General features: G+C 42.3%; 1 protein-coding gene across 4 annotated transcripts; it reads right to left on the bottom strand.

Annotated features, from left to right (window-relative positions):
• Positions 1-4,503: 4,503 nt before the first annotated feature.
• CLUL1 (clusterin like 1) lies at positions 4,504-61,731 on the bottom strand. Of its 4 annotated transcripts, XM_010354898.2 has the most exons (11): positions 61,599-61,731; positions 49,499-49,620; positions 42,697-42,819; positions 37,739-37,857; positions 36,493-36,641; positions 30,187-30,354; positions 27,411-27,843; positions 21,599-21,736; positions 13,508-13,722; positions 9,640-9,827; positions 4,504-4,902 (listed from the first exon to the last, which is right to left on the bottom strand). In XM_010354898.2, exons 2-11 carry the CDS (start codon positions 49,516-49,518, stop codon positions 4,899-4,901), a joined length of 1,557 nt encoding a protein of 518 aa, XP_010353200.2. In that variant the 5' UTR covers positions 49,519-49,620; positions 61,599-61,731; the 3' UTR covers positions 4,504-4,898. The 4 variants fall into 4 exon arrangements, with proteins under 4 accessions (XP_010353200.2, XP_010353202.2, XP_010353203.2 ...); XM_010354900.2 differs by lacking the exons at positions 42,697-42,819; positions 49,499-49,620 and having other exon boundaries at positions 61,599-61,725; XM_010354901.2 differs by lacking the exons at positions 42,697-42,819; positions 49,499-49,620; positions 61,599-61,731 and adding an exon at positions 39,080-39,172.
• Between the last annotated feature and the right edge of the window lie 1,770 nt (positions 61,732-63,501).

Here is a 63,501-nt window from a genome sequence, read left to right as displayed (position 1 = left end):
CCGGTGATAGAGCCCTCAGGAGATCCTGAGAACATGTCCCCAAGGTGGTTGGGCTACAACTTGATTTTTTATACATTTGGTTGAAAGAATTGTCATCTAAAGATTTGGAATCAATAGGGGGCTGGGCGTGATGGCTCACGCCTGTAATCCCAGCACTTGGGAGGTCAAGGCGGGCAGATCACGAGGTCAGGAGATCCAGACCATCCTGGCCAACATGGTGAAACCCGTCTCTACTGAAAATACAAAAATTAGCTGGGCGAGGTGGCATGCACCTGTAACCCCAGCTACTCAGGAGGCTGAGGCAGGAGAATCGCTTGAACCCAGGAGGCGGAGCTTGCAGTAGCTGAGAAAGTGCCACTGCACTCCAGTCTGGGCGACAGAGCCGTCTGGGGAAAAAATATATATATATATATTTGAATCAATAGAAAGGAATATCTGGGTTAAGATAAGGGGTTGTGGAGACCAAGGATTCATCATGCAGATTAAGCCTGCAGGTAGCAGGCTTTAGACAGATAGATTGTAGATTGTAAATGTTTCTTGTCAGACTTAAAGAGTGTGTTCTACCTGTCTTAAGGCCAGTGTTGATGTCAATGCTGGTCAGCTGTGCCTAAATTCCAAACGGAGGCGGGAATAATGAGGCATGTCTGGCTCCCATTCCCATCCCGGCCTGAACTAGTATTTCACGTTAAATTTGGAATGCCTTTGGTCCAGAGGAGGGGTCTTTTCAGATGGTTCTGGGGCTTAGAATTTTATTTTTGGTTTACAGAACGATTTTATAATGAGTTTAAAATGCACTGATACATGTGTTGTGCTTGCAAAGCATCCTTTTGCCTCAACTGTTGATTGAGCACAGAGGTGCTCTCAGCATTTTGGGTGGGACTTTTCTTAGCTGGACTGGTTTGTTCTGCACATTGCAGGGCTTTTTAGCAGGACTGTGGAAAGCCAACCATATGTTGGCATTCCCCCACCCCACACCGGCTGAAAACTGTCCCTACACATTTCCTTACACGTTTCGGAGCACCAGCAAGATCCCAGGCTGAAAATATTCCAAATTCTCCAGATGCACATTATCTGTGTTTCATTTCCTTGTGTTACTCTGTTACTCTTTCTTTTTTTTTTTTTTTTTTTTTTTTTTTTGAGGTGGAATCGTGCTCAGCATCCCAGGCTGTCGTGCAGTGGCACTCAGCTCACTGCAAACTCTGCTGCCTGGGTTCAAGCAGTTCTGCCTCAGCCTCCCAAGTAGCTAGAACTACAGGTGCCTGCCACCATGCCCAGATAATTTTTTTTTTTTTTTTGCATTTTTAGGAGAGACAGGGTTTCACCATGTTGGTCAGACTTGTCTCAAACTCCTGACCTGAAGTGATCTGCCCACCTCAGCCTCCCAAAGTGCTGGGATTACAGGCGTGAGCCACCATGCCCAGCCTTCCTTGTGTTACTTTTTTAAAACCTGATACATAATAATTGTGAGGTAGGTGGGACTTGACTCTGGAGGCAGGGCTCTGACTTGGGACCAAATTGAGGAGTAGTCAAAACAAGGATGGGGCAATAGTTTTCCATAAGACACGCCCACCAGTGTGGCATGTCAGTTTACCATTGTCATGGCAACACCCAGAGCTTACTGCCCCTTTCCATGGCAATGAGCCAACAACCCAGAAGTTACCACCCTTTTTCTAGACATTTCTGCATAATCTGCCCCTTAATTTGCATGTAATTGAAAGTAGATTATAAATATGACTGCAGACCTGCCTTTGAGCCATTGCTGTCAGCCACTGCCTATAGGGTGGCTCTGCTCTGCAGGAGCACCCAGGGAGTTGTAGCTGCCACCTCAATAGAGCTTTTCGTCTACCAGGTAGCTCTTAAATTCTTTCCTGAGCATTGGCCGGGCGCGGTGGCTCAAGCCTGTAATCCCAGCACTTTGGGAGGCCGAGACGGGCGGATCACGAGGTCAGGAGATCAAGACCATCCTGGCTAACACTGTGAAACCCCGTCTCTACTAAAAAATACAAAAAACTAGCCGGGCGAGGTGGCGGGCGCCTGTAGTCCCAGCTACTCGGGAGGCTGAGGCAGGAGAATGGCGTAAACCCGGGAGGCGGAGCTTGCAGTGAGCTGAGATCCGGCCACTGCACTCCAGCCCGGGCGACAGAGCGAGACTCCGTCTCAAAAAAAAAAAAAAAAAATTCTTTCCTGAGCAAAACCAGGAACCCTCCTGGGCTAAGCCCAATTCCAGGCTCACCTGGCCTGCATCAATTGCACATCTTTGTGTGGTTTTTTTTCTTTCTTTTTTCTTTTTTTCTTTTCAATGGAGTCTTTATCACCCAGGCTGGAATGCAGTGGCACAATCTCAGCTCACTGCAACCTCTGCCTCCCAGGCTCAAGCAATTCTCCTGCCTCAGTCTCCCAAATAACTGGTATTACAGGCACCCGTCACCATGCCCGGCTCGTTTTTGTATTTTTAGTAGAGATGGAGTTTCACCATGTTGCCCAGGCTGGTCTCGAACTCCTGACCTGAAGTAATCCGACTGCCTCAAGCCTCCCAAAGTGCTGGGATTACAGGCGTGAGCCACTGCACCCGGCCCCTTGTGTTATTTTTGAGGCTGGTTTATTGGTTCCACCCAAATACCAGCTAAATCACATCTCAAGACTAGGCTCCTCTGCCCACATGGACCTTCCTCTTCCGCTGCCTTCCTTGAGTATCTTGACTTGACAGTAAAGAGAGAATGGTTCTTTTCAAAGTGGTTACTCCATAAATGTCGGTTAGAATGAATGGTTCTCTCAGACAAATATCATTAATTGATTCATTAACACACATTTATATCATGGTACCTTCCTCTTGTCTGCAAATAGCAAGACAGACAAGGTCCTTTTCTTCATAGAACTGACATTCTGGCAGTGACAAACACTACAAAAGTAACCAAACAAGATCTGCATGGTAGTGACAAGTGTGATGATAGTACATTAATGGGTATAGCACTAAAGAGTGATTGTGTAGAGGGTGCTTTAGATCTGATCACCAGGAGGCCTCATTGAGGAAGTCACATTTGAGCTGAGACCTGAATACTGGGAAGAAACCAGCAGGGAAGATCTGGGGAAAGAACATTCCAATCAGCAGGTGCATTTATGCCAGTAGGTGCCACAGTGATTGCATCTATAAAAACATCCCCCAATAGGGATGGTCATAATGCTTAATCCTGTCTTGTTCTAGGAAGAAATAATAATTATTAGTGGATACATTAACTTATTGGAGTATAAAAAGCTCTTCCTTCTCATTAAGAGATATATTTGTTTAAAATTTTACTTTTTTATATTTAATAGTCATAGAAATTTGTAGTATATTTATGTTATTTTGATCAATTATGTACAAATAATAATTACAATGGTCACCCAATCTGGAATAAATATTTCATACCTAGAATTTGATGCACAGGATATTCTTAATTTTTAAAATTTAAAAATCAGTATTTTATTGATCAACAAAAGATACTTAAGCATAAAAGTGTACTACATTAGGATAAAATTCTCTGAGGAATGTAGATTGAAATAAGAGTTTGAGGAGAAAATGGAATGAGATACAATTTCTCACTGTTAAAGAAAAACTTGTATATTTGTTTAAATGGATGATGCGGGGTCAAATTGCAATGATATTTAGATTCCATTTGGTACATTTTAAAGAGGGATGACCTGCTAATATTTACATCGCATGGGAAAATAACAATTTGCTATTCTTTCAACTTATATAGAAAAGTCACATGCAAGTATGTTTCAACTTTTTTAGTTACCTTTGAAGGACGTATGAGAGAGCAAAAACATTTGAAAATTATTGGTCTAGAAAAACCTCCCCTTTACAAACTCAAACATGTAGGTAAACTTAGGTAAAAGAAAGCAGGAAATTAATGTTCAAAACACCCATGTTCAAAACAGCATTATTCACAATAGCCAGAAGATGGAAGCAGCCCGAGCGTCCATCAGTGGCTGAATGGATAAAAGCAACACCAGGTAAATCTCTGCAAGAATATTAGCCGAAGAAAGGAAGGAGTCCTGACACATGCAGCAACATGGATGAACCTTGAAAACATAGCGCTAAGTGAAACAAACCAGTCACGTGATTGCACCACTGCACTCCAGCCTGGGCGACAGAGTAAGACCCTGTCTTAGAAACAAAAAACGAAACAGAACAAAAGACAAATACTGAATGATTCCACCTACATGCAGTAGCTAGAGTAGTCAAATTCATAGAAAGTACAGTCGTTGCTGGGGGCTGGGGGACGGGGAAATGGGAAGTGAGTGCTTAACGAGTACAGAGTTTCAGTTTGGGAAGATAAAAAGGTTCTGAAGATGGACAGTGGTGATGGTTGCACAACAATGTGAGTGTACTTAATGCCACCAATTGTGCACTTTAAAATGGTTAAAATGGTAAATTAATGCCATGTGTATTTTACCACAATTTAAAAAAAGACTACACAGAAGCTATTGGTTTTTACGAAACAAAGCAATGAATCTCAGATATTTTTCCCAAAAAGTCGATTATATATATTTTAAGTGTAAAAGCAAACTAATGGAAGAACATTTTATTAATTAGAAAGTGACATGTTTGTAGATGTGATAGAACGTAGACACCTAGGTGATTTAGTATTTATTCAATATACAAAGAACTACTAATGTACCGTAAAATGTAATACATATTACATTCGATTTTTTAAGAAGGAATTTTCATTTTAACTCAATTTGAGTATTAATAGCTAAGCCGTTCAACATAAGTAAACTAAGAGTACTTCATAGTATATAGCTAATATACTTTCCTGCAACTACGTTTATTGCATTATCCTTTTTTATTTCAGGATTTCCAGGTCCCAGATGAAGAGATAATTTTACTTACTGGATATAGGATGCATTAGATCTTCTTACCTTTAAAAAAAAAAAAAAAAAAGGCAGCAACGATCAAAATACTAATCAATTACTTATAGACTCAGTGTATTTTTTTCTTGGAGTAAATGTCCAGGATGGGTGATAGAATAAAATGCTCTTGGCTTTTGGAAAAATTGATACTGTATATAGCAAAATAATGTGAAACCTGTATGCATGGATATTCTTAACAATTTGAAGAAATCTTCACAGTTTTCCTGGGTTGTTGAGCCTCTAAAATGGTCTTTTCCTCGGATGTGATAATAAAGTGTTTATTCCGTACTCTACATGTACGTAGTGTTTGGTCAGTAAACTTCGGTTACTCATGACTCATTACATTAGTCAACAAATTTTGTATGTTTGCCTTGCATGATGATGTTGATGGTAAGAATCCATCTACAAAAGCTTATTCAATACTCAGGATGTGCAAGACATTGTGTTACAGCCTGTGACTGTTAATCCCAGGGCTAGCAGTCCTGGATTGCTTCACAAGTCCTGTGAAACTTGGGGATGGGAAATAAAACACATTGCAAACCAATCAGGAATGTCCAGGCACTTAGGATGCTAGATAACTAGATGAAAGTTCCAAAAGAGGGTTCTAAATATATATTTCACCCTATAATTGGAATTCATGTTTCAGTGAGCCATATACCTGCAGCTAGGGCACCTGACGAATGTTTACATGATTGACAATGCCAGGGTGATTCTTTTCTACCATCTTTTCCTGGTTTTTCCCTTAGTATCTTTGTCTTTAAACTTTGGCAGGTTTGGGACCCTGAATGCATTGATATAATCAGAAAATTGACAAAATTGTATCCATGATACTGAATAAGATGCAGAAAAAAGAAATTCAGTGAGTAAACAAACTTGGAAAATGTTTATTCTCATGAACAATAAAAAACCATAAAATTATAACAATAAGATAAAAATTTTCATTTATTACTGAAGATTTTAAAAATTGAAATGCCAGGCCGGGCACAGTGGCTCATGCCTGTAATCCCAGCCCTTGGGGAGGCTGAGGCGGAAGGATGACTTGAGGCCAGGAGTTTGAGACCAGCCCGGCCAACATGGTGAAAACGCATCTCTACTAAAATACAAAAATTAGCCAACTGTGGTAGTGCACACCTGTAATCCCAGCTACTTGGGAGGTTGAGGCATGAGAATCGCTTGAACCTGTGAGGTGGAGGTTGCAGTGAGCTGAGATCACGCCACTGCATTCCAGCCTGGGCAACAGAGAGAGCCTCTGTCTCAAAAAAAAAAATTGAAATGCAAATTAGTATTTGAGAAATTGGTACTGCAGACATTGCTGTTATTACATTTAGCAATATATATATCCAGAACAATAAGATGTTAATAACCTTTAAACAAGTAATTCTATTTCTTGGAATCTAAGAAAATAAGTAGAAAATGTGAATAAGGAAAACAGTAAAATGATAATAGTGGTTGTGTAACGATGGTGGGATTATGGATAACTTTTGTCGTCTAAATGTTTGGTAGTTGTGATTTTGTTACTTTTAGAATTTTAAAACTATACATAAAAAAGAAAAACATTAACATTGCCCGTGAAAAATCACTTCGTGTGCCTTGTTAGTAAAATATTTTGAGAGATCAAAATACTTAATCTCTCAGTTACTCAGTATCTCACTTCCCATTGCCATTGCAAGTCCCAACATCTGGGAAGAGATAGATGACTTTATGGGAAAAACTTTGATTTGGCTACAAATGGGAAGTCAGTACCCACTGGGGCACCAGCATGAGGCTTCCTTTCTCTAAAACCTATTGTGTCTCACCAGCGCTGCAGAGTGAAGCTCAGACTCCACAGCCTGGCACTCAGAGCCCTGACCTCTTCCCACCTTTGCTTTCCACCTTCACCTACTGTTACTCTTGTTGTATTCTACTAATATTCATTTACACGTGTTTATTAATTTATTTGTTCAACAAATATTGAGGGTTTGCCCTGTGCCAGGCACAGTCCTAAGTCCCCACTGACAAAGAGAAGAACAAAAACCCTAGAATGGTGGTAACCTCATGGACTGTAGGTCTCGGGATGGAGATGAACGTTCATAAAGAGCCACGTGGGTAAATGTCAACTTAAAAGAGTTGAGTGCTGCATGGTGTTATGGTCATGTATGAAAGGGGAGGGAGGGCATGTTGCCCCTAGTTTATGCGTAGAAGAGGGTATATTGCCTCTGAAGAAGTGACTATTTGAACTGAGATCTGTTGATGACTCAGTAACCTAGACAAAGAGGTAGACATGGGGACTGTCAACCAAGACTCTCCTCTCTCCTGGTCTAGAGGTGGACACACATGTCCCAGCTGGGCCAGCCAGATTCCTCCTGGCAAGTCACATCTTGCGCAGAGTGATCTGAGGACTAAAAACAATTGCAGCTGCTTCACCATGAGCGCTGGGCTCTGAAGCAACTGTCCATGGGTTTCCTCCTCCCAGACTGGAGACCCGACCCGTTTCTGCCTGGCTCTGGGCATAGTCGTCCAGCTTCCCCTCTGATTCGTGAGTCAGCATCCTTCCATTTCTTTTAGCTGAGCTGGTCTTGGTTGCCTGTAACCAAAGAAAGAACCCAGACTCACAGAGGGGAGGTGCCCTGACACAGGGGAGCTTAAAGGCCCCACAGTGTGAGGGGACCAGTTTAGCAGGACTTCCCAGCGCCCCCAGTACCTAGATGTTCTACTCTTTCTTGCTGTATTTGCCCATGCCATCCCCCTTTTTGGAATAGTCTCCTCTCCAACCTATCCACTTTGATGCTGCCTGTGGGTGTATCTACATTTATGTATTTAATTAATTGATTTATTTTTAAGAAAGGGAGAGGATGGCAGGGTGTGGTGGCTCATGCCTGTAATTCCAGCACTTTGGGAGGCTGAGGCAGGCGGATCACCTAAGGTCAGGAGTTCCAGACCAGTCTGCCCAACATGGCAAAACCCCGTCTCTACAAAAAATACAAAAAATTAGCCATGTGTGGTGGCAGGCACCTGTAATCCCAGCTACTTGGGAGGCTGAGGCAGGAGAATTGCTTGAACCCGGGAGGCAGAGGTGGCAGTGAGCTGAGATCACACCACTGCACTCCAGCCTAGGCAATAAGAGCTAAACTCTGTCTCAAAAAAAAGAAAAGAAAAGAAAAGGGAGAGGAAGCTGGGCATCGTGGCTCATGCCTGTAATCCCAGCACTTTGGGAGGCCAAGGTGGGTGGATTACTCGAGGTCAGGAGTTCGAGACCAGCCTGGCCAACATGGTGAAAGCCTGTTTCTACTAAAAAATACAAAAATTAGCCAGGTGTGATGGTGTGCACCTGTAATCCCAGCTACTCAGGAGGCTGAGGCATGAGAATCATTTGAACCCAGGAGGCCAAGGTTGCAGTGAGCCGAGATCACGCCACCGTACTCCAGTCTGGGCGACAGAACAAGACTCTGTCTCAAAAAAAAGAAAGAAAAGAAAAAGGAAAAAGAAAAGAAAAAAAAAAAGGAAAGAAAGGGAGAGGAGAGAGTGGGAGGAGGAAGAGGAAAGTGGAAAGGAGAAGAAGAGAGGGGCTAGAAGGACGGTGAGAAAGGGAATATATCCGGCTCAGAAGTTTCTTCTTCCAGAACGTGAACGACCCTCCCCCGAGCTCCCAGAGCCTGCTCCTGTGCACTCTCTAAAGCCTGCCCTGCTTTATGGTTGTGTGTCTGTCTGTCTATCTGTCTTGTGCTCCCTGTTGGATAGGAAGCTCCTTGCGGACAGGATCTTGTCAAATGTTTCATTGTCTCTTTCACAGTACCTAGTTCCCGTATCTAAACTTAGTAGATGCTAAAAAGATGTTGGTCGTTTGACTGATATAACTAGAAATAAAAAAGGCCTCCAGAATTCAGAAGTAAAGGGAGAGGCAGCAAATCCTGTCACATCTGGCTTAATTACACATTGATGGTGACCTACTAACAAGGTCCCTTATGAGTAACTTAAAATGTAATTATTCTTTAAGATTGATCGTATTACCCAGATTTTTATATCTTGCATTTTTTGAGCAAATATCTTAACAGGAAGCAGTACAGTGTGATGAAGGAGTCAGAGAGAGACCTGGCTCCACATTCTGCTCTACCACCTCCGACCTGAGTAGTTCATTGGACCTTGGATGTTGAGCCTCAGGATCTTTTTCTGTAAAATGATGATAATAATATTACCTCCAAGACTGGCTTATATTAAAGCTCTTGTTAAAGTAGTTAGCAAGTCATTATTTAAATTTTTTGAATATTTTTAACATTTCATAAAATGTATTGAATGTATTTAGCCATAATCTATTTAACCACTGTCTCATTTTTACACATTAAGATTATGTTTAACATTTTTAATATTTTAAATAATTTTGTAAATGTAGATCTTGGAGGGAGAACTTTTCATCAAATTTAGATTTATTCCTTAGGATTGATTTCAGAAGTGGAATTATTATATCAAGAAGAAATTTTATGGCTCTTCATATGCATAATCAAATAGCTTTCAAAAAGGCAAAACCAATGTATGTTCCCACTAACACATGAGATATGAGAATCCCCATTTCATCACATTCCTATCAGGATTTCCCGGGTTTTTTTTAATTTGCAAATTTGATAGGCAGAAAATGGCATCTTGTTTGCTTTCTTGTCTTTATTAATGAGGTTAAACGTATTTTCCAGGTATTTTGAAACAAGTTTTGTTTTCCCCTTTTGAGAATTAACTATTCCTGTCAACAAGGCATTCCTAACCAGGTATTCTGCTTACCAAGTTTTAAAATGTTCCTTAAAATGCTGTAGAGCTTTTGCTACTACGTAACCAATGAAGTTAGAACTCTCAGCACTTTCTTCAAGAGGGATCTTGAGTGTGAAATTAGAGGAAGGCAGAATGCTTAAGTCTGTCATCACTGTTTCATCTTGTTTGGAAATATTTCCTTCATGAATCCTTGGAACTACCTACAGAATAAGGATTATGCAGTAAAAGATTACTAAATCCCAATACACGTTCAACAGTAATTTAATACCAGCTTAGTCAGGATAGGCTAGGCTGTGCTGAGGTAACAGATTAGTCCCGGCATTCCTAGGGCTTCATGCAACAAAGATTTATTTCTTGCTTGTGTTATGTGTCTGTTACAAGGGCTGCATACCAGAAAACACTGAGGAGCCTGGTAGGCAGAGGCACATTATCTCATAGCTGTAGCAGATGAATTCACGACTTTCTTTGTGCCCTCAGCAGAAAAAGAGAATAGATGAACACACATAGGCTCTTCACTGTCTCAGTCTACAAAGAACTCTTTTCAGTTTTGCTCACGCTTCATTGGCCAGAACTTGCCACATGGCAACGTTTAACCACAAGGGGAGCTGGAAAATAGGAGACAGGAGGTGGGATGTTTGCTGAGTATTACTGTCTGTGCCACAAACTTTATTGCATTGCACCAAGCTTTGTACTGAGTTTTCCTAAAAATTTACAATTTATGGTTGTTTGTGTGATTTTGGCAAGAATCAATGCAAAATTTATGTTACTCTTAATGAATAACATGTATGTTACTCTCTTAATGAATTCTCCAGTGCATAGACTTGGATTTGAATCATTTACATGGAACTGAACTGATAGGCAACTTGATGTAACCTTAAGAGAATGATTTTTAAATTTTCCCTTCTCTTTCTGTGACTATAACATATATAAAAACTGCATAAAGTATTTATGTTTGGTTTAAATAATTGTAAAGTAAACACTAACGTAACTATTATACAACCAGGGGCCATAACCGTTTTCACTTGCTGGAATTTGTATATTTCTTTCCTAAGGCTTCTCTTCAGCACTTGCTATTTTATGGGTTTGTATTTTTCTTTACATGGTGAAATAAGGGCTGTTTTGAGAAAAGTAACTTCACAGGCAGTTTAGCAAAGTGGTTACGTTCACTCGTTCTAGAGAAATACTGCTTGACTTTGAATTCTAGTTCTACCATTTACTAGCTGTGTGAGCTCAGACAAGTTGCTTAACCTCCTTTGTGCCTCATTTGAAAAACTGGGGAAAGAATTCTACTTCCCTTATAGGGTCACTGAAGGTATTAAATGGTCTGATATATGGAAAAAGTTATTAGAACATTGCCTGACACCTAGTAAATGCTCTTTAGTGGTAATAATTGTTATAAAATGTATAATTGAAAACCGTAATTTTATTTTATGTGGAGGTTTTTACATAGAAGTGCCTTTTGTTATCAGCATAAAGAATTTTAGATAAATCTGTTAGTGTTACTCAGAGACACTAGAATGGAAGTAAATTGTAGCACAGAATAGGAAATACTGACAATGGTAAAAACTACTAAATATTAACTGTAGATTTCTAAAGGTTGAAAGCACTGCTAAAGTTTTTCTTCAAGTTTTATTCTTCAAGACAAGACGTTTTCCTCATTAAACTGAAAGTCTGTATATACGAGGATGATCAAATATATTGAATTACTTTACCTTCCTTGAGTATGATCTAATGGAGTTACAGCATCAGAGAGCTGGCAGGGATTGGAACAGTGGCTTTCAAAACTCTTTGACTATGGTCTGTAGTAATGAATACACTTGATAGCATGACTCAAAACACACACGTATGTCAACATATGTGTTTATATATGTTTACACACATATACACATAGAAAATGGAAATGAAATTCCATGATGTGTATATGACTTATGAAATGCAATACATACTAATATTTTCTACTTTGTCCTATTCTATTTTTTGTATGGTTTTTAACCTTGTTTTTAAATGAGCTTGCTGTGACTTTCCATACTTATTTCTCAAATCATGCATGATCCACAACTTTGTAGTCTGAAAGAGGGAAATGCTGGATTACAGAATGCTGTAAGTCAAATTTCCTAGAAGCAGTGCCTGAGATTCTGACAGAAATGGTTTATAAAGGAGTGCTCTCAGGTGCGACTTTTAAGGGGAGAGGAAAGCAAACTAGAGAAGAGAAAGCAGCTAAGCAAGAATATGGCTTCAGATGACCATTAGCCTCAGCCTGATCCTGCAGGAACTCTGGGGCATTAGTGCCCCAAGGGCAATCTTTGGGAGAAAGTTTCAGAGATAAGCAGTTAGCAGCAGCACCAGCACCAGTGGGAGCTGGTAAAAGGGATCCCCAGGGGTCTGGATAGGGCACCAACATAACATACTACACAGAATATTGCATCTTCAATTGCTCTGCCCAGTAATTTTTGTATCCAGGTTTTTTTGGGAACCCCTCGATACCAGCCTCATCAGGAATCACTAGCCTGATGCGTTTGTAGATTAAGGTAATGTGTGTGTGTTGGAGGGGGGATGTCTTAGGAAGAAAAGTCACTTGAGTGTTATGCAAAAAGTTATTGACTGAACCTGGGAGTCATGGTATAGGTGGAATTTAAGATGGCAATATGTTTTTATTTTTGTTTTTGTTTTTGAGACAGACTCTCACTCTGTTGCCCGGGCTGGAGTGCAGTGGTACGATCTCCGCTCTCTGCAACCCCCACCTCCCGGGTTCAAGCGATTCTCCTACCTCAGCCTTCTGAGTAGCTGGGATTACAGGTGTGCACCATCACACTTGGCTAATGTTTTATGTTTTTGGTAGAGATGGGGTTTCACCATGTTAGCCAAGCTGGTCTCGAACTCCTGACCTCAAGTGATGCGCCCACCTCGGCCTCCCAAAGTGCTGGGATTACAGGCACGAGCCACCGTGCCCAGCTGGCAATACATTTTTATGTGAAGAGTAACGTATACATGTTTAATTCTCAAGATAACTCAGTGGCTTTATTGTGTCAGCAACTAATAAGAGCTATAATTTACAGAGCTCTTGTTTTGTATAAGAAATCTATACGAATCACTTTATAGGTGTACATGTTAAGATAGCTGTTGTTGTTCCCATTTTACAGGTGAAAACTGAGGCCTACAATGGTTCAGGTACTGTCCCAAGTTTACTCAGCTGGTAAGGTTCAGAGTCCAATTTTGAACTCAAATTGCTTTATTTGTAAGTCTTCTCTCTTAAAAACTACATTGGCCACATTTCTTCAAGGTTACCTCTATCAGTTATAGCCCTATAACTCTAAGCAGAATTAGCCATTTCTAGATTAGAAAGTATTTTGTGTTTTAAATTGATTTTCTTTTTTTTTTTTTTTTTTTTTTTTTTGAGACGGAGTCTCGCTCTGTTGCCCAGGCTGGAGTGCAGTGGCCGGATCTCAGCTCACTGCAAGCTCCGCCTCCCGGGTTCACGCCATTCTCCTGTCTCAGCCTCCCGAGCAGCTGGGACTACAGGTGCCCGCCACCTCGCCCGGCTAGTTTTTTGTATTTTTAGTAGAGACGGGGTTTCACCGTGTTAGCCAGGATGGTCTCAATCTCCTGACCTTGTGATCCGCCCGCCTCGGCCTCCCAAAGTGCTGGGATTACAGGCTTGAGCCACCGCGCCCAGCCTAAATTGATTTTCTTTATAGAGTTTCTTGTTTTTTAAAGACCATGAACTACATTAAATCAAGTCAGCCTGAAGGCAATCACAATGGAAATATGAATACCCCCTGCAGCTTGTTTTCAAATTCAGATACAATTCATACGTAAATTAACAGTGAAATCAAGGTGTGCACATGTCATCTCCGTATCTGCTCTTGGGTCTCGCCTTTACCTGTATTGAATTAAAGATGATCTCCGTTTCTGGGGTCTGGTTTGCCAGTTCAGACACCCAGCCAAATTGCCCTCTCATCTTCTCCACCAGATAGGCGGTGTCCTCCAAGTGCTTCCGGGTCATCTGGAGAATCTGGCTGTACTGCTGATTAGATACATTGACCAACCCGATGGCCTCATCTAATTCTGTGTGCAGAGCAGGTACGCCAGGACAGTCTAGCAAAGAAGAAAGTAACGTGGAGAAGGAAAAGGTCCATGAAACTTGGAGGTGGGCAACATGGGCTTACATCCCAGCCCTTACACTGTCTATTTTCCCCTTTTGCCTGTGGGAGTTTTTAGTTATGTCTGTTATTCTGGAGTAATTATTAATATCGCCTATATCTGTGTCAAACCAGATCCAGGTTAACTGTTAATTATATGGTTTTATGTAACAGAAACTGGGCTGGAGACAGAACTTTTTGTCATAAATTCCACATGCCTACCACCCATATTAAGAAAAAATTTGCCAAAACAGATGAAGTCCTTACTATGCCCCTTCTACATCACATCCCATTTGTCCCTTAAAAAGGACACTACTATTTGATTTTGGATCTATATGTCCAGTATCAGTAATCAGTGTGGGAAAAGAGGAAAAGAACCACATATAGTGAAGCCACTTAAAATTAAGACCAAAAGTGTATAGTAAATAGTGAAAAAAAAAAGATTGGTGATGTTTTGGAAATTAGTTTATATTTATCAATAATGAAATTATAATTACAGTTGCATGTTTAGTATTAGAACAAAGTGAATCAAAGCTGACTGAAGAGACAAAATTATTATTTGATTAAAGGTATGAGATGTGTTTATAATAGTAAAACCTTGAAAGCAAATGTACTTCAGCTAGGGAAAGAATAAATAAATTGTGATATGCCTACATAGACCAACATACAACAGTGAATTAATGAACTAGAGCAGCACGTATCCACACGGCTAACCCTTGCAAACTACACTGAGTGAAAAGCCATATTGCAAAGGAATACATAAGTAATAATATTTATATTGTTAAGAAAGAAAAATTATCCAGAACTTGGAAATAAGGCAAAAGAATGGCTGCATTTCCTTTCGTTTCTTTTTCTTTTCTTTTCTTTTTTTTTTTTCTTTTTCCAAGACAGGTTCTCGCTCTGTTACCCAGGCCAGAGTGCAGTGGCATGATCATAGCTCACTACAGCCTTGAACTCCTGGGCTCAAGTGCTATTTCCACCTTAGCCTCCTGAGTAGCTGGGACTACAGGCTCACACCACCATGCCCATCTAATTTTTAATTTTTTTGTAGAGGCGGGGTCTCACTTTGCTGCCCAGGCTTGCATGTCCTTTCAATGTCATACTAAATTATTGTCTAAGAGGTTGACCCAAAGATCACTTCAAGGTCTAAGGAAGAGATCCTTTGTTGTCTTTACTATTTACTATTGATTAGCGTCTGACTCCATGAAATTACCTGTAAATTATGGATTGAAAAGTGACAAATGTTTGTCTAGTAGAGATGTAAATTATTTTGGTCTGTTAGAAAAGATAATGGCAAAATTTACAGTTTAGTTGCCTTTTCGAATATTAACTAACTTATATCTAATTCCATAATCTTTCAGCATTCTGTCTCTCCTTGACTGTAAGCACTCCAGTCTCTCTTATACTCCTTTGACCCAGCTCTAGCACCCTGCTGGTTCCTTCATTAATAAGTTAAATAGTCAAATTAACATTTGACATGTGCCCATTTCTTTTTTCTTTTTCTTTCCTTTCTTTTTCTTTTTTATGTTTGAGACAGAATATCACTCTATTGCCCAGGCAGGAGTGCATGGCACAATCTTGGCTCACTGCAACCTCTGCTTCCTGGGATCAAGTGATTCTTGTGCCTCAGTCTCCCGAGTAGCTGGGACTACAAGTGCACGCTACCATGCCTGGCTAATTTTTGTATTTTTAGTAGAGATGGGGTTTCACCATGTTGACCAGGCTGGTCTGAAACTCCTGGCCTTAAGTGATTGCCCACTTTGGCCTCCCAAAGTGCTGCGATTACAGGCATGAACCACCACGCCCGGCCAGACGTGTGCCCATTTCATGTTTATATGATGCATTTTTTTTTTTTTTTTGAAACAGTCTCACTCTGTCGCCCAGGCTGGAGTGCAATGGTGTGATCTTGGCTCACTGCAACCTCTGCCTCCCGAGTTCAAGAGATTCTCCTGCCTCAGCCTCCTGAGTAGCTGGGACTACAGGCACGCACCACCATGCCCAGCTAATTTTTTTTGTATTTTTAGTAGAGACGGGGTTTCACCATGTTGGTCAGGCTGGTCTGGAACTCCTGACCTCGTGATCTGCCCACTTTGGCCTCCCAAAGTGCTGGGATTACAGGCATGAGCCACCACGCCTGGCTGTATGAAGCATATTTTTGAGGTTAAAAGTTCTACATTGACAATGCAAAAATCAAAATGTAAAACATTGCTATGTAGGATATAGGCATGTGTATATATTATATGTATAAGGGACATGATATGAGTAGGAAGAAATGCAAGGAAATAATTAATACCAAATTCAAAATAGCACTTTCCTTTTGAGGAGATAAAGTGAATGTGATATGGAAGGGGACATAGTGGGGCTTTGTCTGTTTTGGTAATGTTCTATTTCTCAATCTAGGTGATTGAGAATTTTTTTTTTTTTTTTTTTTCTGAGACAAAGTCTCGCTTTGTCACCTAGGCTGGATGTAGTTGCTTGATCTCGACTCACTGCAACCTCCGCCTCCTGGTTTCAAGCGATTCTTCTGCCTCAGCCTCCGGAGTAGCTGGGATTACAGGTGTGCACCACCACACCTGGCTAATTTTTATATTTTTAGTAGAGACAGGGTTTCACCATGTTGGCCAGGCTGGTCTCGAACTCCTAACCTCAAGTGATTCTCCTGCCTCAGCCTCCCAAAGACCTGGAATTATAGGCATGAGCCACCATGCCTGGCCTATTACATCATTCTTTATATATTTATAATAAAATGCAATTTATAATAACAGTTTTAAGCAGTATGGGAGCACAATAGGACACTATTTACATTTTACCTTTGCAACACTAAACTTTCATTGAATTTGTACTGTATTACCTGATGTATACTGTATCTACTATCTGGTGCATGTTGATTATCAGGTGCATTTTAATGTATTATCTGATTTATTCTGTATTATCTTGTGACATTCAAGAATTATTAATAAGCTATTTTAGCTGGGTAGAAGGAAATAGATGTTAATGATACATAGAGGGATGCTTGAGCAGACTATTTTTGTAAGAGGTCAGTATATTAAGTGTATATTTTTCTGTTATAAAAACCTCTGCTTCTGTATATAACCTTGCAACTGTGACTTAAAAAACAAATACTTGAATAATGAGAATCACTGATACCTCAGACATTTTATTTAATCTTCAAAAGATGTGTATGAAGCAGATATATTATTCCCACCTTCCAAATGATAAAACAGGCTGAGAGAGTCCTCGAGTCAGCAATTCAGGAGAGAGAGCACTCTTTTTTAATTTTTATTTATCTATTTATTTTTTCTTTTTTCGAGACAGAGTCTCGCTCTGTGGCCCAGGCTGGAGTGCACTGGCTTGATCTCAGCTCACTGCAACCTCTGCCTCCCAGGTTCAAGCAATTCTCTTGCCTCAGCCTCCTGAGTAGCTAAGATTACAGGTTCATGCCACCACACCTGGCTAATTTTTGTATTTTTAGTAGAACGGGGTTTCGCCATGTTGACCAGGCTGGTCTCAAACTCCTGACCACAGGTGATCCGCCCACCTCGGCCTTCCAAAGTGCTGGGATTACAGTGTGAGCCACTGCTCCAGGCCAGGAGGAAGAGCACTCTCAACTGCTCAGGTTACCCAGCGAAAAGGTCCAGTTTATAATCAGAGCTACTTGGAGCAATGCTTTCCAAACCCTTTTCTGCCACAAGACATTCCAGCTGTCAAAATTGTCTAATATACATTCTAAGGTGGGGTAGATGTGCCCATGGCAGAAAATTTGGCCCAAGAGGGATGTGGAGAAGTAGACAAGTCCATTTGTATAATGGACTCTGCTTTCAAAAGAAGGGGGAGAAAAGACCAACTACTGAGGTGGGGAGAGGCTGAGAGAGAATGAAGTGGAAGAGGGAGAGAAAGAACAATCCTTGTTCTTGTTCTGTGGCCCGTGTAACCTGACTCCCTCACTAGCCCAACTAGCCTGAGAATTCAGTGGAAATAAGAACCTAGGCTGGTGATGTTTAAAAAGGAGAAAGGGGCTGGGCGTGGTGGCTCAGGCCTGTAATCCCAGCACTTTGGGAGGTGGAGGCGGGCGGATCACTTGAAGTCAGGAGTTCGCCACTAGCCTAACCAACATGGTGAAACCCCATCTCTACTAAAAATACAACAAAGTAGCTGGGCATGGTGGCAGGTGCCTGTAATCCCAGCTACTCGAGAGGTTGAGGCAGGAGAATCACTTGAACCTGGGAAGCAGAGGTTGCAGTGAGCCGAGATCGTGCCATTGCACTCCAGCCTGGGTGACAGAGCGAGACTCCGGCTCAAAAAGAAAGAGAAAGGGAGTGTTGTCGACTCTAAAAAGATTTAATAACTACTCGAATCTAATTTAATAGACTCCATTAAATTCATGGTTTTTTAATTTAATTGAATAAAAAAATTAGAAAGGGAACTTTATTCCTTTTGAGTTGGAAAGCATATAGATGTTTAGAACCCCTACAATGCGTTAATTTGCACGATGGAAAGACCTATTTCATAATAGAGAATATTAATATGTAATTTACAGGCTCCTTGAGCAAGGTGATGAAATAAAAGTAATATGTTAAAAAGTCAAATAAATTTTAAAGATGTCTAATAATTTTTCATATCATATATGCATACATGTACATATGGTCCCCAACTTACAATGGTTCGACTTACAATTTTTCGAACTTATGACGGGTTAACTGTGACATAACCCTATCCTAAGTCAAGGAATATCTTATGGTTAAAAGTTTGGAAAATACAGAAAGAAGTATTTTTAAAAATCATGTTTAATCTTAAAACCCAAAGGTAACCTTTATTACTATTGTGGTGTATCTAATGATACTTTAAAAGCCAAATATGTTCAGGATATTATGTTGTTTAAGATTGTAACAATTTCTTGGCCAGCCGCTCACACCTGTAATCCCAGCACTTTGGGAGGCCGAGGTGGGAGGATCATGAGGTCAGGAGTTCGAGACCAGCCTGACCAATATGGTGAAACCCTGTCTCTACTAAATATACAAAAATTAACCAGGTGTGGTGGCACATGCCTGTAATCCCAGCTACTCAGGAGGTTGAGGCAGCAGAATTGCTTGAACTCAGGAAGTAGAGGTTGCAGTGAGCGAAGATCACACCACTGCACTCCAGCCTCGGTGACAGAAAAGATTGTAACAATTCCATTCTCCCTTTTCTCTGAACAGCAACATTTGTTGCAAGTTGCTCATGGTTAGATTGAGGAGACAAAGCCAAGGGAGGGACAGGAGTTTCCACTGACTATGCTTTTTGTTCTTTCTGTTGATATAAATTACTCCAGCGGTCTTCACTGTGGGAAGTTAAGGGCACAAGAGCTATTACTTGGTAGTAAACGAATTATAATCTGATTTTTCTGAACATCCTTTACAGCAGGGGTCCCCAACCCCTGGGCCATGGACCCGTAGCAGCCTGTGGCCTCTTAGGAAGGGAGCTGTACAGCAGGAGGTGAGCGGCAGGTGACCAAGCATGACTGCCTGAGCCCCGCCTCCTGTCAGGTCAGCAGAGGCATTCGATTCTCACAGGAGCACGAACCCTATTGTGAACTGTGCATGCAAAGGGTCTAGGTTGAACGCTCCTTAGGAGAATAATGCCTGATTATCATCCCCAAACGTACCCCCTGCCCCACCATCTTTGGAAAAATTGTCTTCCACGAATCTAGTCCCTCGTACCAAAAGGCTGGGGACCACTGTTTTATAGAAGAATTTTGTTAGAACCCAGAGATTATCTTGGGTCCTTTATTTACAAATTACTCAACTGAGGCCTAGACAGCATAAATGACTTGCCCAAAATCTCTAGCTAGTGTTGTAGAATTTACTGACATATTGATTTCTGTCCGTCCTGTATCTTCCAATTTCCAACTCTAAGCCATTAGCCACACTGTTAAAATTTCCTTCCCTTAGGGCTTTAGTGAGATAAAATGCAGAAGCATAGGAATCAAAAGCTCTTGTTTTATAAAAAAAATTTGTAATTTGGCCCTGGTGGGGTAGGAGGAGTGACTTTAGTCCGGAGAAGGAAAAGGGGATGAGGGGAGGGATGGAGGAAAGGGAGAATGATTTCCTAAATGGGGAAGGAACTAGAAAGGCCACTCTGGGAGGGAAGAGGATTCCTGGGGCTTAGAAGGAGAAGCCACTTTCCCAGTTTAAATGCTAATTAGTTAATTAATCCACCAATGGGAAAGAGCCAATGCCACTTTCAAAAACAAGATTTCACTTGTCTAAATACTGATTTACAGAATGAAAAGGTTTCTTTGATGGTCGGAGGCGGGGGTTCTTTTTTTTTTTGCGGTAAGAAGGAAGGATTTGCCCTAATTTGCTCAAGCTTTTTCTTTTGCGCACAGTAGTGTTTAGTCATTAATCATTAAAAAAAAAAAAAAAAAAAAAAAAATCACAAGAACAAAAGTTTGTAAACCGGGCCGGGCGCGGTGGTTCATGCCTGTAATCCTAGCACTTTGGGAGGCCGAGGTGGGCGGATCACAAGGTCAGGAGTTAGAAACCAGCCTGGCCAATATTGTGAAACCCCGTCTCTACTAAAAATACAAAAAAATTAGCCGGGCGTGGTGCCGCACACCTGTAATCCCAGCTACTGGGGAGGCTGAGGAAGGAGAATTGCTTGAACCCGAGAGGTGGAGGTTGCAGTGAGCTGAGATTGCACCACTGCACTCCAGCCTGGGCAATAGAGCAAGACACCATCTCAAAAAAAAAAAAAAAAAAAAAAAAAAACACAGTTTATAAACCTACATTGAACGCCCCCACATGGAAAAGTGCTTGGAGGAGGAAAGCAAATGAATCCACCATGCTTGTGAGAATGAGATTTTTGTCCTCTGTCCAGAATACTAAAGAAACCCTAAAAAATTGTTAGATATGAGTTCTAAATTTCTTTTCAAACAATCAATATGTCAGTATGTTCAATTCTTTGCCTTCTACTTTTAAACTTGATTTCCTCCTAAAGCAACCTTTTTAAATTACCTGCTCTGCCCTGACTCATTCCGATTACCTGCCCCGCCCCGACTCATTCCGATTATCTGCTCCACCCGGACTCATTCCGATTACCTGCTCCACCCGGACTCATTCTGATTACCTGCTCCACCCGGACTCATTCCGTTTACCTGCCCCGCCCCGACTCATTCCGAGTACCTACTCACCCTGACTAATTCCGATTACCTGCTCTGTCGTAACCATTTTTCCTGCCAAACCAGTCACCCCCCGCCCCATCCCTCTCTTTAAATTAGCCAAATGGATTTAGATTAGCCTGTGCGGTCTAACCCTAGCCAATAGGGGAACGACACAGCAGCAGGGGCCGGAACCCCTTTCCCTCCCTTGTCTAAGTGCGCGCTCACCGTTGTTCCATCTGTAAGGGTGCAAACGTCTATAGAAGTAACTTGCCTTGCTGAGAATTAAAAAGAAAATTTTATATTCGAGTGCTATTTCTTTTGTGGCACCGAAACTTTATAACGAAATGTACCCCAGAACTTAACGTATAATTTTTTTTGCGACGGAGTCTCGTTCTGTCGCCCGGGCTGGAGTGCAGTGGCCGGATCTCAGCTCACTGCAAGCTCCGCCTCCCGGGTTCACGCCATTCTCCTGCCTCAGCCTCCCGAGCAGCTGGGACTACAGGCGCCCGCCTCGTCGCCCGGGTAGTTTTTTGTATTTTGTAGTAGAGACGGGGTTTCACCGTGTTAGCCAGGATGGTCTCGATCTCCTGACCTCGTGATCCGCCCGTCTCGGCCTCCCAAAGTGCTGGGATTACAAGCTTGAGCCACCGCGCCCGGCCTTAACGTATAATTTTTAAAAATACCAATTATTTACCTTCAGATAGGTGAGCCTGACATTTTTGGCATTTCTCTTGAAATTGGAAACATCTCGACAAATTCTGCTCAAGTTCCCCACACAGTCCTCTGTCCTGCCCAGGTAACATCTTTGAAATCAGGCCTCCGTGGTCAGGGGCTACAGGGAACATAACATTTACACGTTAGTGTCTAAGAGTTTGCACTGTAAAGAAGTGAAGACAATGCCACTGCTTTTTCTTACCAGAGCTTTCAAAATCTTTTTCATGTATGTATGTATGTATTTAATTTATTTATTTTTGAGACAGAGTTTTGCTCTGTTGCCTAGGCTAAAGTGTTCAGTGGCGGGATCTTGGCTCACTGCAACCTCTGCCTCCCGGATCCAAGTGATTCTCCTGCCTTAGCCTCCCAAGTAGCTAGGATTACAGGCGACAGCCACTACACCCAGCTAATCTTTGTACTTTTAATAGAGATGGGGTTGCACCGTGTTGTCCAGGCCGGTTTCTGGAACTGCTGACCTCAAATGATCCACCCGCCTCGGCCTCCCAAAGTACTGGGATTACAGACATGAGCCACTGCACCGGGCCCTTTTTCCTGTATTTAGACACAGAAATGCATGTTGTTGCAATAATTTCCTAGGACAACTGAACATCTATTAAATTGCACATACTCTTGAATCCAAGAATCTCATTACTAGACATTATTAGTATATACACACATATATTAATGCATGTAATTATATTTTCTAGGAGGAGTCATGAAGAATTATTAATAACTATCTTTTAGAAGAGGGACTTGATAAGGTAGGAGAGGGCAGCTTTCATTAATTTTGTTCTTTTATATATTTGATTACTTTAAAAATCGTATGTCTTATTTATATCGTTAGTATTTCTGATGTCAATAGGATTAAGTAAATAGGTGACTGTGAGCCACTTTTTCTCTTGCATTTTTCAGTATTTTAAAAAACGCTTTAATAATTTTTTAAGCTATAATTGGGAAGAAGTTCCAAAGATATTAGAAACGTCTGTTTCTTAAAGTGGGTGATAGGTGGTTATTTTATTACTATTCTATTTTTGCATTTGTCATATGTGTGTGAGTATGTGTGTGTGAAGATGTATATACTGTTATGGACAGTGGGTCAAAGATTTAGGAAAATACCTAAAGCAGATCATGTTTTGAGAAGTTTTTTCCCCTAGGAGAATTAATCCATATAAAATGCGTAAAAGAGAAATCTATTCAACAGAAAATTGGCAGTTCCCGATAGAGTATTTGACATTAGGAAACATGTATTACTAATTGACAACCTGATGATTTTCTGTTAGATTAAATCCTCAGCATTTAAAAATGAAACATTTTATTTGGACATAAATTGCAATGTCCATAGTTTAAAAACAGCGAAGCGTTGTTTGATAGAACGGCATGTAAGTCACGCATCCCCTTTGGTGACTAGAAAGTCAGTTTCTCCCAGCTGCTTTCCTGGACGCTCTTCTTTGCCCTGCATAGCCCGCTGTGAGAATTTCCACTGTAGAATTAATTCCCGCTTTATGCAGTGTTTGCTTTCTTATCTTTTCCGTTAGACTCTAAGCCTCTTGAGGGAAGGGACTTGTTCTTGCCATTTTAATCTTGTCATTCTTCTGTGCCTTTTTCTGCCATTTTACCCACGATATGGTGATGTAATTGTTCACTAATCTGTTTGCCTTTCTCTGGACTGAGCTCCTGGAAGTCAGAGACTGTGTCGTAATCATCATTTTATCTCTAGCATCTAGATTAATACCTGGTACGTACACCAAGGATGACAAATTCTAGGCCCCGTATGACACTAATTCCCCATCCTGCACCCAGAGCAGGATCTATCACCTCACTTAGTCTAGCCTTGACAGAACCTCAGAACCCTTCCAGGGAGCTACTTCCAGTGCAGTTGCTGAGATAAATCATCTACTCTCCCACCTGCCTGTCTGTTTCTCCCATGTGAAAATTAATGTCAACTAATTCTCTCTTAAGGATTAGAAGCAGGTCTGCTGGCCCCCTGCACTGGTCAAGCTACAGTAGAACATGATCTCATCTGTTCTTTCCAGGGATTCATAAGACAAGTGAAGACAATTCCAAGAGCTACTTTCCTGGACCTATTCACTTTCAACAGATTCAGGAACTGAGGTCCAGAAAGACCAAAGTAGGAAAGAAATACGAGACCGAAATGAGCCTATACTCAAAAAAACAAAAATAACATTAATTATCAAGATATTTCTGATTCTTTTTATTTTCGCTCTCCTTTTCCTGGTGTTCATAATTCAATTTTGGCTGTTTTTCTGACTTTGGCCCTTTAAACAATCATGACCAATAAGGCCCATCCATGAAGGTTGCCACACAGAACTTGCTCAGTAAATGTTGGTCAGTTACTATTATTATTAGCTCTGTTATAGCTACCACAGATTCAGTGGCTTGAAACAGCACAAATTCATTATTGTTTCGTCTTTTAGGTCAGAAGTCTGAAGTGGGTCTCACTGGGCTAAAATCAAGATGTCATCCATTTCAAAAAAAAAAAAGGCAAAAATTAGCTGGGTGTGGTGCCACGCACCTGTAGTCCCAGCTATTCAGGTGACTGAGGCAGGAGAATCGCTTGAACCCAGGAAGCGGAGGTTGCAGTGAGCCAAGATCACGCCACTGCACTCCAGCCTGAAGACAAAGTGAGACTCTGTCTCAAAAAAATAAAAAAAATAAAAAGTAAGATGTCAGTAGGGCTAGTTTTTTGGGAGGCTCTAGAGGAGAATTCATTTCTATACCATTTCCAGTTCCTCAACGCCACCTACATTCCTCAGCTCATGGCCCCTGTCCTCTGTCTTCAAGGCCATCAAAGTAGAGCCAAGTCCTTCTCTTGCGGCCACTGCAATTAATTCTTTTCTGCCTCCTTCTTCCACTTTTAAGGACCCTGTGATTACATTGAATCCATCAGTTGAGGCCGGGTACGATGGCTCATGCCTGTAATCCCAACACTTTGGGAGGCTGAGGTGGGCAGATCATTTGAGGTCAGAAGTTCAAGACCAGCCTGGACAACATGGTGAAACCCTGCCTCTAGTCAAAATACAAAAATTAGTCAGGCATGGTGGTGAGCACCTGTAATCCCAGCTACTCAGGAGGCTGAGTCAGGAGGATGGCGTGAACCTGGGAGGTGGAGCTTGCAGTGAGCCAAGATCACGCCACTGCACTTCAGCCTGGGCAACAGAGCAAGACTCTGTCTCAAAAAATAAATAAATAAAAATAAAGTCAGTTGATTAACAAATTTATGTATTTCCATCTGCAACCTTACTTTGCCTTTGCCACCTAACATAAATTCACAGGTTCTGGGGATTAGGGTGGGGATATTTTGGGCAGTCATTATTTTGCCTACCACAAGGGGCAAAACTCAAAGTGTCAAGTCATTAGGCAGATTTTCTAGGGGCAGTAAGCTTACTCCTCACCGACTACCTGTCCAGAAAAGTGATGGAAACCACATTCAAGTGCCGTAGAGCCCCTGCCTGACTATTCTTGATAAACAGTCCACATTTGCTCATCTGGGAAGACAATGTCTCCTCTGCGGTAAGCTTCTGTGTACTGTCTGGCTAGGGGAGGGATACTGGAGAAAGAAGAGTACGATAGAGTAAATAGACTCTTTTGTTTGCTATTTTGTTTTTGTCTTTAATATTTGCATTCACAGGGGACCTTGGCTTTTCAGGTCCTCACTGAGATGGAAGTGGCACGGAGGGGCTGGGGAGGGTGTGTGTGAGGCAGCTGAGAGTAGGGCTGGCCCCCAGCTATGTGAATGAGAAGGCAATGGTGGCAGACAGTGGAAACCCATGTTCGTAGCTGGTGTATGGAAGAGGGTTACAGTGGTTGGCACATTATCTAGGCTTTGGCATGTCTGAATCACTACTGACAGTCCTGTGCACATGGAAATATAAGCAATGCTTGTGTAAGGCTGCTACACAACATGGAGGGGAGGAACCCTTTTGTTCTAATGAACACATTCTCAATGTTATTCCAAGACAGTTGATACCCATTTAAACAGTCAGGCTAAAATCACTTGATACCACCCAGCCTGGATAGATTTAGTCTACTCTCCTGGTGTTTATCCTGAATATTTGATGAATTTGGAACCTCAGAATGGACTACCAGACGAAATACTTGACTTATAAAAAAAGTCCACTGGACTCTGAAATAGAACCCAACAATTCCAGTAATGATGCCTGTTCTCTGTTCATGGAACGATGGGACCTGAAGGATGTAACGCATTGTTTCCTAGCTTCAGTTTCTGAAAAGTAAACCTCTCCTATGCAGAGGCCAGTTATGTAATGTCATGGCGATTTTGAGAATCTGATTCAGTTGTTGCCAGCTACAGCTAATATAATTGAAAAATAGTCAGATAGGGTCAGGCGTGGTGGCTGGCTGGGTGTGGTAGCTGGCTGGCTGTGGTGGCTCACGCTTGTAATTCCAGCACTTTGGGAGGCCAAGGTGGGCAGATCACCTGAGGTCAGGAGTTCGAGACCAGCCTGGCCAACATGGTGAAACCCTGTCTCTACTAAAAATACAAAAATTAGTCAGGCGTGGTGGCGGGCACCTGTAATCCCAGCTACATGGGAGGCTGAGGCAGGAGAATGGCTTGAACCCAGGAGGCAGAGGTTGCAGTGAGCTGAGATCGCACCAGTACACTCCAGCCTGGACAACAGAGCAGCACTCCATCTCAAAAAAAGAAAAAGAAAGAGAAAAATAGATAGAAAGAGCCCATTTTATTTCTCATCTCAAAGGAGAGCAGCCTTCAACCTGGCTTAGCGGTAACAAAGCAATAACAAAGGAAATGCAGATCCTACACTTGACCCTCGTGGCAACTCTCATTTCTCGAATGCCGTATCTAATTTACTCCATAGAGGCACAGAGAAGATATCTCCTGCCTTGAAACATGAAGCAGCATTGTGTCTCCAGCATGGAGTGCCATGACGCATGATTAGTATTGGTAGAAGGCAATTCTTATCTAGTATTTCTGTAGTTTGGGGTTTGTGAGCATTTTCTGTGGTTTTATGCATACGCTTTATGATTTAAGGAATGATTGCAGTGATTCAGAGGAGGGCACTAAATTGCCCTGGTTATATGTAAGAGTGGGCTTCTTACACTGGGAGTTGAGGATTTCAGATCAATTTTAAAGAAACTCTCTGATGCTTTAGCAGAATAGAGCTGAGCATCTACATGAGCTTTAATAAATGAGGGAAATGGCCAGGCATGGTGGCTCACATCTGCAATCCCAGCACTTTGGGAGGCCAATGTGGGTAGATCACCTGAGGTCAGGAGTTTGAGACCAGCCTGGCCAAGATAGTGAAATCCCTGTCTCTATTAAAAATACAAAAATATTAGCCGGGCGTGGTTGTGCACACCTGCAGCTACTCGGGAGGCTGAGGCAGGAGAATTGCTTGAACCTGGGATCAGAGGTTGCAGTGAGCCAAGATCGCACCACTGTACTCCAGGCTGGGAGGCAGAGCAAGACTCTGTCACAAAATGAAATAAATAAACAAATAATAAATGAGGGAACTGTTTTTTTTTTTTTTTTCAAGTTCTCAACCTATTAGCATTTTTTCTTTCTGCTTTGAAAATTTGCTCTAGAAAGAGTTCAGTTCTCAACAGTGATGGAAGAGGGATGGTGTTTAGCAGACTTCAAAGCTTCTTTTAAGAGGCTCTGAAAACATTTTCCATAAATTGTCTCTTCAAGAAACGCCATACAATGTGACTCAGAAATGTCTACCATTTCTGAAGCTAAACAAAACTTGACTTTAGTATAGACCTCTAAGTAAAAGTTATCTTTTAATACTTGCCTTTGTCTTGTTTTGGTAAATCTTCTATTGCCTTCAGTGTCTTAGTAATTGTTTCACTGACACTTTCATAAATAGAGACACTGAAATTACAAAACAGCTGGAAGAAGTTGGGAATGTCCCAACGTTGCTCAAGATCTGCTTTGGTCATTGGCTCTTTAGAGAAAGCTGGAAAAAAGTAACGCTCGGTTAGGTCTGTATCTGATATGAAATGTGATTGAAAAGTTTGGTCAAATTCTTGCTGCATCTGTCTGAAGACGTTAAAACTCCTATCGAAGAGAGAATTCACATCCATAGTCAACTGGCTGAACACATCTTCCATTTGGGTCAATTGTGCATCTTCCTCAATGAGCTTTTCACTGATGGGGAGATCTTTTTCATTATCTTCGTGGAAAGGAAATAGAAATTGATATATCTTCTGGAAAAACCATTCAATCTGTGGAGTAGAGTAGGGGACAGAAATGGAATAAAAATTACTTTCTTTCTGGACCCTTCCTTCCTTCCTTCCTTCCTTCCTTCCTTCCTTCCTTCCTTCCTTCCTTCCTTCCTTCCTCTCTCTTTCTTTCTCTCTCTCTTTCTCTTTCTTTCTTTCTTCCTTTCTCTCTCTCTTCTTTCTTTTTTATTTGAGATGGAGTCTTGCTCTGTCGTTCAGGCTGGAGTGCAATGGCACCATCCCAGCTCACTGCAACCTCCGCCTCCTTGGTTCAAGTGATTCTTCTGTCTCAGCCTCCCGAGTAGCTAGGATTACAGTCACACGCCGCCATGCCTGGCTAATTTTTTTTTTTTTTTTTTTTTTTTTGTATTTTAGTAGAGGCAGGGTTTTACCACGTTGCCCAGGTTGGTCTCAGACTCCTGAGCTCAGATGATCCACATGCCTCGGCCTCCCAAAGTGCTAGAAGAACAGGGGTGAACCACTGCACCAGGCCCTGGACCATTTCTTATTGCAAATTTTAAAGTCAACTTACAGTAGTCGTTTCAAATCAAGAATAATTCTGGGCAAGCTAGGATGAGGCAATGAACTTTAAGATAATTTCTTAACCCTCTCATACTTGACTTTGCCTTTGCCTATGGAAACAGGATCTGAAATTTCTCCTGGTTTACATTTGCCCACCAATAGCCTAAAAAGGTCAAGTTTTCACTTTGGGAGGCCAAGGTGTATGGATCACCTGAGGTCACCAGCCTGGCCAACATGGTAAAACCCTGTCTCTACTAAAAATACAAAAATTGGCTGGGCATGGTGGCAGGTGCCTGTAATCCCAGTTACTCAGGAGGCTGAGGCAGGAGAATCACTTGAACCCAGGGGTGGAGGCTGCTGTGAGCCAAGATGGCACCACTGCCCTCTAGCCAGGGCAAAAGAGCCACACCCCGTCTCACGAAAAAAATAAAAGAATTTGGGTGGGTTGTCTGCCTCTCCCTCTACCAGCTTCTGTTTACTTGACTCTTCATCCACAAAAACAAACCTTTAAAGCCCCAAGAAATTTTCATAAGATCACACAACTGACCCAGATGGGAATGGTCCCCAAATCTCCTGACTTCCTGCTGCTGCTCATTACGCCATATTCTGGTGTATTAGCAGGTGACAGTGGCTCTAAAAATAGAGCAGATGCAGTTAATAGTGGAGGCAAATTAACTTGGCGCATTCATTATCTTACTAGTTGCTCCCTTTGTAATTGAGTATGGCATTGCCAAGCCAGGAACATATTCTAATTAGTATGTGCTCTAATATGGAGCGTGAAATTCCACTCAATTTTGTATTCAGCTCACTTCTTGAAGCGGGAGGAAAATCTAGCCTAATTGGAGCCGTTAGTGGGGCAGAGCTCATCCTATTCAGGTCACCACCCTCTGTGATCCCTCTGCTCAGAAGATAACCAAAGGGGACAAAAAAGAAAACATGCCAGTCCTACAGGACATACATGGGTTGGGCGAAAGGGGACATGAAAGGGTGTGTGTGTGTGTGTGTGTGTGTGTGTGTGTGTGTGTGTGTGTTATGCATAAGGAGGCAAGCATGTTGAAGGTGAGATTTGGGAGGCAGAGAATATCTTTAAATATTTGGCCTCCAGAAGGAAAAATTAATGTGGATTGAAATCAGAGACTGCAATGCTATGATTCCAAATGCGATTTGGTAAACATTTACTGGATGCCACTAATAAGCAAATGAAGACAAATAAGATATGATCCCTGCCCTCAAAGAGCTTACTATTTAGTGGGAACATGTTCACAAATAACAAATACAAGGCAGAAAGCGAGGATATTTTAAGAGATGCATTCAGTGTCCACTGAATGGATGCTCTACCTTATTTATAAATCACTTATACACAGGTGATGGGACCTAAGCATTAGTATTAGATTCTAGAAAGCAAAAGGCTTCTATCAGATCAGGCATCTCCATTCTAAACATTAACATAAAGTAATAAAGTAAGCTGAAATAGGTGCCTTAAGAACTGTGAAATCAGGCCGGGCGCGGTGGCTCAAGCCTGTAATCCCAGCACTTTGGGAGGCTGAGACGGGCGGATCGCGAGGTCAGGAGATCGAGACCATCTGGCTAACATGGTGAAACCCCGTCTCTACTCAAAAATACAAAAAACTAGCTGGGCGAGGTGGCGGGCACCTGTAGTCCCAGCTACTCGGGAGGCTGAGGCAGGCGAATGGCGTAAACCCGGGAGGCAGACCTTGCAGTGAGCTGAGATCCAGCCACTGCACTCCAGCCTGGGCAACAGAGCGAGACTCCGTCTCAAAAAAAAAAACAACTGTGAAATCTTGAGCTCTCTTTTTCTTTTACCTTATTTTTCACAGAGGACCAACTAGGTTGGCAGGTTGTATAAATTCTCATGCAGTTATTTTCCAGGCAAGACCTGCATTCATCCCAGGAATCTGCCAAAGACACCTGGCATAGCCTTTCTTCTTCCTCCAGATGTTCTTGAACTTCATTCAGAAGTTTCAGGGCCTCCTAATTAAACAAAGTAGAAACAAAAGTCCAGTTTCCATTTCATGATCTATGTGCACCTTAATTGATTTCACCCTTTGAAATGTGCACATTCTAAACTGCTTTTTCATTCTTTCTCCTTCAGGTGCCTCGCAGCTGTCAGATCTCTCCCAAAGCTTTCTGTTTAGTTTAAGAAAAGAGTGCTGATTGATCTCTACTGAAGATTGTAAATCTTATTCATCTGTTCACTCATTTGTTCATTAAGTATTTACTGAGTGTTTGCTATGTGACAAACATTACTCTAGGTGTGGGTGACCTGACAATGAAGATGCCATCCCGATCTGGGAACAACTGTGATTTACCTATTTACTGGGAAGTCTGTCTTCAACTCTCGTCCACTGGGGCATGGGGAAAGTGGGCTTTACACTTTATAAAGCTGGCACACTTGATTTCTTTCATTTATGCTGTCTTTAATTGTATATCCTTAAACATTGCAAGAAAGTGCAATTCTTGTATGTCAAATTAAATGTTCCCGTTGAGTTATATTCTCATTGCAGAGATGCCATCCTGCATCTATGCAATTAGAATGTAATATAATAAATATATTTATATATAATGTAATATTAAATAAATATAAATGGGAATATAAACAAGCCTTTGTTCTTCTTGTTTATATTCCCAGCGCTCCCCCTTGTGGTGCTTGCTGTACTTGGCCAAGTCCTGCTCTGGGTGGTGAGAAGCCCAGCAGCAGTGGCACCTATCCCTGCCAGCCTCAGCCCTGCCCCTGGAGTGCCTCATGGGTCAGCACTATGGTGCAACAGACCTTTCTTCCTGTGCCCCTGCCTAAACCTCTGGCTTCCCTGCAAGTTTGGACTTGTGAACCCCAGCCCCCTACATGCCGAGATATTGTGCAGGGGAATTAAGTGAGCATAGTGGATCTGGCCATAAGAAGACAGCCTCAGAGCTAATGGAAATGACCCTTTCCTGGAGTATTAAGCCCAAAGAATCACCTGGGCACTGACAATCTTCCACATCTTCTCTGCCTGGCTAGGATTTGTCAGTTGCTCTCATTGTAAAGTTCAGCTGCTAAGCCAGGTAGCGTTTGCTATGATCCACATAAGAAAACTACCAGGGCCCCAACTTGCCAAATACACATTTTGACCCAGACAGGAGTGTGTGTGTGTGTCTCCTTGGACTTTGCAGAACAATTTTGGAATATTATATCTTTTTTTTTTTTTTGAGACAGAGTCTGGCTGTGTCACCCAGGCTGGAGTGCAGTGGTGCAATCTCAGCTCACTGCAACCTCCATCTCCCAGATTCAAGTGATTTTCCTGCCTCAGCCTCCTGAGTAGCTGGGACTACAGGTGTGTGCCACCATGCCTGGCTAATTTTGGTATTTTTAGTAGAGATGGGGTTTCACCATGTTGCCCAGGCTGATCTCGAACTCCTGGCCTCAGGTGATCTGCCCACCTTGGCCTTCCAAAGTGCTGGGATTACAGGCATGAGCCACTGCACCCGGCTGAACCTTACATCTTAAAGTGGTTGTTTTTCGGCAGGGTACGGTGGCTCACGCCTGTAATTCCAGCACTTTGGGAGGCCGAGGTGGGTGGATCACCTGATGTCAGGAGTTTGAGACCAGCCTGACCAACATGGTGAAACCCTGTCTCTACTACAAATACAAAGATTAGCTGGTTGTGATGGTGGGTGCCTGTAATCCCAGCTACTTGGGAGGCTGCAACAGGAGAATCGTTTGAACCCAGGAGGCGGAATTTGCAGTGAGCCAAGATCACACCATTGCACTTCAGCCTGGGCAACAAGAGTAAGACTCTGTCTCAAAAAAAAAAAAAAAGGTTGTTTCTCCAAGGCAGGTAACAATACCTCCAGGATTTTCTCAATCAGTCCCAATTTTACATATTCTACTCATTGTCCTCTTAAGCCAAAATCCTAATATTCCCAATTCCAAACTACAGTGACTATGTACCCTTGGGCAAATTACTTAATATGTATAAGCCTTAGTCTCCTCATTTGCAAATAAGAATAATAGTATCTACTTCTCAAGGTCTTTGAATTGAATGAGCTAAACAAGCAAGGCATTTATTATTATAACTAGTATCCATTATCATAGGCAAGGCATCTATTATTATAACTAGTCCAGTGTAGTAACTAGTATCTCTCAGGCTTCCTTCCATTCACTGCTCAGAAGCAGAACAAAAAAACAGTTACCAAATCACAGGTCCCAAGTTTTGGAAGTGAAGTATTGCCATGGAAGAAGTAGACCTCTGTCTGGTAAACATTCCTAAAGGAAATATCCTATCGATGCCCTCCGTTTCCTGCTAGACGTTGTACCAACTGGCAGATTCATGCTTGTAACTCTATTCCTATAGTTGACAGTTTATCAAAAGTACTATATAAACCTGGTGTTGAGCCAGGTGTGGTGGCCTGTGCCTGTGATCCCAGCTACTTGGGAGTGAGGCAGGAGGATCTCTTGACCCCAGGAGTTCAAGACCAGCCTAAGCAACATAGCAAGACCCCATTTCATTAAAAGTAAAAACAAATAAAACCTGGTTTGGGGGTCAAATCACTCTAACATTCTCTAGGGTTTCCTACTTAAGAAGTTACAGATAGTCTCACTAAATATTAATAAGGAGGGGTGGCGGAAGGGGGCAGAGATGATGTGGGTCGCCACTGAACAGTACCCTTGAGAATGGGTGGGGCTCAATACTGAGAGATGAGGGCTGCTAACACCATATTTGCCAATTCATAATTTGTCTAAACTGACCCTTATTCTAGGCTTTAAGTAATTTTAGGGAGGGATATTCAGGGTTAAACAGATTTTTTTTTTCCCAATTAACTTTCTAATTGAGTGCCTCAAACTCAAGAGTATAATTCAATGAATTTTTGTACAATAAGGTTTTTAAGAATAAATAAAAATTCTGCTAGTTGCTTGGATTCTTCAGGGCCAGAAGTGAAATCCACATTTGCTTACTTGACCCACCCAAAGTGGAATATTCTTGTTATAGCTGTATACCCTATCCTCCTTGCCAGAGGGTTCAGGGAAGTGAGAAAAGCAGAAAGTCACTGGGTCCCCCATGCACACATCTGCTGACTTTATCTCAGTTCATTCATTACAGTGTTGGAGTAACATGTTAATTAACAAACATCTCAAACCCCAGTTTTCTTAGCTATAAAATGAAAGTAGTGGTTTACCCAGATGTTTAAAGCATTCCATGTGATAATGTGTTTGGTGAAGAGTGTATTACTGCTATCTAGTGTCTCTATTCCCAGATGGCCAGGCTCACAAGCCCACCAGGGAAGATCCCAGCTGGAGGGGCTTCCACATTTTCCTGATGAGGAGTTATTTTAGATTTCCTCAAAATCTTTTGATTGCTGCCAAAAGGGAGAAGTGTTTGCAGCTGCTGGTCCCGCATTCTCCTTTCCTTGCCAGAACCCTGACTGACTCAGGGCAGTAGGAGGGGCTGCAACATCAACCAGTCCGGTGACAGGCTGACACACCGCTTTGGGGTCAGCCTGTCACACTACCTGGCTCCAGTTGCTTAATGGACTCCCAGAGGCCATGATGCTCAGAAGTAAAAAGATGCAAGCAGCAATCTGAAATTCAGTGGCCCCCAACTTTATAGACAGAGGGATAGTTAGAAAATATTAGAACTTCCACTTATATTTTTAAATTAAAAATCTGACTGGGGTGAGGGGAATGGGGCATTGTTTAATATGTATAGACTTTCAGTTTTTACAAGATGAAAAGATTTCTGGAGATTGGTTGCATGACAGTGTGAATGTATTTAACACTACTGAATGGTACACTTCAAAATGGTGATGATGGTAAATTTTGTTACACGTATTTTACAACTTAACATTTTCAAAAAATAAAAATAAATTTAAAAAGTAATTTACTCTTGGCCGGGAGCAGTGGCTCACGCCTGTAATCCCAGCACTTTGGGAGGCCGAGGCGGGCGGATCACGAGGTCAGGAGATCGAGATCACCCTGGCTAACACGGTGAAACCCTGTCTCTACTAAAAATACAAAAAATTAGCCTGGCGTGGTGGCGGGCGCCTGTAGTCCCAGCTGCTCAGGAGGCTGAGGCAGGAGAATGGTATGAACCCAGGAGGCGGAGCTTGCAGTGAGCCAAGATTGCGCCACTGCACTCCAACCTGGGCAACAGAGGGAGACTCCATCCCTGCCTCCAAAAAAAAAAAAAAAAGTAACTTACTCTCAATATTAAAATTGAAAACATTTTCCAAATTATTTTTGTTAGTTTTAATTTCCTCTTTGATTTAAGGTTAATGTTTGAAGATAACCTTTTTTTTAAAAAATTCATTGTTTTGAGTGTGATGTTAATTATTAATGTCATTAAACTGCAAGCTATTCAATGTTTATAGTTTAGAAATTTACTGAACTTTATACTGTAGCATAGGAACAATTTTTTACATCTTCCAAAGACGTTTGAATATGTGTTCTCCATTGATAAAACATGTAGTTCAAGCTATAGCTATCAAATAAAGCTATTTGAATTTGAAAAAGTGAATTAGGCTGATGCATTATTGGATATACATGGTACTCTCTTGAGATGCATATGTTAGATATCGTATGTGCCCAACTGTATGTGATGACCTTGGGAAAGAGGGGATCCTCTACATTCCAGAAGAATCGACTATAGTTCCCTTGCTCTGTGCACATGCAGCCAATTGTAATGACTTGCCATGTAAGAGAACTCAGGTAGACTGATGGATTTCATTATCTAGTTTTAACTAAACTAACCTTCACTAAATGCACAGGAGGCTTAACAAGATTCTTGGGAAAAAAAAAAAAAAAAAAAAAAAACACTTGGCAGATTTTTAAAAATGAATAATTTAAGCTCAAGTGGACCAAAAGCAAAATAGCAGAGCTGACACTGGATCATTATGAGCTCTTTATTGGCCATGTGACAAAGGAAAACTATGGTGATCTAATCAGATCTGGCAAGTCAACTAAAAGTTTCGAAATATTTAGAAGATTATTTGAAATGTGGACTTAGGCCGGGTGCGGTGGCTCAAGCCTGTAATCCCAGCACTTTGGGAGGCCGAGACGGGTGGATCATGAGGTCAGGAGATCGAGACCATCCTGGTCTACACGGTGAAACCCCATCTCTACTAAAAAAAAATACAAAAAACTAGCTGGGCGAGATGGCGGGCGCCTGTAGTCCCAGCTACTCAGGAGGCTGAGGCAGGAGAATGGCGTAAACCCGGGAGGCGGAGCTTGCAGTGAGCCGAGATCGCGCCACTGCACTCCAGCCTGGGCGACAGAGCTAGACTCTGTCTCAAAAAAAAAAAAAAAATGAAATGTGGACTTAACATCCACACTCGCTAATGGTGAATCTCACCTTAAATACATATTGTGCCTTGAGATATTAATGGTAGCAATTCATATATCTAATTTATAAGTAAGTTAATATGCATATATTTAGGAATGAGTGCTAACACATTTTTTAGTCATAGGAATGAGAGACCAAAAAACTCTGGGCCAGGCATAGTGGCCCATGCCTGTAATTCCAGCACTTTGGGAGGCTGAGGCGGGTGGATCGCTTGAGCCCCGGAGTTCGGAACCAGTCTGGCCAGCATAGTGAAACCCCATCTCTTCTAAAAATACAAAAATTAGCCAGGCGTGGTGGCAGGAGCCTGTAATCCCAGCTATGAGGGAGGCTGAGACAGGAGAATTGCCTGAACCCAGGAGGCCAAGGTTGCAGTAAGCTGGGATCAACTCCAGCCTGGGTGACAGAGCGAGTCTTTGTCTCAAAAACAAAAACAAAACAAAACAAAAAAACAACTCTGGAGACCACTGATCTAGTAAAAAAAAAAACTCTTCAAATACTTTTGACTCAATATCCTAACTCAGAAGAGACCAAGAATAATCTATTTTTGAGAAAGCAGCACTTAAACAGAGATGAATCCCTCAGACTCCGGTTTGGAGTCTTGCAGAAACCTATCCTACATGAAATATGTTCTTCAAGGAAGTCTGAAGCTTCCCTCAAACTTTTCCTCTAATAAAAGCAGCTACCCATAAAATGTATTATTAAGGAAAGCAAGTAATTCATCAAGAGCACTAACAAGTGTAATATTTCCGGTCCAGATCTGTGTAAGAACAGACATTATTTTCAATGACTGTACCTGCTTTTCTTCTCTGCATTTCTTCAGGGTGCTCATTAGATTGGTGTGTTCCTTCTCTTTTCTTTCCATCATGATTTTCATTTGCTTAATACCAATCAAAGCCTTCTTCACCTCTTCATCTGTATCTATCTCCCCCACCTCAGAAAAACCTAAAAGACACGTGGCAATTTCTTCTTTGAGATCTGATCAGATTACAAAACACTGAGTTCACCAGTCTTTCATGTCTCCTAAAGATAGGGTTCACTGTTCTTTTACAGGCTCATATTCTGAAAGCAGATCATAATGAATTAGCTGTCGGCTGCCACATGGACCCAGCTGCCACGTGGACCATACCTTCTGTTCCTCACTTGTAAGCTCCTAAACAAACAGAGTTCACTGAACCTCATTCTTGTCAGTTTGCTCAGGCCCTGTTTTCATTTATCCATTTTTTTCTTTCATTTAAGACTCAAGTGTGTTTATATTAGATAAAATTTTGCATATTCTTCACAATTTATAGTAAGTGCCCAACTGGGACCTCAAACAGAGTCAGCAATTTCTCTTTCTTTCAGCTTCAGTTACCTAGTAAGGAGGCATGAAACCTAGAAAGTATCCCATGTAATACAAGCTTCCTTAATAACCTAATGGATGTGTCTTATACACCTTTAATAAATTTAAAATTCATTGTCATTCCCTGTTCAAAGTAGCTAATGTGGCCTACTAAGGAGTTTATTTTTGACTCTGATTTTAATTACAGACCCTAAATCAGCTACATTTTAGCTAATTTGTTCTTTTAAATATTAACTACCCAAAGCATATATCACCAAGCAAAGGCTGCAAGTTAATAGCCACAGAACAGCCAGATTCAATGTAATTATAACCCGTTCTTTCACTAGTTTAAGAATAATTGCACAGATTACTCTAATGGTTTAAATTTTTCAAATGCTTGAAAAGTATTTCACTGTTCATTAGAGCTGTGCTGAGATGACACCAACCATCTGGATGATACAAAAAAATGCAGTGAAAAAATTGGCAGGTTTTATCTACATGATACAAACATCTGGAAATGTGAATGCCTGCAGAGACATGATTAGAATTTTCTATTTTTATCCAGATGTTTGGCATCATGATGACTTGGTTTAAGTGCCTTGAGAACGTTTCACCGTGAAAACAGCGAATATGGTTATCTCTCAACTGCGACTCACTATAAATGCCAGCAGGACAGCCAGCATGCAAACAGGACACAGCACAGACAAGAAACCGAACGTACTCTTCAGGTTTTCACTGATAGCAGTTTTGTCCTTCCAAGTGGGTGCACAGTGACAATCTTTCAACCATAGCAGATACACAATAAACACCAAGAGTGGTGGCTTCATGTTCCCGCTGTTACTGCAAAGGAAAAATAAACTCGCATCAAATGCCTTCCATTAGGTTAGTTTCTGTTGGCATCAATTGAAAACACCTGGGGCTCCAAAGCATTTTTCTGTCAATTTTTCTTTATGACTTTAGACAACTTATGTTAATGTGCCGGAGACATAAGGAAGCTTGAAATGTAAGTTAAAAAAAACAAACAAATTTGAGTCCCTGTTTGGTTTAAATTCTTCATGACAGTTAAATAAGGCTGCCATGTGAAGTACTTGAAACTCAATGCAATGGAGAGGATAGATCACATCCTCTCAGAGTCCAAGCTTCATTTTATTTTCTTGTCAACAGTAAACATCTGGAAACAGAATTGATTCGAATCTGTTAGATGAGTTTTTTTTTTCCCCTCCAAATTATTATTATTATTTTTGTTGTTGTTGTTGTTTGAGACAGAGTGTTGCTCTTGTTGCCCAGGCTGGAGTGCAATGGCACGATCTCGGCTCACCACAACCTCCACCTCCCAGGTTCAAGCCATCCTCCTGCCTCAGCCTTCCCAAGTAGCTGGGATTATAGGCATGTGCCACCAAGTCCGGCTGATTTTGTATTTTTAGCAGGGATGGAGTTTCTCCGTGTGGGTCAGGCTGGTCTCGAACTCCTGACCTCAGGTGATCTGCCCACCTCGACCTCCCAAATTGCTGGGATTACAGGTGTGTGCCACTGCGCCTGGCATTTCCCTCCAAAATTCTATGTTCTCAAGTGAGTTTTTACCTAGGTGGTTCGCTATGTTTTTTTTAAAAAAAAAAAGCAAAACCAACCGCACACATTTTTCTCATACACCTTATAAAATCCATTATGCGGTGTGAATAGTGCACAGTTAAAATTTTCTCTTCTCAGTTAATGAATTTCCCTTTGAGTTTAATTTGATATACATTAGTTACAAATATTCCAAAGACAGAGGTTAAAACTTTACTAAGAAAAGTTACATAAGTTAGAATAAGCTAGATTATTTTAACTCCCACAAAGGGGATATTTATCTGCTTTACATATATTTACTATTTTAAAAAGAAAACAACCACAGAAACTTCCATTATTTGATCAACATTTGGAATATCTTTTTAATACAATCACAAACTAGCAACTGTACTAGTAATTATATAGTTATCACATTTTACATACATAATTTCAACTAACTCTTCTTCTTATCATTACTCTGTTTACAAAACAAAACTGTTTAATATAGTATATTTACCACTAACTTTGCAATATCTCCCCAGTGAAGTTGCCACCAGCTTCTGGAAGGACCTTTGTTTTTCTCTGCTTTAATTTTCATCTGTGTCAGGGATTTACCTGTGTACTATCAATTTGATGACACAGTGTTTAATCCTATTAACCCAACATTTTGAGATTAAAACTATGATCTACAATTCGATACTGTTTAGAAGAGAACACTAGAGGGCAGGCTGTGTACACAATTGGGAACAGTGACCTTGGGCTACCTTCCTTTATACAAACGTGTTTTGATAGGACTCATTAAAACCTTAAAAATATTTTTTTAATTTTCAATTTAAAATACGTAGTTTCCTATGTAGGCAAAATAAGTCTCTTAGATTGGAAATACCAGAAGCCACAATGTGAAAGTGAGTAAACGCTTAGATAAAACAGTTTGAAAAGTGTACTTACACAGTCATGTGGCATTTTTGTTCTGTTTGTTTGTTCTTTTGGCATTTTTTGACTATTAGTATATGAAGCGATATAACCCACAAAAGTGATAAAGCTTAGCATATACATAATGCAATAGATGAGTATTTTAGGCCCACTGCAATTTGCTACTTGATTAGCTGAACTGAAAATGTAGCCCTTAATGATTCATTTAAAAACAACTTAGACAGCTGTTAGTCACCATAGCCAACTCTGGAATCTACGTGATGGGTCTCTCCGGCAACTGAAATCTCAAGATCACCCTGGGCCCTGTTTGCAAGTTTTGAGAGACTAGCCAATCCTTACTTACTATTTACTCAGTACTTGTCTAAGCAGGTCAGACCTTGACAATTCTGAACTTGGCCACCTGCCTTTTAGGGGCCCTACGAAGTTGGTCCTGGTCTCTGAGCAACATGCAGTCTGGAGTTTATCTTTGCTCTGCTTGGGCACAGAGAGTGACCCACATTCAAGGCCCAGCCACACCCCATGTCAGCTGCCTTGATTACCCATTAATGCCCTCTTTTAGCTGGAAACCTCTTAGCTCTGTTTGGAAAACAGATCAGCTCATAGCAAGACTCGAACTATTATTATTTTTAACAGCCTAACGTCACTTCTGAGCAACTACAATCCACACCTATAAACAGATGTGTCCTATCCTGAAAGATGCATGGTTGGCCAATGGAAGAGGCAGCACTTTGGATATTTTTCTCAGGAGGAGCAGAGCAAAGTCCTGGAAAAGTTGGTCATAGGAAACTGTCCAGCTCTACCCTGACTCTGTGCACCGTTGCTCATTAGTTTACTATTGTCCAAGTTTGGGTCCCTTTGATGTCAAGGCTGGCGTCTATGTGTTCTTTTTCAACAGACCCAAATTTTGTTGAAAACGGAACCAGTTTTTAGGAAGTCTAGTGGCTTCCTTCCTAGTAGCAGGTTTTTTTCTTTAATCCACGTTCCTCCTTTAAGAGCAATTTCTGAGAACAGAGCTTTATTGCTAACTAGTACTAATTACTTTGAAAATATCTCGAAGCTTCCAAAAAGGCTCTTCCTCTAATTACTTCATCTGTTTTCACAGCTGCCATTTTGTTCTTAAGATTAAGCAATACTTCATGTGAATCCGGTCACTTTCATAATTATGACATCATTATGCTCAAGATTTAAGTGGATTACAAAATATTATACATAGCAGTTTGATAATTAAGGAGATTTAGAAGCAAAGTCATCTTAATTAAGAAAGATGGCAACAAGATGCATGTGGTATCAACTGGAAAATAGAGGAATCAGATGGATTTCAAAATGTCAAGTTTATTGTTGCTAAGTTCAGGCTTGGACAGAGCATCTTAGATGCATGACCATAGTGGTCTTGCTAATATCTCACCCTTAAGTTAGACTTGCCCATCCTGCCACTGGCATAGCCAGACAACCTTTGGGCTTCCGACTGGGACATTTGGCCCAGAGCAGACTAGGAAGCCTGTATACTACTCAGGTTGTGTCTTACATAGAACCAGCTCCAGGATACAAGGACAGTGGTCCCTGCAGTTATGTAACCCAGGAGAGCATGTGTCCCGTAGACACTAGCTAGGATTTGCTGTCTTGCACCAGTAAGGTCCAAAAAAGACAGAAAGAGGGCAAATCTCTAACAAGTTCTCCTCAACTGACAACCACAAACTAAGAACATGAACCAAATAACACTCTGCTTTTCAGGGTGAGAACTGGGAGAGTGAGAGGCCAGGCGGGTTAGCCTGATAGAAGTCCTCCCACAGTCTCAAGAGGCAGTCCCTCCTCCTCTGGCCCATTGAAGAAAGGTTGAGGAGAATATGCATAAGAGAAGTAAAATAAAAGATAAAGATCTGAATAAATTATCCACATAGAATATAATAGCAGCTAATGTCATCAGACTTATCCTTCCTTCCCTTCCTCTCTTCTTTTTCCTTCCTTCCTTCCTTCCTTCCTTCCTTCCTTCCTTCCTTCCTTCCCTCCTTCCTTCCCTCCCTCTCCCCTTCTTTCCTTCCTTCCTTCCCTCCCTCCCTCTTTCTTTCCTTCCTTCCTTCCTTCCCTTCCTCCCTCCCTTTTACTTCATTCCTTCCCTCCCTCCCTCCCTCCCTCCCTTCCTTCCTTCCTTCCTTCCTCCCTCCCTTCCTTTCTCCCTTCCTTTTTTCCTTATGTCCATTTATTCAGTCATTCATTTAATAAACTTAAAGAAGATGATTCACAATAATAAGCAAAATTTTAGAAGCGGAGTGTAAATCCTCAATTTATAAAATTTCCCCCTTTGCAGACAAAGGTTGGCTAACTCACTTGCTCAAAAGAAATGATGGACATAAAGATCACTAACTTAAGGGGTCAAGTTTCATTAACCTCCTTGCCACACGGTTGTCTCATGGTCCTATCCACTTGGACCTCATCATCCTCTCATAAAAAATGTGATTATTGAAAGAAATATTTCCAACTGTTACTCCCAGCTCTGAAGTTCTGTAATTATTAGTCACATATTCTCCCCAAGCTTCCACATAGCTGGAATGTACGAAATGATTTGACGTGACCTGTAAAATGAAGAATTACAGCTACTTTATCTCTCTTAGAGATTGCTGAGCAGGTCAAATTAGTTATTATAAATGAAAATGTTTTATTGAGCCACATAGAGTGCAATGTCATTGGAAGGTAGAACAATAACCTTTTTAAAAAATTCAGTCTAGGCCAGGCACAATGGCTCAGGCCTGTAGTCCCAGCATTTTGGGAGGCTGAGGCAGGCAGATCACTTGGGTTAGGAGTTTGAGACCAGCCTGGTCAACACGGTGAAACCCCATCTCTACTAAAAATACAAAAATTAGCTGGGGGTGGTGGCAGGTGCCTGTAATCCTGGCTACTCGGGAGGCTGAGACAGGAGGATTGCTTAAACCCAGGAGGCAGAGGTTTCCGTGAGCTGAGATCGCATCACTGCTCTCCACCCTGGGCAACAGAGTGAGACTCTGTCTCAAAAAAAAAAAAAAATTTTCAGACTAAACTAAAATTATTGCCGGGTGCGGTGGCTCATGCCTGTAATCCCAGCACTTTGGGAGGCTGAGGAGGGCGGATCACTTGGGTCAGGAGTTCGAGACCAGCCTGGCCAACATGGTGAAACCCTGTCTTTACTAAAAACACAAAAATTAGTGGGGTGTGCGTGGTGGCACGTACCTGTAGTCCCAGCTACTCTTTAGGCTGAGGCAGGAGAATCGCTTGAACCTGGGAGGTGGAGGTTGCAATGAGCTGAGATCACAGCAGTGCACTCCAGCCTGGGCAACAAGAGCAAGACTCCATCTCAATAAAATAAAATAAAATAAAATAATTGTTTTAGTTTCATATAACATAAGTAGCAAAAGTAGGCATTGAATCTAGACTTCAGACTCCTTCATGAAAAAGGTCTAGTTTGAATACAAAATGAGAAAATTATATTCCACTTAACCATCATCATGAAGCCAGAATTTATCTGTTTGGACCAGCACTATACAAATTTAATTATTGATTAGGATGTACATTTAAAATCAAGTACATTTAAAATTTCCATTATACCGAGAATAGTGCTTCTCTTGCTTCCAGCACATTCAACCCTTGGAATAGTTTATTCAACAAATGTATCGGGTACTCATTACATTCTGCACCGTGCATACAGCAGTCTCTGTATTATAGGTGCTCACGCTGCGTTCCAAAGGGAGGGAAATGGACAACATGCAAATAAATACAGAAGCCAGAATGTATAAAAGCATGACAACTGTTATAAAGAAAATTAAATGGGAATAATGGGATAGTGAGTAACTTAGAAGGGGAGGGGCTACTTGAGGATAGGTGGCCAAGGAAGGCCTCTTTGAGGAGGAGACTTCTAATACAATCCCTGAAAGTAGAACCAGCTACACAATTTTCAGGGCCCAGTGCAAAATGAAAATATGGACCCCGTGTTCAAAGAGTATTAAGAATTTCAAGATGGCAACAATAGATCCAAACCAAATACAGATCCCTTCTGAGCGAGGGGTGCACATGGCACATGTGTGAAGCCGGCTGGCCTGAAAGACAAGCAGTATGCCTCTTCTGAGATCTGAGAGCAAGTGCAGGAGGAGTGGGAACAAACTTGGCCAAGTGTGGCACAGTGTGGTGACAGAAGAAGTGTGATATTAGCTGGAGATCAGAAATGTGCATATCCTATAAGTAGGGCAGTGTAAGAAGTCAGAAATACATATATTTTTTGAAGAAAGACTGCGTAATTGTAGAGGATTTCCCAAAGGGCAACGATAATGTACTGGTTTTATTTTATTATTATTATTTTTGGTTTTATTTATTTATTTATTTTTTGAGGTGGAGTCTCGCTCTGTCGCCCAGGCTGGAGTGCAGTGGTGCAATCTCGGCTCACTGCAAGCTCCACCTCTCAGGTTCACGCCATTCTCCTGCCTCAGCCTCCCGAGTAGCTGGGACTACAGGAGCCCACCACCTCGCCCAGATAATTTTTTGTATTTTTAGTGAAGATGGGGTTTCACCATGTTAGCCAGGATGGTCTTGATCTCCTGACCTCTTGATCCGCCCGCCTTGGCCTCCCAAAGTGCTGGGATTACAGGTGTGAGCCACCGCGCCCAGCCAATGTACTAGTTTTAAAAGGCCACTGTTGCTGTCCTGAGAAGAATGGAAAGCAAGGTAGAAGGGAAGCCAGTTAGGAAACTGTTTTAATCGCCAGGAAAGAGATAATGGTGGCTTTTTGGAGAGTGAGAAGTGGTGAGATTTGGGACTTATTTTGGAGACGGGACTGGACTGTGAGGTGAGGGGAAGTCAGAATCAAGGGTGGCTGCTGGATTCTTGACTTGAGTTTTGGATGGGGGATGCCATTTTCTGAGATGAGGAAGGCCAGGGCAGAGTGTAGTGGGGGCCATTGGCTGGCACGGGCCTTTCCTCATGCTCCAGGAACCCTCTACCCAGCCCACCAGGGTCTAACTCTCACTACCAACAAGAATTTTTGTAGCTAAAGTCATCAAGAAGCCAATGATGACCAAATCCACTGGTGACTCTCTATCCTCTTTCTTACTTTTCGTCCTTGTGGAATTGGATGAGCAACTGATTTCAAAGCATCTCTTTTTGTGTAAATGATGCCATTAGCTCTTGGTCCTCCTCTTACCTCTCCAACTTCTTTTATTTGTAGCAGGATGTGGTTACCTTTCTCCTAATTTTTAAATTTATTAAAAAAATTTTTTTTCCCTAGAAACAGGTCTTGATATGTTGCCCAGGCTAGAGTGCAGTGGTTATTCACAGGCATAATCATAGCGCTCTATAGTCTCAAACTCCTGGGCTCAAGTGATCCTCCTGCCTCAGCCTCCTGAGTAGCTGAGATGACACGCTGGAGCCACCACGCCTGAGCCCTCCTAATCTTTTTATTTCTACCCCCTTCTCACTGGCAAAACAGGATGGGTTCTTCATCCTCTCAATCTTCTTTATCTTATCCATTCCAATCTGCCACAGAGAGAGGGTCTTTAAGGATAATAGTGAAGCCCAATTGTGCTATGAGAGGCAATCTGTACTGGTAAAAAAAAAAAAAAAAAAAAAAAAAAGGTGGGGGGGAGGGTTATCTTGTAGGTGCTCTACTCTGAAAGATGCGAAGGTGCAGGCAAGCTGTAATAGGTGGCACAGGGCTCTCCCTGTGCTGGGCTGAGCCAGGGCCCCGGGGGGAAGGGGAGTAGGAAAGGAAAGTGTGAGGGAGACCAGGAGGAAGGAAGCAAGGAGCATGGGAAGTGGACTTGGGATCGGCCAGAAGGTGATCTGAGAGGAGCAGCCAAGACGTGGGACAGGAGCCTCAGAATTCCAGGCAAATTATTGATTAACTGCTGGTAAGAGTGGGCTGGGTTTTTATGCCCACCCAACCCACAGTGGGCTCCAGCAGCCAGGTTATGAATTCATCTCTTTTTTTAATGTTTAGTTTTAATTTTTTTAGAGGCAAGGTCTCACCATGTTTTCCAGGCTGGTCTCGAACTCCTGGACTCAAGGGATCCTCCCACCTAGGCCTCTCAAGGTATGGGGATTACAGGCATGAGCCACCTCCCCCAGCCTTGGATTCATCTCTGTTATGGTATTTGCTGAGTGTCTACTACGTACTATGTGTCAGGCTCTGGTGTCAGACACATGACGGCTGCTGAGTCTCATTCCTGACCCTTCTTCCTCTGTCCTCCGTCAGATGTTTTCTCTTCCCTGGGGCTTTGTCCTGGGTACTCTTATTTCTACTGCCTGGAACTCTCTTTCAGTGAACTTACCTAGAACCACAGACAGGTAAAGGCAAACTTCTACCGGCTCTCTCTCTGTCGGCACAGCCCTCAGGGACTTCAGTTTCAACGGTTCCTAACCCAGCTTTTTCCCCTCAAGCTCGCCCTGCCATATCTCGCTGTCACCAGATCCAGACATTTGGGAATCATCCCAGACTTCTCTCTCTCCTTCAATCCAGTGGCCAATCCAATTGACCGCCAGATGTATTGCATCTGGACCCATGCAGTATAAAGGCCTACATGAGTCAATAGCCCTAGAAGTGCTGCACTTTATTTTTGAGTAAGCTAAAGCAAATAGAAATCGGTAGACTAAACAAGCAAAATCATACATAATTAAAAATCAAGTTTTTCTTTAAATTCTGGCCACATTATTATGACCTTTGCAAATGTGTTTTACTTTGGTTCTTGATCTCCATGACAGCAGGATGGGTAAAATACCGTAAGTAGTTGATGATAACATAGAGGAATGAATCATTCTAACCATTGTACAGTAACATTTAAGTCTCATCCTCTAATCCGTAATTGGCTAAGTTGTTCCAAGTCCAAATTAATTAAGGAAATACAAACAGGAGCATATATATAGTATCAGAATATCTCACTTGTTTTGTTAAGTTTGTCCTGAGCAAATCAGATTTTCTTTTCAACTTGAACTGACCTAATGCAAAATCCAAAATCCAAAATGCTCCAAAATCTAACTTTTTTTTTGAGACAGAGTCAAGCTTTGTCACCCAGGCTGGAGTGCAATGGAGTGATCTCTGCTATCACTACAAACTCTGCCTCCCAGGTTCAAGAAATTCTGCCTCAGCCTCCCGAGTAGATGGGATTACAAGCGTGCACCATCACACCAGGCTAATTTTTTTATTTTTAGTAGAGACAGGATTTCACCATGTTGGCCAGGCTGGTTTCGAACTCCTGACCTCAAATGATCCACCTGCCTTGGCCTCCTAAAGTGCTGGGATTGCAGGCATGAGCCACTGTGCCTGGCCAATCTAACTTTTTAAGCACAGAGAGACAAGTAGAAAATTCCACACTTAACCTCATGTGATGGGGTCGCAGTCAGGATACAGGCACATAATACACAATTTATTCAGTGTTCCCCAAGGGAAAAAAGGACCCTCTCAGCTCCCTTCTGCTGCAATATAACTTTTCTGAGCATGCCAGATATATATGTCATTTTTTAACTAAGTGCTTATGTGTGAGTAAGTGTAAGAAAATGATTGCTTATCAGTAGCGTATCAGTTCAGAATGAGGAATGATGGTGACACCAGACAACTACAGACTGTCCTTGTGGATGGCTGAGACAGGGACACCTTGCTTTCTGATGGTTCAATGTATACCAACATTCTTTTATGTGCAAAATTATTTAAAATATTGTGTAAATTTACCTTCAGCCTATGTGTATAAGGTGTATATGAAACATAAATGAATTTTGTGTTTAGACGTAGATTCTATCCCCAAGATATCTCACTGTGTATATGCAAATATTTCAAAATCCCAAAACATCCAGAACCTGAAACACTTTGGCGTCAAGCATATCAGATAAGGAATACTCATTCTATATACGGAAAAAAGAATCCTTGTGTGCTGACTCTGTGGATTATTGGAAGATAAAGACAATAGATTTAGATTATTATAATGGTCAAGTAAATTATATGCATATCTTATAAATAGATCAACAGGCCTTATGAAAACTCTTTGGTTATTGCCAGATTTTTATCTAAAAGGCAGTGAGAGATCCAGGCCATTATCTGCCATGCTTGAAAAAACTTTATTTATTATTTGTTTGTTTGTTTAGAGACAGAGTCTCACTCTGTTGCCCAGGCTGGAGTGTAGTGGTGAGATCATGGTTGACTGCAGCCTCGACCTCCTGGCCTCAAGTGACCCTCCCACCTCAGCCTCCCAAAGCACTTAGACTACAGGCATAAGCCACTGCACCTGGTTGACAAAGCTTTAATATTGAACCACTTGTTAGCCAAAATGTCACAGAAGTTGTGAATTAATATGACTTCTCTTATAGTAGGTGAAAGTGAATAATTTTTAAAATTATGTGTCTGCATTAAAAAACAAAACAAACACCTTCCTGATCACCAAGATCAGATAACACCTAGGGGATTTTTTGGCTTGTCCATTTGTCAGGGTCCTGGAATAAAACAGAATTATTCTCACTTGGGTAAGGGGATGAAACAATGATTCTGGAGCTCAGTGAGAGCTAGAGCTGGGACCGTGGTTGCCTTGTGGGAGCAGTAGCCTTCAAGGGGAACCCAGGAAACCAGCAGACTGAGACCTGGTGATGCCAACTCAGGGTCAACCTCACAAGGGCACAGAGCAAGACAGAGAAGTGAGAGCACAGGCAGGCACAAACAGAGCACCCAGCACAACCTCACTCTGCTTTGGTCTGGCGCGCATCTGACGTTCCATGATGGTCCCTACCACTTTTTAGGTGGAGGGACTGCAGTTCATCCTTCTGCACTGTGCAGCTGATAGCTGCTCAGATACATACACAATTTTGAGGACTATATATAACTGTTGACTTTTATTTTTTACCCAAGATCCTAATTAATTACTATAAAGAGGCAATTGGGTGAAGTGCACAAATGGCACAGAAGAAGTTTTAGAGCCAGGGGTGGTGGTGTGTGCCTGTAATGTTATCCCAGCTACTCAAGGAGGCTGAGGTGGGAGGATCGCTTAACAGGAGGAGTGGAGACCAGCCTGGGCAATATAGCAAGACCCCAATTTCTTGAAAAATTTTTAAAAGACTGGACACAGTAGTTCACTCCTATAATCCCAGCACTTTGGGATGCCAATGTGGGAGGATCACTGGAGCCCAGGAGTTTGAGACCAGCCTGGACACCAGGGTGAGACCCCATCTCTACAAAAAAATTTAGGCCGGGCGTGGTGGCTCAAGCCTGTAATCCCAGCACTTTGGGAGGCCGAGACGGGCGGATCACGAGGTCAGGAGATCGAGACCATCCTGGCCAACATGGTGAAACCCCGTCTCTACTAAATATACAAAAAATTAGCCGGGCAATGTGGCGGGCGCCTGTAGTCCCAGCTACTCGGGAGGCTGAGGCAGGAGAATGGCGTAAACCCGGGAGGCGGAGCTTGCAGTGAGCCAAGATCGCGCCACTGCACTCCAGCCTGGGTGACAGAGCAAGACTCTGTCTCAATAAAATTAAAAAAAAAAAAAAAATTTTTTTTAAATTAGCTGGGTGGTGGCATGCAACTGTAGTACCAGCTAATCAGGAGGCTAAGGTGGGAGGATCACTGGAACCCAGGAGATCAAGGCTGCAGTGAGCCATGATTGCACCACTACACTCCAGCCTGGGCAACAGAGCTAGTCCTTGTCTAAAAAATATTTTTAAATAAAATAGGCTGGGCATAGTGGCTCATGCCTGTAATCCCAGCACTTTGGGAGGCCACGGTGGGTGGATCATTTGAGGTCAGAAGATCAAGACCTGCCTGGCCAACATGGTGAAACTGCGTCTCTACTAAAAATACAAAAATTAGCTGGATGTAGGTGGTGCAAGCCTATAATCCCAGCTAGTAGGGAGGCTGAGGCAGGAGAAGCGCTTGAATTCAGGAGGCAGAGGTTGCAGTGACCTGAGATAGTGTCACTACACTCTGGCCTGGGTGACAGAGCTAGACTCTGTCTCAAAATAAATAAATAAATAAATAAGTAAAATATAGACGGGTGTAGCGGTGCATGCCTATAGTCCCAGATCCTCATGGGACTGAGGTGGGAGGGTCACTTGAACCCAGGAACTTGAGACTTCAGTGAGCTATGAACATGTCACTGAACTCCAGCCTGGCAATGGAGAGGGACGTGACTCTAAAGAAAAGAAAAGAAAAAGAAGTTTTAGGAAGCCTACTGAAATTATTGCACATATTCTATGAACACTGCAAAGTAGCGAGCACTGAGGGTGAACTGGCCTTGCCTGGTGGGGGGTGCTCGTGGGGGAAGGTTAAAGAGAGATGCCCAAGAACATTCCTGCTCTAAACACTCTGGGAGAATCATATCTCACATTTATTTTTGTTTGTGTGTATATGTTTGTTGTTTTATGTTTTATTATATAATCCTCTTTTTCTTTTATTCTCCAAGTCTTTGATAAAATCTCTTTCATTTGAGAAGACTCTAATAGCCTTCTGACTACATCAAAAGAAGCCGGTGGTTGATCTGGGGTGAGCCCTCGGTGAGAAAACCAGGCTTGATTACTGGGAGACTGACTCATGTTTTGGCTTCTCCTGACCAGGGGTGAGGACAAGGAAGATGGGGTGGGAATGAGGGCTTGGAGGACGGCCAGAGTCTCAGAGCTGTGGGTCCTGGTACTTTGCAAAGAAATGTCATGAAGAAAGCACTCTGATTTGAGGGGAAGCTGGACTTCCATGTTGTGGATGATGGGCTGGTCCTAAGAGGGAGGTGGCCAGTAGGTTCCCTCAGAGAAAGGTTGGTGACAAGGAAAATTGTTTCCTGCCCTGTGCTGTTTTCCTCCTACAGTCGATGGTGGGGAGTTAGGAGTCAGGCTGTGCACACCCTGGGGACAGGGGATTGGGGGACTGTGGCTGTCCTTCTTCCTGTTGTGGGTCTGCACTGTGGTGGCAGCGTTGTTCCAAGAGAGGACCCGGACTTAGGAGCATGAGGAAGCAGTTCCCAGCCAGAGGTGCTAGATACCATCTGGGGAAGGGGTGTTCTTCCTGCCACCCATAGGGGAGGACTTGAATATTCTTATTTGGTATATTCTTAAATATTCTTCCAGAGTGATCTTGGAAGGCAGAAAAACTAAGGAACATCTGGGTAACGTGTAAATTCATTAAAACATAGAATAAAAAAGAAAAGAAAAAACTACTATACTGGGTCCAGGTGTGGTGGCTCACGCCTGCAATCCCAGCACTTTGGGATACTGAGCGGGGTGGATTGCTTGAGGCTGGCATTCAGGCAACATGGCAAAATCCCATCTCTACAAAAAATACAAAAGTTATCTGGGCATGGTGGTGTGCGCTTGTAGTCCCAGCCACTCAGAGGCTGAGTTGGGAGTATGGCTTGAGCCTGGTAGGCGGAGGTTGTAGGGAGCCAAGATCGTACCACTGCACTCCAGTCTGGGTGACAGCAGAAGACCCTTTCTCAAAAATAAAATTAACAACAACAAAAAACCCACTATACTGGAATTACTCTAAAGTAGATGATACAAAATACCATGCATTTTCCTGATATGTATCCTTTATCATTTTCTTTTTTCTGTTTTTTTTTTTTTTTTTTGAGACAGGGTCTCATTCTGTCACCTAGGATTTCCCACCTTAACTTCCTAAGTAGCTGGGACTACAGGCATGGGCCACCACACCTGGCTAATTTTTGTGTTTTTTATAGACAGAGGGTTATACTATATTGCCCAGACTGGTCTCAAACTCCTGGGCTCAAGCGATCCACCCACCTAGGCGTCCCAAAGTGCTGGGATTACAGCGTGAGCCACCGCGCCCTGCCTCATTTTCATTTTTGACACTTTCCATGACTGTATAGAATGTTCTTTCTTCAAATTAAAAGTAATTTAAAAACTATTTGAGGAATGCCATGATACAATAATGCTTAATAGTAATAGCACATTGTAGACTAGGAGCCCAAACAACTAAAAAAACAGAATTTTTAGAACAGCAATATCTTTTAAAATGTCAAATCAAAACAAACACCATTTTAAGTTTACTTAAATATTTAAAATGATTGTACTGAGAACCATTGTCTGTATGTCTTTATTATTGTTGAAAGGAGTTAGCCAGCTTACTTTAGGCAGAAAGTAAGGGAAGGGTCCCCGGAGAACCTCCAACCCATGTTTTGTGCAGATAAGGGAGCGTGCACAGGAGGCTTGCCTAAACATGTCCCTAGCGGATGAAGGGCCCACATATGCACTGGGGGAGTGCAGTGGAGCCACCAGGAATTCATGCCTTATACAAACAGGAAACTCAGCCCCATCAGCTTTTATATAGGAGCTCTTGTATTCAATTACGAAGGGGCAACCGGCAACCTGCTTTCAGGACCCCACTCTTTCCCGAGAGCTTCCCTTTTTGCTTAATAAATTCTATGCCACTCATTCTCCGATGTCCGCGTACCTATGTCTTCCTGGGCATAAGACAAGAACACAGACCCAACTGAGCTGAGGAGCAAAAAATCCTGCATCACTGTTGTCAAGTTTTACTTTAGATTTTAAGTTGGTAGTTTATGTTAAATTATTGTTTTCATTTGAAAAGGAGATTATTTGGTTATTAATAAAGTGTATGTATGTATAGAAATATATGTATGAAACAAAATAAACTATTTTTTGCTAGTAGTGGTACTTGCTGGCTGCACATTGCATTGAGGGCTACTTTTTACTGCTTTTGCCACCCTTCATCCCACATAACTGATCACTAAATCCTATCCATTCTATTCCATTCATTCATACAAAAAGTATTCATTGTATATGAATGTTCATAGCAACTTTGTTCATAATAGCCCAAAACTGGAAACTTGGAAACCACCCAAATGTCCTTTAATGGGTTGAATGGGATGAATAAATTCTAGTACATCCAAGCCATGGAATACTACTCAGTAATTAGAAGGAGTGAAATATTGATACACACAACTCAGATGAACTTCAAAGAAATTATGAATGAATAAAAGCTCTTGGGAGTGGTGGTTCATGCCTGTACTCCCAGCATTTTGGGAGGCCAAGGCGGTTGGATCACTTGAGCCCAGGGGTTCTAGACTAGCCTGGGCAACATGGTGAAACCCCATCATTACAAAAATACAAAAAATTAGCCAGGCGAGGTGGCGCGTGTCCGTAGTCCCAGCTACTCAGGAGGCTGGGGTGGGAGAATCACCCGAGTCCAGGAGATAGAGGCTGCAATGAGCTAAGATCATGACACTGCACTCCAGCCTGGGTGACAGAGTGAGATCCTGTCTTGCTCTGTCACCAGTCCCAAAAAATACATACTGCACATACCCATCTATAAAACATTTGTGAAACAGAATAATTATAGAGATGAACAGATTAGTTGTTCCCAGGGGTTAATGATGGGGGGATGGGTGTGGCTATAAGGAGGTAACACTAGAAAGTCTTCTGCTAATGGCTTGAATATCTTCATTGTGGTAGCAAAGCTTCACATGTGATAAAATTACACAGAGCTCTGCACACACACACACACACACGAGTGCATCTAATAACTGGTGAAATCTGAATAAGCTCTATGGGTTGTAGCAATGTCATTTGATTGTTTTTGATATTTTAATATAGTTGCATAAGATGTTAATGGTGAAGGAGGCTGGGTAAAGGCTGCATTGTTGTTTCCTATGCATTTCTTTGCAACCTCCTGTGAATCTATAATTATTTCAAAAAAATTTTTTTAAGTATTTAGGAATTGTCTACATTGTGCTGTGCATTTTCTTTCTTTATATTTGTTCCCTCTTTTACCTCCCTTCTGTTGCCCTGTGTTTAGGCCCTTCCCACCTCTCTCTGACTTGTCTATTCTGTTTCAAATGTATCTTCCACGCTCCTATCAGATGGATCTTTTAAACTAATGCTTTTTTTTTTTTTTTTTTTTGAAACGGAGTCTTGCTCTGTCGCCCAGTCTGGAGTGCAGTGGCGCGATCTCGGCTCACTGCAAGCTCCGCCTCCCAGGTTCACACCATTCTCCTGCCTCAGCCTCCCGAGTAGCTGGGACTACAGGTGCCCGCCACCACGCCTGGCTAATTTTTTGTATTTTTAGTAGAGACGGGGTTTCACTGTGTTAGTCAGGATGTCAGGATGATCTCGATCTCCTGACCTCGTGATCCATCCGTCTCGACCTCCCAAAGTGATGAGATTACAGGCCTGAGGCACCGCGCCCCGCCCTAAACTAATGCTTCTTAAACTCTACCATACAAATGGGCCACCTGGGATCTTGTTACAGTGCAAGTTCTGATTCGGTTTGTCTTGGGGACTTGGGATTCTGCATTTCTAACAAGTTCCCAGCTGATGCCAATATGGCTGGTCCTGGATCATACTTTGAGTAGCAAGGATCTTAAGTAATTTTCTTTCATGGTATACCCATATTTAAATCCATCTAGTTGATTCTCATTGTTCACAGAATAAAGTTCAGTCAGAGCATGTACCTCTTTGCTCAAAAGTCTCTAATGACACCCCAGTGACCCTCAGAATAAAATCCAAATGCTTTACAATGACCTATAAGGTCCTGCAAGACCTTCCCCACCCTGAAACTCTCTGACCCCAGCTCCTATCACTCTCTCCTTTTCCACTCCATCTCTAGCTTCACTGGCCTTACTGATGTCAGGATCATGTCCCAGGTATAGTCTTGCCATGGGACCTTTGCACTGGTGATCCCTCTGTCTGGAATGCTCTTCCTCCAGAAATCCACATTCTTAACTCCCTAAATTCCCTCAATTGTATGCACAAATTTCCTTCTCAATGTGGCCTTTCCAATGAGGCCTATTCCCTTTTTTTTTTTTTTTTTTTTTTTTTTGAGACGGAGTCTCACTCTGTCGCCCAGGCTGGAGTGCAGTGGCGCAATCTCGGCTCACTGCAAGCTCCGCCTCCCGGGTTCACGCCATTCTCCTGCCTCAGCCTCCTGAGTAGCTGGGACTACAGGCACCTGCCACCACGCCCGGCTAATTTTTTGTATTTTTAGTAGAGACGGTGTTTCACTGTGGTCTCCATCTCCTGACCTTCTGATCCACCCGCCTCGGCCTCCCAAAGTGCTGGGATTACAGGCGTGAGCCACCGCGCCAGCCTCTATTCCCCTTTTTTTTTTTTTTTTTTTTTTTTTTTTTTTTTTTTTTTTTATTTTTTTTTTTTTTTGAGGCGGAGTCTCGCTCTGTCGCCCGGACTGGAGTGCAGTGGCCCGATCTCAGCTCACTGCAAGCTCCGCCTCCCGGGTTTGCGCCATTCTCCCGCCTCAGCCTCCCGAGTAGCTGGGACTACAGGCGCCCGCCACCTCGCCCGGCTAGTTTTTGTATTTTTAGTAGAGACGGGGTTTCACTGTGTTAGCCAGGATGGTCTCGATCTCCTGACCTCGTGATCCGCCCGTCTCGGCCTCCCAAAGTGCTGGGATTACAGGCTTGAGCCACCGCGCCCGGCCTATTCCCCTTTTTAATGGCAACCTACTACCCTCCCAACTCATTCCTGACCTTCCTTGCTCTCTCTACTTTTTCTTTTACCAAACACTTAGCACTTTCTAACATGCTTTGTAATTTATTTATATGTTGTACCTATTGCTTATGTTTTTATTTTATTTTATTTTATTTTATTGAGATGGAGTCTTACTCTTTTACCCGACTAGAGTACAGTGCAGTGATCTTGGCTCACTGCAACCTCCCCTTCCCGGGTTCAAGGGATTCTCCTGCCTCAGCCTCCCAAGTAGCTGGGACTACAGGTGCCCACCACCGCACGCAGTTAATTTTTGTATTTTTAGTAGAGACAGGGTTTCACCATGTTGGCCAGGCTGGTTTCAAACTCCTGACCTCAGGTGATCTGCCCACCTCGGCCTCCCAAAGTGTTAGGATTACAGGAATGAGCCACCAAGCCTGGCCTTCTACTGCTTATTGTTCACGTTTTCCTAAGGATAGGAATCTTTGTTTTGTTGTTTAGTGAATCTCAAGTGGCTAGATGGTGTCTCTACGTGATTGTGGGTGTGAATAATGATCAAAACTGCTTACCATACATACATGAGAGAGATGGACCCTGGCCTATCTCTCCACACTATCTCCCACTGCTTTGTCCCATATACTTTGTGTTCCAGATGTCCTAAACACTAACATTTGCATGAATGCACAATAGTTTATTTTTCCTCCTTGCTGTATATTGCTCCTTCTAGGTCTTTCTCCCATTTGTTTCTTATCCTTCAGTGTTCAACTCAAGATATATTTACTTATCTCTGTTATATGAGCACTCTTGATGGCGTGAAAATGCGCCATTTATTGCCCCATTCTACTTATGTATACCTCTATTATTACACTTCTCTTCCTCTATTTCAATAATTTGTTTTCCTATTGAATCAGGGTCTGCACAGGAAACAGAAGGCACACTCAGAGGAAATTATAAAAATAGTTTTATGAGAAACTATTTTCAGAAGTGAGCATTTAAGGGAGTCTGTTATTGGATACAGGAACCCAGTGAGTGTCGGATCCTTGGAAGAGGTAACTGCAATTGCAGAGGAACCACCAGAGCTGCCACGCCAAAATGATGCCTCCCATTGACTGAACTCAATCAGAAGACACAGAGCAATGAGCCACAGTGATCCAGCCCCCCTCCCTGGAGGCAGGGAGAAGGGAAGAAAAAGGTGGAGAATAGATCTGGAGGAGAGGGGGAGAACAGAGACCAACTAAATCTCTGTAGTAAATGAAAGGTTCCTGAGGGCAGGACCAATTCTCTTTCATCCCTGTAGCCCCACACATAGCACAAGGTTTAGCCTAGAGTAAGTATTCAGTAAGTCCTTGTGAAAGCAAACTACAGTGTCAGAGCATGTATTGCATTTAACTTAGTATTTTAAGGAAGGGAGGCTGGAAGGCAAGCAAGTTGTTCATTAACTCTTAAAAATATTTTTTTTCTTTCATAGAGATGAGGTCTCACTTTGTTGCCCAAGTTGGTCTTGAGCTCCTGGCCTCAACTGATCCTCCCACCTCAGCCTCCCGAAGTACTGGGATTCCACGCATGAACCACCATGCCTGACCCTGTCTGTTACCTATTTTGGCCAATTTTCATTTATGTTCACACAAGATTTTTTTATACTTTTCTTAGTATATCTAATTTATGTATTCATTTATTTATGTATTTATTTATTTTTTATTATTTTTATTTTTTGAGATGGAGTCTCACTCTGACACCCAGGCTGGAGTGCAATGGCAAGATCTTGTCTCACTGCAACCTCCGTCTCCTGGATTCAAGTGATTCTCTTGCTCAGCCTTCTGAGTAGCTGGGATTACACACATGCGCCCCCACATCCAGCTAATTGTTTTTGTTTTTGTTTTGAGCTCGCATCTCACTCTGTTGCCAGGCTAGAGTGCAGTGGGGTGATCTGGGCTCACAGCAACCTCCCACTCCCTGGTTCAAGCGGTTCTCCTGCCTCAGCCTCCCGAGTACCTGGGGTTACAGGCACACGCCACCACGCCCAACTAATTTTTGTATTTTTAGTAGAGACAGGGCTTCACCATGTTGGCCAGGCTGGTCTCGAACTCCTGATCTCAGGTGATCCACCTGCCTCGGCCTCCCAAAGTGCTGGGATTATAGGCATGAGCCACCGTGCCCGGCCATTGTATCTAAGTTAGATGACAACAGCACAACAAGGACACAATTCATTTTGATCATCCTATTTTGCTGAGTTCAGTCTAATATCTCCAGAAGTGACACAAACCTGGAAACAGAAATATCCATGTGGGGCTATTGGCACAGGACACAAAGCATGAGAACCACAAAATATTTCAATCAGTGATGCTCGTCCATCAGTTGAACAATATTACCTCCAGAAAATGGCACACAGTAGGCAATTAATAAAAGCTTCTTGACTGTCTAGAGTCAGGTAAGCCAAGGACATTTTTGAGGCATGAAGTAATCCAGATATTTTAAGGAGACAGATGAGGCCACTAGGTCGGTTGATCAACCGTCCCAGTTTGCCTGGGACTTTCCTGGTTTTGTCCCTCAGCCTGGGAAACCCTGAGTCCTGGGTAAACAGGGACAGTTAGTCACCCTATGATTACAGCCAATTTTTTAAAATGTAGTTTTTTATTCCTTATGATATAGCTTCATTGAGAGGTAGCATTCAAAGATGATTAAGCCATTACAGCTCTTGGACAGTTATCTTGAGTTTGGTAAAACTTGGAACTGTCTCTAACTGGGATCTGGTGACTTCACTGATTATCCAGTTAAGAAATCCTAAGATAGGCCGGGTGCGGTGGCTCAAGCCTGTAATCCCAGCACTTTGGGAGGCTGAGACAGGGGGATCATGAGGTCAGGAGATCGAGACCATCCTGGCTAACACAGTGAAACCCTGTCTCTACTAAAAAAAATACAAAAAACTAGCCGGGCGAGGTGGCGGGCGCCTGTAGTCCCAGCTACTCGGGAGGCTGAGGCAGGAGAATGGCGTAAACCCGGGAGGCGGAGCTTGCAGTGAGCTAAGATCCAGCCACTGCACTCCAGCCTGGGCGACAGAGCAAGACTCTGTCTCAGAAAAAAAAAAAAAAAAGAAGTCCTAAGACAAACTTCACTGCTGGTATTCTATTAACCCCAATCCTTATAAAACTACTTAATCTATTAATTCCCCAGGTGTACAATCAAAACATACTCTAGCATATTTCTAGAAATAATAAGCCTCTCTTGCCACTGATTTCCTCAGGTTTCTGAGTGTATTTCCAAACACCTTGCCAGCCTTCTCTGTAAACTGCCAATCCCTTGTTCTAATATTCTGCAAGAGAAATATGCAGACACAACTATTGTACCACTGACCATTTCAAATCTCTGCATATGCTAAGCGAGAAAATGGTTGAGAACAATAGAAGACTTTTTGCAGTAAGTCCTTATCCTCAAACTTTTGGCTGAACTGTAGGAACCTGATATGCAATAAATGTCCTGGTATTGAACCAGATAAACTCCTTTACAGTGAGAAACATCATACAGAGACTGATTTATGTGTTCTTTATGTCTGTCCAGGAAATATTTAGCCAGTATTTATAATGTATGAGAGATTTTAGGGGAAAAAAAGGCAAATGGATTGTTCGAATCTTGGTAGGAAAGGCTAATGCTACTGAAGCAAATAAAAAATAAAATCCAACTGCTGAATTCAGTCACAACATGCAAGTGATCATCCATCTAACAACAGTTCGCTTTTAGGAAGAATAGATAAACCAGTCACCAAAACTATCATCAGCCTATATGATGTGATATTAAAGGAAACAATTCAGTTCATACTTCGGGTTTAAATTATTATTAATTTTTTCTTTTCTTTTCATGAGATGGAGTCTCACTCTGTCGCCCAGGCTGGAGTGCAGTGGCGTGATCTTGGCTCACTGCAAGCTCCGCCTCCTGGGCTCACGCCATTTTCCTGCCTCAGCCTCCCAAGTAGCTGGGACTAGGAGCAGCTGGGACTACGAGTAGCTGGGACTACAGATGCCTCCCAACACGCCCGGCTAATTTTTTGTATTTTTAGTAGAGACGGGTTTTCACCGTGTTAGCCAGGATGGTCTCGATCTCCTGACCTCGTGATCCGCCCGCCTCGGCCTCCCAAAGTACTGGGATTACAAGTGTGAGCCACCGCGCCCAGCCAATTATTATTAATTTTTATCTTTATGACAGTCATTGACATTTTGGGTAATAAAAATAAATCTGGTGATAAAAATAAATGATTAAGCAGTCTTAATCATTTGAAAATCAACTATTTCTAAAGTTTAAAAAATTACCTAAATATTTAAAATCACCATCACCTGAAAAAGTTAATAATAATAATGAAAGCTATCTTTATTAAGCATCTTCTACTGTCCCAGGCACCATATTAGAAGTTTTACATAGAGCCTCATTTAATCCTTTCAACCTGATGAGTATTACCAATCCTATTTCATAGATAAATAAGATAAGGATCAGAGAAGGTAAGTAATTTGCTCACTATCACAAACTGTTAAGGTAGACAACCAGCATTCTATCTAACCCACGTCTCTGTTCTTTCCACAACATCACATCATTACCTTAAAAACAACAACAACAACAACAACAACAAACACTTAAAGACATGTAAAAATACTATGCTGGTAACTATATTACTTTGCTTCTATGTAATTTTATTTTGAGAATTAAGAATGAAATTAAATAAGAAACCTTATATGGCATTATAAAATCTACTATAATCATACCTTTTATGTATTGCAGAGGTATTTGTTTCTTTAGTGCTTGTTGAATGGTACTAGCTAATAATTGTACTCATTTCTCTAATTTGCTCACATATTTCAATCTCTGAAAAAGTTGCCAAAAGCTGTTAACAGAGAACAATGGACATATTTTTAAAGTTTACTAAATCAGAACAACATGGGCACATGCTAAAGATTAACTTGGAATCATTTACATATATGCCTTCTAAAAAAAAAAAGGTGGTGCTTTTCATAAGTGCAGAAAAAGGAATGTAACCTATTTCTTGCAAGGGCATTTGAGTGGATCTCCTATTCTCACACATGGCTTTGTTTTCAAATTCTTGAAAGTGCAGAAATTCTTTTAATTTAAAGGTGAGCCCATGGAAAATCTGGACCAGCTGTAGAAAACCATCCAAGAACTCAGTGCCACAGCCATTTTTTTGGTTGTGACATCAACCCCCGGGTGATCTGACCCTCTGCTCACCAGTGTTCTAAATTATCCAAGAGAGGTACTTCTGTTTCCACTGCTGCAAGCGAGATGCCTCCATGGAATTCATTGTCTCATTAGCTGATACTGCCTAGAGGATGTTAGAGAGGAACTCAGGCAGCCTTTAGACTCAAGAGAGAGACTCATGCTGTCGAAAGAAGGAAGACTCACAAAGGGTCTAAATTCAGTGCACTGGAGAGGAAGAGTTGGGAAACAGCCACATCTCACCGTGCTATTTGAGGAACCTGGAAAAACAGATCATCGTGACTTTCTTCAAGGTCATGCAGAGTTTAAGTGATTTTTACTGTCCCACATTCCAGCATGTCCTCTTCTATGAATTCATTTCCTATGGTAGTTCATCATTCTCTATTTACGGCATTTTTATTAGGTAACAGTATCTCATCTTTTCCCCATAATTATGCTGCCGCATATTTTTAGAAATTTTCCCACCCGCCATTGTCAGGGACTGAGGGGTTGCATGAATGTTGAGTTTGAAAATTCTGTTCTTGCATCAGACAGGTAAAAGTGGCCTTATTCATATTTCTGTTTTCAATGTCTGGAAAAAAGTCCCAGGGAGAGAAAAACAAGATAAAGCATCATGTTGTCCACTGGTAAAATCTGTACATGGAAAGTAGGCTAAGCTAGAGTAATCGGTTTAAGGTAGCAGTAAATAGTGTCTACAGCTCTTTACTTGGTTAACCTCAGTTAACCAGGACCTGGCAGAATGGGGATTGAAATCAGGGGGCTCATCCGCGGTTTCCTCAAATACTGATTTTATCAGGTTGGGCTGATAATTCCATAAACTGTCTGAGCATTGATCCTTGAATGTGATCGTTTTCAAAGTGATTCTTTTTCTGTTTGGGTTTATTTATTTATTTTGAGACAGAATCTCACTGTGTTGTCCAGGCTAGGGTGCAGTGGTGCAATCTTGGCTCACTGCAACCTCTGCCTCCCGGGTTCAAGCCATTCTCCTGTCTCAGCCTCCCGAGTAGCTGGGATTACAAGCATGTACCACCACAATCGGGTAATTTTTGTATTTCACAATGCAGGCCAGGCTGGCCTCCAACTCCTGACCTCAAGTGATCGGACCGCCTTGGCCTCCCAAAGTGTTGAGATTACAGGCGTGAGCCACCACACCCGGCTCCGCTTAGATTTTGCCAGTGGTTTTGCAGGGATGGTGTGTCTCCCCGCCTCTACCTCCTCCTCTTCCTGGCTGTTTTGAAAAAGAGAAGAAATGGATTGGAACAGCCCAGGAGATTGCCTGAGTTTTGCTGGCAGCCTCTGAAGGAGCCCACAGTATTTCTACCTTCCCCGGCAAGAACACGGAGTGGCTTTGTTCTGCCCCCGCCGGAGGGGCCGGGCATCTGCGGAGCCCGGCCTTGGACTTGGGAGCGGCTTTCTCTGGCCCCTGGAGAAATGAGCAAGAGAGGCGAGGAGAGAAATTTGTGTCCTGAAGGATGTTGCTTCTCACCTGTCATTCATAAGACGCGCTCGAGTGCTGCCCCCTGGAGGCGTCTGTGCCACTGGCTGGAAGTCAGAGCCTGGGGCACAGGTGTCGGCAACCTCCAGAGTGGAAGCCAACCCCGCGGCCCGGGCCTGCAGGTGACACCGGTGGACGTGGCCTGCAGAGGACCTGCGAGTCTGGGCCTGAAGCAAGCAGAGGCCTCTCCACTCCAGCTGAACGGCGATGGTTGTCAGGAAGGAATATGGGCTCACTGTGGAAAGAACATTCAGTTTTTCAAAAGAAGCCAGAAATACGGATGCTAATGTGAAATTCCTGATTTTTCAAACTTGGCAACCTAACCCGGTTAAAAAAAAAAAAAAAAGAAAACACGCAAGGAAAAAAAAAAGCATTGCTGTGGCAGGACCACGAGTCATAGGTACAATGCGTTGTACACATTAGAAAGAGAACATCGCTCCGGGCAGATAAAGCGGGGGGCGGGGGGAAGTAGTGGGTGTTTATGTGCCGAGTCAAAGATGCCTATAAGCAGTTGCTCCCCTGCCTGACTGCTGGGCTTAATGCGAGGATCTTGGCTGGATGTCAGCCTCCTTGTGGGGATACTGACACAGCTGCAGCAGCCCTGAGACAGCCACCAAGCCGGCCTGCCCATGCCAGATTCTGTCCTTGGGCCCCAGGTTCACAAATTCTGGATGCTGGAACAGGTAACCAGAGGGCAGGAAAGCCAGTGCAACTTGCAAGTCTACCCTTGTTAAAGGGTCATACAATTGTAAAATTTCACACCCCCCATATCCCAAACATCCTCTCCATATTCCTGGATCGTGAATGTTGGCTCTGTAGGCATGTTTACTCTAGGCAATATTTTTCTGAGGTTATTGTACTCTATGTGTGAGAAAGATGCATTTATGTATCCACTTTACCTTTTGGGAGTACGTTTTACCCGTTGTTATTTTTAACATCTTCCCTTGATTGGCCTACTTGTGTTGGATCTCTTTAAATTATTATTTTTTTAAATTTTATTTTATTTATTTTTTTTGAGATGGAGTCTCGCTCTGTCACCCAGGCTGGAGTGCAGTGGCCAGATCTCAGCTCACTGCAAGCTCCGCCTCCCAGGTTCACGCCATTCTCCTGCCTCAGGCTCCAGAGTAGCTGGGATTACAGGCGCTCGCCACCTTGCCCGGCTAGTTTTTTGTATTTTGTAGTAGAGACGGGGTTTCACCGTGTTAGCCAGAATGGTCTTGATCTCCTGACCTCGTGATCCGCCCACCTCGGCCTCCCAAAGTGCTGGGATTACAGGCGTGAGCCACCGCGCCTGGCTAAATTATTTTTAATTCTGAAAACGTCCTGACAAGGTAATATGATTCCCCTTATTTTACAGATAAAGACACTGAGGCTTGAGGAAGTAATTTTACCCCAGACCAGCTAGGAAATGACTGTGCAGAGGTTCAAACCCAGGTCTGTCTTCCTAGGAGGCTGATGACTTTGTTACTTCTGCCTGAGATGGCAAAGTCTGTGTCTTTTCTCCCTGATGTCACCTAATGAAGATCTATGCTGTCTGAGCACTTAATGCCTAAGAATCTTCCATTTGGTACCTTCTCTTTTCCCCTTTTTATGTCTTTATAAATGTAACAACAGTTCTTTTATATAGCAAAGCATGAATCTTTGTGGCACATAACTTTAAAAATAATAACATACCAGATGCACACATCCAAATGAGTGTGGGTTGCCTTGATGATTAGAGACTTATTCCAGTGATGCTGTTGCCAGTCACCGTCTTTCTTGTGCTTTTTTTTTTTAGAAGTACCTTCAAAGCCAGTTTACAAACCATTCTAAGAAAGTAGCCTCCTCATTTAGGTGGCATTTACTGTTTTAAACCACAAATGAAAACAGCCAGCTTCCCCAGCCGCTCTTTTCA

This window comes from Rhinopithecus roxellana, chromosome 21, assembly GCF_007565055.1.
Source record: "Rhinopithecus roxellana isolate Shanxi Qingling chromosome 21, ASM756505v1, whole genome shotgun sequence".
Classification (NCBI taxonomy): domain Eukaryota; kingdom Metazoa; phylum Chordata; class Mammalia; order Primates; family Cercopithecidae; genus Rhinopithecus; species Rhinopithecus roxellana.
Note: the sequence above shows the minus strand (reverse complement) of the source record. Positions and strands in the feature narration are given on the sequence as shown.

What these genes read in the sequence shown, in the direction of transcription:
- CLUL1 (XM_010354898.2), bottom strand. Translation starts at nt 49,518, where the DNA reads ATGAGGATCTGGGACTATAG. An exon ending in AAGAGTAGCTGGGACTACAG is followed by an intron (nt 37,858 to 42,696) that starts GTACGTGCCACC and finishes TTTCCTTTGCAG; the next exon opens with TAACAGCGGGAACATGAAGC. An exon ending in GGTCCTCTGTGAAAAATAAG is followed by an intron (nt 27,844 to 30,186) that starts GTAAAAGAAAAA and finishes TCTACTCCACAG; the next exon opens with ATTGAATGGTTTTTCCAGAA.